Source organism: Poromitra crassiceps (genome assembly GCF_964638095.1).
Source record: "Poromitra crassiceps genome assembly, chromosome: 21".
Lineage (NCBI taxonomy): Eukaryota > Metazoa > Chordata > Actinopteri > Beryciformes > Melamphaidae > Poromitra > Poromitra crassiceps.
This window is the reverse complement of record NC_139638.1, coordinates 14,659,725-14,731,813: the sequence shown is the minus strand read 5'-3', so window position 1 is coordinate 14,731,813 and position 72,089 is coordinate 14,659,725. Positions and strand designations below refer to the sequence as shown.

At 42.7% G+C, this 72,089-nt stretch overlaps 4 protein-coding genes and 1 pseudogene across 6 annotated transcripts; all 5 read left to right on the top strand.

The window, feature by feature from the left end:
• The first annotated feature begins 13,436 nt into the window (after positions 1-13,436).
• Positions 13,437-21,423, top strand: LOC310795519 (uncharacterized protein). Of its 2 annotated transcripts, none has more exons than XM_083657583.1 (6): positions 13,437-13,621; positions 14,276-14,536; positions 15,631-15,714; positions 15,951-15,991; positions 16,679-16,801; positions 19,597-21,423. In XM_083657583.1, exons 1-6 carry the CDS (start codon positions 13,609-13,611, stop codon positions 19,726-19,728), a joined length of 654 nt encoding a protein of 217 aa, XP_083513709.1. In that variant the 5' UTR covers positions 13,437-13,608; the 3' UTR covers positions 19,729-21,423. The 2 variants fall into 2 exon arrangements, with proteins under 2 accessions (XP_083513709.1, XP_083513710.1); XM_083657584.1 differs by lacking the exon at positions 13,437-13,621 and adding an exon at positions 14,013-14,102 and having other exon boundaries at positions 14,188-14,536.
• A 13,063-nt stretch (positions 21,424-34,486) lies between these two features.
• Positions 34,487-38,181, top strand: LOC310795841 (dnaJ homolog subfamily B member 5; the record flags this gene model as incomplete). The annotated part of the gene is made up of 4 exons (XM_083657927.1): positions 34,487-34,594; positions 35,554-35,812; positions 36,164-36,726; positions 37,948-38,181. The coding sequence occupies 4 exons, from the start codon at positions 34,487-34,489 to the stop codon at positions 38,179-38,181; spliced, it is 1,164 nt and encodes a 387-aa protein (XP_083514053.1).
• Positions 38,182-39,455: 1,274 nt separating this feature from the next.
• hwa (huluwa) lies at positions 39,456-42,103 on the top strand (the record flags this gene model as incomplete). Its single annotated transcript, XM_083657332.1, has 3 exons — positions 39,456-40,034; positions 41,401-41,620; positions 41,937-42,103. The coding sequence occupies 3 exons, from the start codon at positions 39,456-39,458 to the stop codon at positions 42,101-42,103; spliced, it is 966 nt and encodes a 321-aa protein (XP_083513458.1).
• A 3,541-nt stretch (positions 42,104-45,644) lies between these two features.
• Positions 45,645-49,845, top strand: LOC310795274 (betaine--homocysteine S-methyltransferase 1-like; the record flags this gene model as incomplete). Its single annotated transcript, XM_083657331.1, has 8 exons — positions 45,645-45,668; positions 46,539-46,671; positions 46,803-46,915; positions 48,367-48,558; positions 48,639-48,786; positions 49,040-49,222; positions 49,330-49,558; positions 49,665-49,845. The coding sequence occupies 8 exons, from the start codon at positions 45,645-45,647 to the stop codon at positions 49,843-49,845; spliced, it is 1,203 nt and encodes a 400-aa protein (XP_083513457.1).
• A 6,558-nt stretch (positions 49,846-56,403) lies between these two features.
• Positions 56,404-66,739, top strand: LOC310795755 (myosin heavy chain, fast skeletal muscle-like; annotated as a pseudogene). The gene is made up of 32 exons: positions 56,404-56,610; positions 56,697-56,840; positions 56,930-57,086; positions 57,192-57,219; positions 57,313-57,424; positions 57,529-57,621; positions 57,743-57,806; positions 57,889-57,987; positions 58,079-58,182; positions 58,309-58,447; positions 58,596-58,714; positions 59,141-59,290; positions 59,398-59,568; positions 59,660-59,960; positions 60,882-60,952; positions 61,051-61,138; positions 61,265-61,382; positions 61,466-61,589; positions 61,697-61,813; positions 61,912-62,187; positions 63,099-63,341; positions 63,429-63,605; positions 63,686-63,831; positions 63,954-64,044; positions 64,136-64,525; positions 64,672-64,798; positions 64,904-65,022; positions 65,106-65,302; positions 65,570-65,753; positions 65,847-66,012; positions 66,236-66,360; positions 66,547-66,739. The product of its transcript is annotated as a myosin heavy chain, fast skeletal muscle-like (transcript).
• Positions 66,740-72,089: the final 5,350 nt, after the last annotated feature.

Here is a 72,089-nt window from a genome sequence, read left to right as displayed (position 1 = left end):
AGGAATGGGGTTCAAATCCCTACAGTGTCCTGCTTATTGTTGTGGCAATTTGAGGAAATAAAATATTGTTTTATCTTAATTAACTATATAAAAAATCAACTATCTAGTTCATGTACATTTTCATGGTTAGTTTTAAATTCATTCGTTTTAAATTCATTACACACTGTGTGTGTGTGTGTGTGTGTATGTATATTAGGGCTGTCAAATGATTAATTTAACACTAATTATAAACAATTTTGTTTACAATTTGTGGCACCCCCAAACTTGTTACAAGTTGGGGGTGTTGTGTAGCTTGTTAGCCTCCTGGATAGCCAGCTAACATGACAGACTCAAACCATGGCAGTTGTAGGATTTGCGCACAGGCTGTTTATTCATTAACTTGAGTTGTCGACCATATAAAGCCTGGTCTCTACGGCACTAAATCTCTACACACATGTAGAGGCTAGACAGAGAACGCTAATACACACACACCAAGTCTTGTAACAGAGAAGAGTCTGACTTGCGTCTTGCGTGGAGGCAGACTGGAGAAGAAGAGAGACGTAAAGTTGTTGTCGTAAAGACAATACAACAACAAGGAGCACCACACAGTGGACCAACATGTAATTGCAACCAAAGTGACTGTTACAAAGTGTGACTGTATATGAGGCTTCTCTTCTGTGTGTGTGTGTGTCCCGTGCACGCATGGGCGTTTCACTGCACATGAGTAGAAACATTCCACAGAATCATTCCATAGAGGTCAAGTGGTGTAAATTTCAGAAAGCCCCTCTGTCACTTTCACAGACCCTCTCATGTGCAGTACATTTCTTTCAGTCAGGAGGACCACTATATTCAAAATAACTTTTATTATCACCATAATTCAGTGTTAGTTATATCTTTGGCGGTATGACTCTGTTCACGGAGTCAGCAGCAGCAAAAAGACCCCCAGGTACACAGGTGGCAACACTGACAACAGAAATGACTTTGTTGAAGTCAGACAGTAAGGAGGAGCTGGGGAGGAGATGGGTTGCAGAGGAGAATTTCAAATTCTTTTATTTCATAATTCTCTGTCAGGTGCACTTAATTGTTGCAGCCGTTTGTCCTGGTTGACCCTCGTCGAGATGCAGGGCAGGCACGTTTGGTTTTGTGTTTTGGTTTTGTCTGCTGATAAAATCAAGATGAGACATTTCTGTTGTTGATGTAGAACACCCAGCCAGACCAAACTGTAGCAGTGCAGTAAATTGTGAAAGATCGTTTGTTGAGTGTTCTCAATAATAACAACACATTTCTGGCCTCGCCAAGGCCATATTCTTTTGAATTTTCTTTCATTTTGTTGACTTTTTAAAGAGATTTATTATTTATACATGTGATATGTGCAACGATATTTATTTCTTTTCATTGAATTGTGACATTAATCTATTAATCTTGACACACAAATGTCAGTTCTGGAGCTCTGGTGCAACTTAACATGCTGCTAAACGTCCAAGGAATGATTCTCTTCCACTTCCAGGCTGGAATGAGCAGCCAGAAGGGAGGAGAATGTCGAAGCTTCCAAACGCGACGCGTGTGTTTTCACAGCGGGACGTCCTCTCAGCAAAGGTCATCCTGTGCAGGCCGTGTTGCTTGACCAGTCTTGAATCAATGTCCCGGTCAATAGAGAGCCAAAATGAACGTCCCTTCCTGCTTCAGCACTGTACCAGAGATTTTCATCTGCCATTTATTTTCCCACAGACATTTCGTAAAATGCTTATAAAAAAAGTTTTGAAAAGAGTTTTAGGCCTACTGGTTCAAACCAAATGGTTCAGCTAACGCTATAATCAGGAGAGACCATAGAACATTTAACTGGGACCAAAACTAAAGAACAACATGATCGAAATAAATATTTTCTTCAAAACACGTTCTTTTACATTTTGGTCTGAGTGAAATGTTATGCGATCTCTCCTGTTTCTAAATATATCTGAACCGTTTGGTTTGAACCAGTAAAACTATTTTTGTAAGCATTTTACAAAATGTTTATGGGAAAATAAATGGTGGATGGAAATCTCTGGTACAGTGCTGAAGCAGGAAGTGACGTTCCACTTTGCCTCTCTATATGAGAATTGTATGTTGCAAGAAGGAAAACAGTTGGTCAACATTCCTTGTTCTATTTCCTCCTATAGCAGGAAAACCCGGGAAGAAGAGCTTGATAAAAGTGAGAGAAGAAGACATACTGTATTTGTAGAGTATTATATTTAGTGTGGCCGTGAAGTGCCTCATTTATTTTGGCTTTAACAGTGACTCGGACTCCACTCTGTTGTTCCAGGTTTTCACCTCTGTGACCTTAGCAAGACAGCATGCCAAAGACTATTTCCCCACTCATACTATTCACTATTTCAAAGCAGTTATTAGCCCATATCAAAGGCCTGATGGGACGTTTAGCACTTTAAGATCTGTCAGGGTTTATAAGCTCTCATTGTCATGAAAATGTGTTATTCATTGTTTTTGTTTTTATCAACTGCTCAAGTCCTATTTCATGTCTAGCTTATTAGCTGAATGACTGGATTTCAGGTTGTCTGTTAGAACAGACGATTTTAAACACGATTTCAGACGGACAAGCCCGTCTTTATTGTCACACGATTACAATCAACACATGCACGGAGGGCCACAACACACACATGCTGACGGTGGCCGGTGAAATTTGTCCTCTGCATTTAACCCATCCTGGCTTTGTCCTTTCCTCCTGGGGCAGGCCAGGAGCAGTGGTCGCTTTCTCGTACAGCGCCCGGGGACCGACTTCGGATGTTGTCGTCACTGGTCGGATGACGGTGACGATCTGATCTTCTGCATGTTTTTAATGGGGGGGTTATATACGGAGGAACCCCCTGGGGGAGCACGGGGAGAACATGCAAACTCCACACAGACAGAAAGGCCCTTACAACGAGATACCCCACCTGGGCAGTGGGCACTGAAGATATGGGGGGGAACACAACCACAGCGCCCACAGTGTCCCAGGCGAGAATCGAACTCAGGACCTTCTGACTGCGAGGTGAGAGCTCTACCACTGAGCCACCGTGCCAGACGAGTTGGCTTCCGCAATTTTCAAATGCTTCCGCCATACCGTCTGTACTTCGTGGGGGAGAATTATGCACCAACCGGAATGGGAAGTAGAAAGGCGGGTCTTCCGCTCATTAGTCCAATCAGAATCCAATATGCCGCATTTTTCGTGGACACACGTGTTGTGATTGGTCGGATTCCGTCAAACTTCTTTCCTGTCTGAAGGTTTTTTTCCCAACTTCCTTGTGCATGTTCTGGGGGTGTAATGTACAGACTGTGTATAGCTGCATTCGCTGGATGTAGATGAGACAGTCTGTTTTAAGAGACTAGTCCTGCCTTGTCTGCTTTGCTTTAGTGCTGCAAAAGTGAGAGAGAAAAATACATCCATGGCTGGCTCGCGCTGCTTTCATCCAGAAGCTATGCACTTCTTCTTCTTTTGATTTGATTGGCAGCCACTTACCGGACTGACAGAAAGAAAAGCCATGTCTGAAAGCCAGATCAGTCCCCATTAATCGAGGAAATATACTGTAGTTCCTTCACATTTGCCAGTTTCATGAGCAACTAGTGTATATGGCAGTGTTGGGGATAACAAAAGTAACACATTAGATGTAATATTATATAACCTTTAGCAGTAATTAAAAAAAGATACAATCATTTCCTAATCAAACTGTGTTTTTATGCAAATAACCACTATAGATGACATAATAATAATTATTATTATTATTATTATTATTATTAGTTTATAGTGTTTTTCAATGACTCAAAGACATGCTTGGGAGAAGAAAGCCTTTTCAGAGTAAAGTTTGATTTCAGTGAGATAAATTCAAAAACATCCTTTGAGACTTGAGACTTGAGACTTGGCTTGAGACTTGTCCTCAAAGACTTGCGACTTGTAAAGACTTGAGACTTGACTTGGACTTGCAAAAATGACTTGTGAGTATCTAGTATATATACCAGAGATATTCACAAGTCATACATATCTTTAGGCTACTATATTTGGATATCATATGATATCAAAATATGACATATGATGTCAAACTATTCATCATTCATCTAGTTTGACAGTTATTGAGAGTTGATTTGAGTTAATGAGTTATTAATTTGAGTTAGTGTGGACCAGTGATGTCACTGGTCCACACTTTAACACTCAATAACTGTCAAATTAAATGACAGACTTCAAAACAGTTTACAGTTTTCTGATATACTACTGATGTTCTAATGATACAAAGCTGGTTGAAAATGGGCAGAGTGTTCCTTTAAGAGCTGGAAGAGCTGCCAGTTTCATTTCTGTGTGAAGCCCATAGACATTTAAAGAGGTGAAGCCTGCAGGCAGGAAGTCAGTACAACATGTGACCGGCGCAGAGCAAAACAGAGCGCCTCAGTGTGAACGGCCAGGCACTCGTAGAATAAATGAGTATACACCGTATACCTGTGTATATCCTGCACTACACCACTGGGTGTGCTGTCATGTCTGGTCACCTTGCTAAACAACATACTGTTTGTTGCAGAATCCTGACTATGAGAACTCTGCTGCAGCCTCCAGATCAGAGCCAGACTCCACCTACCAGAGCCTCAGTCCAGCCACCATGGACCAGGACCAAACATACTCTACTATCCCAGACTACATAGTACCAGAGTGATGAGATGCTAGAGTTTGTATTGCACGTGTATTTGATGAAACAACAAGATTATTTGTATCAAATGCTCTGCTCTTATTTCCTGTTGAAACAGGATGTTGGGTCTGGTAATAACACTGGGAGAGATCATTCAAACGTGTAAACCAATGGGAGATCAGTATACGAGGAATCAGCGTGACGTCACGACACCGCAAATCCCCCGGAAGCGCAGCAGTTAACTAGTATGAGTTGTACGAAACAAACATTCTCAAAAACATCGCTTATATTTTGTGAGAGCAGAAGTAGCTCAAGACTTTCATGTATAATCTATGATGCTGAGATATTGGGATACAGGTCATTTATGCAATATGTTTAAGCTGTGTATATTTGTTAATAATAATAATCCTCACCATATATTATGTTACCTTATATTCAACACATTTGTGTCATTGTCATATTTTATTCCTTGCAAAGTATGCTTTTTATTCACAATGATATCCTCCTTATATAAAAGGGAGTAAGTAGGCTCTATGTTTTTGTTCCGCAATTTTTGCCGGGATGACGTCTTTTTGTAGGCTTAACCAGAAATCGCCGCCATTTTGGTTCGTCAGGAGAAAAGTCTATGGGGTTTTAGAATGGGGATTTCATTCACTTAAAATGCATCAAATATGGTCTGTGGTTAACAAAAGTTTAGGGGAGCGCGAATTTGGGTTCAGCAGGATAATCTTCACAAACGTTAATCACTTTTATGCCTTTTGAAGCGTTTTCTAAAAACCACGTTAAAAAACATGCATTTACGTTCCAAAAGTCATAAAAGTAGGGCATATGGTATTTGCACCCAGGTGTAAATAGACAATGTGACTATTTACACCTGGGTGTAAATATCCCATGTGACTATTTGTAACCCCAATTCAGAGGACCTAAAATGTATTTTACAAATTGTATATGTGTGTGTGTGTGTGGGGGGGGGGGGTTCCCCCCTTATATGCATAATTCACATGGGGGGGGGCGAGTCCGATGTCTTGTCCTTGTCTTGTCAGTTGCAGACAATACAAATAAAAATTTGAAATATCAAAGTTATTGGAGTGCTGTCCTGGAGTAATTCCTTTCTGTGACATTTTTTTGGAGGATTCAGCACAGAAACTATTGAGAGTTGAGTGCATTTTTATTAGGGGTGCTCCAAAAAATCGATTATGAAAGGATCGCGATTATTAATGCCACGATTCCTGGATCGATTCCAAACTCCCAAGAATCGATTCTTAAAATCGTTAAAAAAAATAAAAAAAATAAATAAATTACAGTGCACCTGAACGCAACATGCAAGATACCAGCTGAATAAGTGTCCAAATGTTCATGTCATTTGTGTACTGTACTGCCATGGTGCCACCACCTCTTGCACTTAAGAACTCTGGTTAATGTATTCCCCCCAAAATCTAAAAATCCTTCTCAAAGTCTACAGATCCCCCCCAGCCTATAAATCCATCTTACCTGAAGAACATGAGGGGGGAATTCCCCCCTAGTTTGCAAAATGAATTTAGGCCCTGACTGTAATACAGAAGTTGAATTTGAAGTTCAGCATTAATACATTTGTCATTTTTTGTATTATATTACCTTTGTGTGTTATTGCAATATAAAACTACATAATCGAGAATCGATTCTGGAATCGGATCGTGACCCCAGGAATCGGAATCGGATCGGATCGTGGCTTAGCCGGATCGGAGCACCCCTAATTTTTATGGTATTTTGATTTGTCCTCAGTGAAAATATATCAATTGATGTTTCTCATAGGATGATTGTGGAATTGGATGTTATTTCGAGGGGGAAATGTAAAAAAAAAAAGGAAGTTTAACATTAGGCCTACTTGGCTTGTGTTAAAATAACCTACCATTTGTCAATTATACATCACATGGGGGGGGGGGGGAGTCCGATGTCTTGTCCTTGTCTTGTTAGTTGCAGACAATACAAATAAAAATTTGAAATATCAAAGTTATTGGAGTGCTGTCCTGGAGTAATTCCTTTCTGTGACATTTTTTTTGGAGGATTCAGCACAGAAACTATTGAGAGTTGAGTGCATTTTTATGGTATTTTGATTTGTCCTCAGTGAAAATATATCAATTGATGTTTCTCATAGGATGATTGTGGAATTGGATGTTATCTCGAGGGGGAAATGTAAAAAAAAGGAAGTTTAACATTAGGCCTACTTGGCTTGTGTTAAAATAACCTACCATTTGTCAGTTATACATCACACAGCTCTTTATATTCAGTGGAGCAGTGCTAGTGGTAAAAAAATGGTGGGTAAACTATAAATGTCTGATTCTGAGGCAGTTTTCTCGCATGTCATGCCTTTATAAAAAAGGCGGATAAAGAAATTTTAGTCGCCCATATGAGACTGGAAAAACTGAAACTGAATCATATATCCCTATAATATCATTTTATTCTTATCATCATCATCATTGTTTATTTTGTGGTGTGATCTTTGTTGTTTATTTTGTGTACTGGTGTGTACTTATTTGTTGTAGCTACTGGTGTGTCTTATAGCTATAGAACCTTTTGAGGGTTCCAAATATGTACCAAGCTGCCATATCCCAGCAAGCTAAATTACATCATGATGAAGTTAAAATATGTTCAGATTAACAATTATAACAAAAAGATAAAGTCCGCACACTGAGGCTCCATCAATGGTTTTTTATTTGCAAATAAAAAAGCATTGATGGAGCCTCAGTGTGCGGACCTTATCTTTTTGTTATAGTTACCTTTTGTCCAGCACCTGTACGTTTTTTTGGCATGTGCGCATAATTGTCTTTTTCACAGATTAACAATTATGCAACAAAAAAAACGCAGGTCTCCCATGTGGAAGTGTGAGATCTTACCACTGTGATAAACACTCACTGATATAACGAGTGACACGTTGAACTATATGAGTCGGGACAGTTTAAAGAACGAAACATAATTCATTTCAACAAACCTTAATTCCGAAGTCATTGTCAAGTCAAGTCAAGTCAAGTTTATTTATATAGCCCTAATTCACAAGCATGTCTCAGACGGCTTCACAGAGAATATGTCTAGCCAATTCTAGCTGACACAACAGTAGCAAATTACAGAATAAAGATAACACTTTGAACAACAACAAGGACTTTTCTGCCTGCTTCCGTCGGGGAGAAGATATCGGAGCCTCCGGGCCCGCACCACCAGACTAGCCAACAGCTTCGTCCACCAGGCTGTCAGGCTGTTAAACTCTCTCCCCTCTCTTCCCTCTGCCCCTAGTCTGGACTGTTAACTTTTCACTGTACAACTCCCCTCTCTTCCCTCTGCCCCCAGTCTGGACTGTTAACTTTTCACTGTACAACTCCCCTCTCTTCCCTCTGCCCCCAGTCTGGACTGTTAACTTTTCACTGTACAACTCCCCTCTCTTCCCTCTGCCCCCAGTCTGGACTGTTAACTTTTCACTGTACAACTCCCCTCTCTTCCCTCTGCCCCCAGTCTGGACTTGAACCACTCACTCCTCACTCAGCACCAGTCACTTTATGCAAAACTATTATGTCGCTTTATTCATTTTATTTTATTGCACTTTTCTGCCATCACTATTTGCACTATCTGACTTTTATTACAGTGATTACAATGACCTTATTATGACCCCTACGGTAGTATTTTATTGTATGTTTTTTTATCTATTTTATCTTCGTATTTTATGTCATGTGTTGTCTCCTATCTGTATTTTGAGTGCACCTTGGATCGTGAGATACGGAATTTCGATGCTCTGTATGTCTTGTACATTTTAGGTAGTGATTGACAATAAAATTGACTTTGACTTTGACTTTGAATTGATAGAGAAATATAGAAATATAGAGGAGCAGAGGAGAGAGCAGGGGGAATGTGAGAGAATGATGGAGTAGGGAGGGAATGGGAAATGTTGGAGAGTATAGGAGGTGGGGAAGGAGCAAGAGGAGAGAGCAGGAGAGGGGAAGGGGGGGAGGGAGAGCGGGGGTGTGTGGGGGAGAAGAGAGCAGGGGGAGGGAGGAGGTGGGGAGAGAATGGAAAGTGTGGGAGAGGAGAGAGCGTATGGAAGAGTATGGGAGTATAGAGAGAGTATGGGAGACTATATGGAGAGAACAGGGAAAGGAGGGCTAGCTGACACAACAGTAACAAATTACAGTAGTAATAATAACACATCAAACAATTATATGATAGAGAAATATAGACACACATTTTGCAAACGGACATATGTATAGCTACGCCCCTGCTGCACATTATACACACTCAAAGCCAGTTGGTCATATTGCTTGTCAATGCTGAAGTGAGACTGATAAACACTTCCTTTTTCTTCTCTCCACCTATAAATATACTGCATCATTTTCCATGGTTAGACATTTCATAACTTCTGCTCGGCAGCAGAGGCGACCAAATAACAGTGTAACACATCAGGCTTGTCAGGGTCTGCATGTTGGCTCAGCTGAGGGACAGAGAAGATACATGGAGGCTGTGATTGGACTGTTGATGATGGGGCTACTGGGAGTCTCTCATGGTGAGGAGCTCTTTCACTATTCAACACATATTAATATTCATGATTTATATTGTGTGAATAAACTGTTTTGTGTTGAACCAGTCGTCCATACTCTTGAATGAATACGCTGCAGGCTAAACAGATTTAAAAATTATTTTATTGCGATTTCAGTTAAACTTTTAAATAGAGCCAGATAAAGGGCTGTACAATTATCGAATATCAGTAATCATCAATATTAAGTAATGTAACTAGACTATGAAAGCATCGCAGTGGGGTGAGATACAGTAGCTCCTAAACTTGCCCAGTTGCCCGACTTATTCCGTTGTGTGTCTAATGTATTATGTGTCTTGATAGTATTTTTGATCGAGCTTCCCTGACTGTGGCTTTGCCAGACATTTCATTGTGCAGATACCCTTTTTTTAATACATTTTTTTACTTGTTATTTGTACTTACAGTATTGCACTTGTCGTCTGTTTTATTAACATGTGTCTGTATGTCTATGTTCTTATGGCTGCAGTGTGGGTGTTAGTCCAAGACAAATTTCCCACCCGTGGGACAATAAAGTGAATCTTGAATCTTGAATACAAATAGAAGATCATTATTGATCATGATCTCGTCTTCAGTTATGTTTACTGAAGCTGAATGAGTTTCTCTGGGTTGAAATGAGCTGTTGTCCTGGAGAATTGTTCGCTTTTGTGGATACAATAATTTGCAATCTTCACTAGTTAGTAATTATGTTTTTTAGTAGCCTAGTTCAGGAATTAAATTGACACATGTATGCACTTTGAGAAGATCACCGCACTCACGACTATTGAATGTGCTAAGGCAGTGGTTCTCAAATGGGGGTCCGGGGACCCCGAGGGGTCCGTGGCACTTTGCAAGCAGGAAAATAAAAATAAAACATTTTTTCTTTTTGCAAAAGCTTCATAGTTCAACGAAAATATGTTATGCTTTAAATCTAAAATGGTTCATGGATTACATTCTAATCTAACATATCAATTTAAAAGTCAAGCACGTTACCGTGGAAACAATTAAGCTTAGCCCAAAATCACAAATCAGAATGAGGGGGGTCCCCGGTATATTTTCTATCTTGTAAGGGGTCCTTGGCTGAAAAACATTTGAGAACCTCTGCGCTAAGGTGCCAGAAGACCGAAGAACAGTATCAGGGAAAAGGTTCTGCACACTTACATCCATGCAAGTTTCTTTAATAAATCAAGTGCTAAGCTTTCAGTCATCAGAAAGCAGCCGTCTCAATGAACTATGTTTACAGCAACATCAATGCAATCGACAGCAGCAGTACAATCAGTTAAGGTTGTCAAAAGTATCATTAGTAGTATTGATACTAAACATTTTAAATGCATACAATACTCATTTGCAACAGTATCAATACCAGCAGTGCTTTCTCTTATGAAAAATCAAACATACGACTGATTTTCCCTCTCTATCATTGGGGGCTAATGAGGTTTATCGAGCCTAGATTATGGAGAATTATGGAGTGTTCTCATTTTCCCCTCCCTGGTATCAAAAATGGCATTGACTATCAATATTTTCCTGGGTATCAGTATTGAAGTTAGAAATTCTAGTATGGCAACAACCCTACAATCAGCAGTATAATATTTAAGCAATATAGCATGAGAGCCAGTGTGTTGTGGCAAATATATCCCGCTGCTCAGCTGTTATCCCACGAGGCTGCAGGCCGAGTGGGATAACTGCTGAGCAGCGGGATATATGCCACAACACCACGCAGCTCGAGTGCTATATTGCTTTTATAAAACGGTTTCCAAGTATGATAATGTTGTTGGGGCGGCTTTAGCTCAGGAGGTAGAGCGGGTCGGCCAATGACGCAAGGGTTGGCGGTTCGATCCCCGCTCCCTCCCAGCTGCTGTCGTTGTGTCCTTGGGCAAGACACTTAACCCTCCTTGCTCCCGATGGTGTGTAGGCACCCTGCGTGCGGTGTATGAATGGGTGAATGTAGACTACCTACTGATTGTAAAGCGCTTTGGATAAAAGCGCTATATAAATGCAGACCATTTACCATTTACCATAATGTAATAATAATAATAATACTATAAGTCCGACTGGCATGGTATTCTGATAGAGTCAGTTGAAACACTACTGTAAGGCGGGACCGCAAGAACGTGCGGGTGATTTGATTGGATCGTTCTGGAGACTGAAGTTGACATTGGCCAATCCTGGCGCTTGCTGAGAAGCTGAGAGCTTTCTGGAAAGCCCGACACGCAGCTCGAGCGCAGCGCTGCATTCTCAGCGCTTGCTGAGAAGCTGAGAGCTTTCTGCAAAGCCCGACACCAACTAACGTTACGGGGTTAACAGCCTTTTTTTTGCAAAGAAAACATTAGCCCGCGTCTATTCTTGTACAAAACATAATTTTCTGCGAAGTATTAGTAAAGTTATAAGCGAAGATCGATTCACAAGGATCTGACAGCTGTCTCCGCCATTTGTTTTTTCTACATTGTCATTTGAGGTAACCAAAGGCTTTTAGTAAGAGAGTTGCCATGGCAACCAATAGGAGTGGGTTACTGGATTTATACAATGGCTGTGAACCAATCAGATTGCTTGATTTGAGAGAGCCGTTTTATAAAGCAATATAATCCATATCAAAGGATGAACACTCACCTATTAACGACCAGAAAATGGACAAGAAAAGAAAATACAAATTAAATGACTGAACACATTAAAGAGGTAACGGAACGGCACAGGCATCAAAGGCCATCATAAAGTACAGTTTCTACAGCCCTATAGGTTAGATAAAGCAATGAAAACTCACAAACACTCCACGTGACATTCATGTCAAAATCAACATCACAATAAGGAGCTAAAGTGTGCATCCAAATCAATATTTTCACAAAGGTAGGCTATGCACTGAAATACCCTGCGTACAACCCACTACTCATGACACTTTAAAGACCTTTGACAGGTTGTATCTTATCGTGCATTCCTTTATACTTTACTTTACTTACTTTACTTTACTTTATTGTTTATTTGGACAGGACAATGCACATTAATAAAACAGTTAAACACGTACAGAATCATCCATATGTGACAACGGTAAAAGTGCCGGGGTTAGCCGAAGCTAATTTTCACCCGCAGTCATCGGAACATAAACAACTAAAAACTACAGGATAAATACAGAATACAGGAATAAAAAACAATATAATAAAAATGCACAAGGGGTAACAAAGAACATACACAAGTGATAACAATACATACACAGAATAAAAGCAATACACACAAACAGATAAGATAATAAAATGATAAAAAAATAAAATGTCCAAGAGAAGGCTATTAACTATGGGTGCACTGTTGTGTCGTTTTGAGCCATTCCTTGATTTTGACTTTAAAAGTAGGGTAAGTGGGACATTCCCTCACTGTGGCCGGGAGACTGTTCCATATTTTCCCACCCACAATGGACAGGACGTTCTTCCCAAAGGTGGTGCGTCTGTGGCCCAACTCACAGTCTCCTCTTAGGCACGCCCTGGTGGTCATGCCCTCCACGGACCTCCGTTTAAAAAAAACTCTCCCAGAGGGGGTGGGGCAAGACCATGGAGACACTTAAAAACAAAACAGGCCTGTCTAAAAGTTTTAAAATGGTCAAAATCAAGGAAATCATGCTTCTTTATAATGTTACAAATATGGGCGAAGATTGTTTTTTTATCAAAGATCTTTAGGGCTTGTTTAAATAGAGATTCAATCGGCTTTAGAGCTGTTTTACATGCCAACGACCAGCTCGTTAAGCAGTAGTCAATGTGGGAAATGCAATGTCGGAATGCCGGTATTTCGGAGTGCCGACATTTCGGAATGCTGGGGTGTCCCCCAACTCACAGTATTCTCTTCACTTCATTAAACTGTCAAAAAATGTAATCAGTAATAAGCAGTAGCAAAACAACTGATAGATGACGAGGGGTGATTTACAGTTGGCTTATGAATATGTAAATTAACAGTCACAGTCTGCATACTGTGTGGTCTGAGAGTCAGTTTATCTATTATTCACAAATACCCCTATAGTTCCATATTCAATACAGTAATGTGGCACATGCCTTCCATCTTGCAGTGGTCAGGCATTAACATTGCTGCAGGCATTGTAAGAAATGTGTACAGTACAGAAGGTGAATTTACTTTTTCTTCGTCTTTTTTCTTCTTTCTTTTCTTCTTTAATTCCCAGGTGTGGAAACCTACTGTGATGGGAGACAGAACGGGAAGCAGTGTTACGCTGCTCTGGGAGGAACTGTGCTTATCCAGCTGGTCAATGACGCCACAGACCTCATTTTGACATGGAGGAATAAAACAACCACAGTTCTCAGAGTGAAAGGCAATACGGTTGCAACTGAGTTCAGCAGCAGATCCTCTTTCACTCTGAGAAATGGAATATTTAAGATAAGTAACCTCAGCTACAATGACGGTGCTGAATATACCCTTAAAATTTTGGATTCAGATGGAAAGCCAACGGGAGTACGGAAACTAAACATGATCATACTAGGTAAATAATCACTTTAATGAATTGTTGGAGAGATTTGTAATAATGATATAAATAGACCACATATTCCAATGTCTCATAGCCATTTGTCAATTTCCAGCAGAAAGTAGAAGGCATGAAGTGTCAGTTTGGGCCCATGGGGACAAACAATGTCTGTTAGTAATATAACTAATACTGCAATAATATGATATGTGATTAATTATATAATGAGTGTCAATATAGTTGTACATTACTGTTAGAAAACGTTGTTAATCCAATGTTGGTGATTTTCATGTTTTCACTTTAATTGAAGTATTAGTGCCGTCACCGTGGGTTGAGGTTTTTTCTTTTCTTATTTATACGTCTTGTGTTTTATGAAACCCTTTTAAAAGCCACTGGATCAACTAAAACACGCATGGTGGTTGAGCTGAATACAACAAGGCTGTTTTTCCGAGTTCCTGTAAAGTCGACATTTTGGAGGTTTTCACACAACAGTGTACGTTGTGTACACCATATGACATATGACATATGTCATATGACATATGTCATATGACATATGTCATATGACATATGACGTATGACATATGAAGTATGATGATTACACCATATGACTAAAATAAATTGCATTGACAAAAGATTCTACCAATATCCAAACTCATCGGAGTCCATTTCCCTCAGCGCCTGTGTCTGCTGCCCAGCTGACTGATGAGTGTCTGTCCCAGGGAGAGGTGAATGTGTCCTGCTCCTCTGAGACGGGGGACAGTCCTCAGTACAGCTGGACTCTGGACGGACGCACACTGATGGACACAGAGCTTTACTCTGGTGACGACACGACAAACACCATCACTCTGAAACCAGGCGTGACGGGACGACTTGTCTGCTTGGTCAAGAATAACGCCAGTGCAGCCACTGCAAGCAAGACCATATCAATGTGTACAGGTGAGCCAGAACATATGAAAAGGTGCGATGTTGATCAACATGTTGTGGTTGCGGCTGTTGTTGACTTAGGACACTGGACATTGTCTTTGAGTTCACACTATGGCATGACAGAGTCCATTAGACCAGAGCTTCTCAAATGTTTTTCAGCCAAGGAGCCCTTACAAGATAGAAAATATCCCGGGGACTCCATTCTGATTTGTGATTTTGGGCTAAGCTTAATTGTTTCCACAGTAACGTACTTGACTTTTAAATGGATATTTTTGTTAGATTAGAATGTAATCCATGAACCATTTTAGATTTAAAGCATACAATATTTTCGTTGAACTATGAAGCTTTTGCAACAACAAAAAGTGTATATTTTTATTTTCCTGAAAACTTTTCATGGACCCCCTTGCAAAGTGCCATGGACCCCTGGGGGTCCCCGGACCCCCATTTGAGAACCAATGTGTTAGACCCTCCACTCACATCATATCCTCCAATCAAACAACCGAGGCTCTCAAACACACAGAGCCATGGTACGTTCATAAGTGATGATTCACTGATGTCATTAGGGGTCCAAGCACGTAGTGTGTGGAACCCTATTGTAATTGTTCCATTTATTAGGGGTCCAAGTTATTATTATTATTAATAGTAGTAGTAGTAGTAGTACTATTGTTGTTGTTATGATTATGATTATGGTCGTTATTATTGTTCTTCTACTTCTTCACTCTCCTCCCTCTTTCTCTCTGATCTTTTCATCTCGGTCTGTTTCCTTGATTCTTCTTCTTCCTTTACCACTTTTGAGATATGTCCTATGACTTTGTGATGTGTTCCCCAATAGAGGCTTTGCTGTTTTCTCTCCAATCTGCTGCTGCCATCATGGAGGTCCATGGGGAACTGGTTATGTGAAAATAATGTCTGAAGGTGTAACAACCAGGTGACAGAAATAGTGTTGTGGTGGATTTGGTGACTGTGACACAGTCAACAACAGTCTTGTCTTTAACCCTCGTCTCTACTCCGAAACACTCTGAGCTGCAGCTGGAGAAGAGTCACCTCAGTCTGTGTGTTCATCAGTGATGTTACACATCCTTGTGTTGTCTGCTTTCTTCTTGCAGACACCTCCCAGAGGACTATGATCATTATTGTGTCTGTCTGTGTGACGGTGCTGCTGCCGCTGCCTCTGGTCCTCATCTACAAACGTAAGAGACTTCATCATCACTTTGACCAATATGAAATCCACCCACCCACTCATTCACTCACTGTCTCTGTCACTCACTCACACACACACACACACACACACACACACACACACACACACACACACACACACACACACACACACACACACACACACACACACACACACCACCACCACCACAACAACAAAAACTACAAAAACAACAACAACCACCACCTTTGTACTGTCTGTCCACAGGTTTGAACACAAGGGGAAACTCAGATACCACAAACCTGCAGGTGACTTTTTTGCTTTGTACCTATTTTTACTGTCATTGTTTTGTTACCATGGCTTCTAATACCGTAAAATAGAAATGTAAAAAAAAAAGGGGGGGGGGGGGTTGCAATGGACTGTGAACTTACAATACAGAATGGTAAATGAAAGCATTGTTTAATTATCAGTCAAGTACATCATCAGTGAAAGCATCTAAAATGCCAAATGTCCAGTTTTCATTATATTTTCCTTCACAGATTGTAACTTTAATGCCTTTCTAATGTGAGAGGGAACCATTGCTAACATGAGGAGAACATGCAAACATTTATATTTGGCAACGCATGTTTACTTCTTCTTAATAACAAACATATTTAGCAAAATGTCCAGGCGGTAACGTTGGTCGGATCTGTATAGCGCTGCAGTAAACGTGTGGAGATAGTCTGGCCAAGTGAGACTGATTTGTATTGACATGTCCTTGTATGTAACAGTTCCATTCAAAATATGTTGAATATAACAAGAAATATAATGCATAGTATTAACTGTAATTTTATTGTTGTTTTATTGTTTTAGAAAATGCAAAATTCTTTAAAATTTACATTAAACTGTTTAGAGCGTAGTGTTGCAGAACACTATGCAAGATGGAGGACTCCATGACTGCCACTAAAGGTGTGCTGTCATGTCACCTTGCTAAACTTCATTATGTTTGGTTGCAGAGTGTCACCTATGTGAATGTGAACTCTGCTGCAGCCTCCAGATCTGAGCCAGACTCCACCTACCAGAGCCTCAGTCCAGCCACCATGGATCATCAGGACCAAACATACTCTACTGTCAGACAGGTGAGGTCACCATCACAGATGCTTTACAAGCAACGACTGCTGGAGCTACTTAAGATACAGGATGGTGCGGCAAGTTCCTCCTCACGGCGCTATTCCTTGTTGAAGGGTGGTCAGAACATTCACATTGTTGGGAAGTTCAACCCTTCTCTTCAGCAGGTATCACAGGGTCACAAGCCTTTTGCCCCTTATCCTGTATGCCTCACCTGAGTCAGTGGAGGCAGTGAAGACCAAATTAATCTTGGCCTGGAGAAGAGTTCCAGAGGTGAAGACTAAATGCCAAACCATTACAGAGCATGACTTAAAACAAACATTACACAGAGATCTAATGCAGCTTCAGCACCACAGACATGGAAGGCTCCATACCACCAAAGGAAGGCTCAATAACTGTAGCAAGCAGTCACTTCAGGTGAGGTGATGTGACAGTGGGACCTGCAGAAGGTGAAAGCAGCAGCACATTGAGTCAATGCGATGAACCTGAACTTTAGTCCAGACCAGCCCACCACAATCAGCCAGACACCAGCCATCCTTGTTGATTATTTCACAACACAATCGGTCACATGGCTCAGACTAAACTGTACCCGGTTGCCCATTGGGTGGGCCTGGCTTTTTTAAACACTGTGATTGGCTGGAAGGTCTGAACACCGCCAGCCAGCAAAGTTAGTGTAAAAACTAACCAACTCAGTTGTTTAAGCCACCAAATTCTTACTGCTCTGTAATTAATTGTTTCAGATCAGCGCGGCCAACTGAATATATTGCAATGCATAGGCTGCTATCCGTTATTATGTTGTTATCATCACAAACAACACATCCAGTTCAAAGAGAAAACCTTTCAAGAAGCATCAACTCGAACAGTTCGTTCTTCACTATTTTAAGTTGTGATAATGATCTCTTACCCTTAGTCTACAGTTAGTGACAGGGTGAGAGATGTTTAAATTGTGAAGATCTCTCACCCACAGTTAACAGGCAGGGTTAAGAAAAGCCTGACTGTGGTGAACACACTTGGGGAAGTAGTTTTCAGCCTCCCTTTTCTTAGCAGTTCCTCATGTTTTCTCTCACCACACAAAATGCTTGAACTGGATCGACCAGACCAGCACATCCGGGTCATTTGCATGAAGGCCGCGACCCTTTTTAGGGGACAACACAAGCCTTGACTTCAATGTAAAATAGCAGTACCAAAAAAATCTATAGAAAAAGAACAGAATTAATTTAGTTTATAAATGACCCAAACACACCATGACATGACAATATATTTCAACTCTACCGGCCATAGAATGCGCAAGATACATCGACACGAGGTACTTGCGTTATATGAACGCTGTATCCAGTTTCCACCAGGTTACATGCATCGTCTACATTGCCGGTGTCACCCCTACTCTATTAAAAAATATATATCGCAGACCTGTTTTTTGTTTTGTTTTTTTTGTTAGTAAAACTATAACAACACAGCAACTCTTCGGCATATCTCTATCAAATTAAACCGTTTTAAATCGTTTGTTTGAGGTGGTTTCGGCTTCTTGTACCGTCTTTTACTATGGTGGGTTTCCCCTAAAAAGGGGCGTGGCCTTGGCGCTGGACGCTTGAAGACGCGGTGCAGTTCTGGTCTATACATTCAAATGTGATGGAGGGGGGGCACCTACACACCAATCACCATTCTTTCTCATTATGCATATTCTTTTAGTATTGAAGATTAATTTCGGCCGCAGAGTACGTCTAATAGATAAAGAAAATATGACGAAGCTTATAAAGAATTGAATTTGAATGTGTGGTGATCCCCCGACAAGGCAAATTGGCTGGTGCCCCCGGGCACTCGCTCGATGCCATATATGGATAAACGTGGCCCAGAGTCTTCGTTATTATTCTGGCCTTAATTAGGATGGGGGGCCCTTTATGTATCCAGGCCCAGGGGCCCGTCATGTCATAATCCACCTGTGGTTCCAAGCCAACCTTCTGTAAGAAATGCTCCACTGATGTTGCTGAAACCGCCACAGCTGACTTCAATGGGGAATGTAGAAAAGGCTGGAGGAAAGGCCCTCTCCGGATTCGATGACGTGACTGCGGTGACATCATCGGTGATGATGTCAGAGTTCCCCCTGTGAGGTCATCGGTGATATCAGACGGTCTCTGCTGTCTCTGGATTATGATTATGTGATGTCAGACTTGCCCCTGTGATGTCATTGATGATGTATGACATCATACATCCCGGGTATGACGTATAAAAGGCGATGTTCTGCTATGCTATTTGTATTCTCTATCTGTTGCTTCTGCCTTACTTCTGCCTGTGATATTTCAATAAAGCTTGAAAGACATCTCCATGGTTCTGATCGATAACCCGTGGCGAGTTCCGACCTAACAGATCCAGACTAACTTAAGCGAAAGCTACAACTTCCCTACAGGGAATAAGGTTGCGTGCCATCCTTTGACAAGAGCCTCATCAATCAAAACGTGATTAAAATTAAATTATTGAAATTGACATTATATAAACGGTTTAGTGCGTAGTAATGGTGCAAACACATCAGACGTTTAAGCGACGCAGTGGCGCCGCGAATGCATCTGGAAGAGCTGCCAGTTTCATTTCTGTGTGAAGCCCATAGACATTTAAAGAGGTGAAGCCCGCAGGCAGGAAGTCAGTACAACATGTGACCGGCACAGAGCAAAACAGAGCGCCTCAGTGTGAACGGCCAGGCACTCGTAGAATAAATGAGTATACACGGTATACCTGTGTATATCCTGCACTACACCACTGGGTGTGCTGTCATGTCTGGTCACCTTGCTAAACAACATATTGTTTGTTGCAGAATCCTGACTATGAGAACTCTGCTGCAGCCTCCAGATCAGAGCCAGACTCCACCTACCAGAGCCTCAGCCCAGCCACCATGGACCAAGACGAAACATACTCTACTATCCCAGACTACATAGTACCGGAGTGATGAGATGCTAGAGTTTGTATTGCACGTGTATTTGATGAAACAACATTATTTGTATCAAATGCTCTGCTCTTATTTCCTGTTGAAACAGGATGTTGGGTCTGGTAATAACACTGGGAGGGATCATTCAAACGTGTAAACCAATGGGAGATCAGTATACGAGGAATCAGCGTGACATCACGACACCGCAAATCCCCCGGAAGCGCAGCAGTTAACTAGTATGAGTTGTACGAAACAAACATTCTCAAAAACATCGCTTATATTTTGTGAGAGCAGAAGTAGCTCAAGAGTTTCATGTATAATCTATGATGCTGAGATATTGGGATACAGGTCATTTATGCAATATGTTTAAGCTGTGTATATTTGTTAATAATAATAATCCTCGCCATATATTATGTTACCTTGTATTCAACACATTTGTGTCATTGTCATTTTATTCCTTGCAAAGTATGCTTTTTATTCACAATGATATCCTCCTTACGGCGTGTTCACACATAGGCCTAGAGCGACGCTTAAAGCTACGCCTACGCATATAGGCATCGCTTCATGCACGCTAGGCGCCTATTTGCGTTCACACAGGACGCCACACTGAAGCCCCGCTCTGCGCTACGCTGATCACATGAGCAGTGGTTTTTTACACTTTTCAGATCTGATTTATAGCATGGGTGAGTAATATAAACCTCTTTTTTATTGTAATGTGCAAGTGACGATGTCTGTCTATTTCCTGGCCGGCTGTAATTGTTATTTTCCCTCGGGTAATCATGTGACTATGAGTCATCAACACCATGAGTGATAGCCTACATGCATTGAGACAGGGGGGGTATATATACATCTGACAGAAAAGACGTTAATAGAGGAACACATGAAGGACAGCTCTCCTACTATGCACTCGTTAATTCGCGCTCCACCCTCCCTTTTGGGCAAACTCGGTAGAAAATATGGCCCAAGTCCGTCAGAACCAACAGCCAGCTTGACAGTTCAGCGTGCCTAGACGCTGAAAAATAGAACAGATGCCTAAACGATAAATGCAGCGCAGCGTAGGCGCAGTGCGACCGTGGCTTCAGCGCAGAGTGGCAGTGGTATGTGTGAACGCTCTCTTCTGTAACAAGGACGCCTAAATTTTATGCGTTGCTTAGGCGTTGCTTAAAGAGTCGCTCTAGGCGTGTGTGTGAACCCGCCTTTACTGTATATAAAAGGGAGTAAGTAGGCTCTGTGTTTTTGGTCCGCAATTTCTGCCCCACATAGTACCGCAGGAATGATGTATTTTTGTAGGCTTAACAAGAAATCGCCGCCATTTTGGTTCGTCAGGAGAAAAGTCTATGGGGTTTTAGAATGGGGATTTCATTCACTTAAAATGCATCAAATATGGTCTGTGGTTAACAAAAGTTTAGGGGAGCACGAATTTGTGTTCAGCAGGATAATCTTCACAAACGTTAATCACTTTTATGCCTTTTGAAGCATTTTCTAAAAACCACGTTAAAAAACATGCATTTACGTTCCAAAAGTCATAAAAGTAGGGCATATGCTATCTGCACCCAGGTCTAAATAGACAATGTGACTATTTACACCCGGGTGTAAATATCCCATGTGACTATTTGTACCCCCAATTCAGAGAACCTAAAATTTATTTTACAAATTTTGTGTGTGTGTGTGTGTGGGGATTCCCCCCTTGTACAGTATGCTTAATTCACATGGGGGCGGGGGGTGTCTGGTGTCTTGTCAGTGTGCAGACAATAAAATTTTTAATTTGAAATATCAAAGTTATTGGAGTGCTGTTCTTGAGTAATTCCTTTCTGTGACATTTTTTTGGAGGATTCAGCACAGAAACTATTGAGGGTTGAGTGAATTTTTCTGGTATTTTGATTTGTCCTCAGTGAAAATATATCAATTGATGCACGTATGTTTCTCATAGGATGATTGTGGAATTGGATGTTATCTGGAGGGGGAAATGTAAAAAAAAAAAGGAAGTTTAACATTACTTGGCTTGTGTTAAATGAACCTACCGTTCATCAATTATACATCACACAGCTCTTTATATTCAGTGGAGCAGTGCTAGTGGTCAAAAATGGTGGGTAAACTATAAATGTCTGATTCTGAGGCAGTTTTCTCGCATGTCATGCCTTTATAAAAAAGGCGGATAAAGAAATTTCAGTCGCCCATATACAGTATGAGACTAGATATGAGACTGGAAAAACAAACTGAATCATATATCCCTATAATATCATTTTATTCTTATCATCATCATTGTTTATTTTGTGGTGTGATCTTTGTTGTTTATTTTGTGTACTGGTGTGTACTTATTTGTTGTAGCTACTCAAGATTCAAGATTCAAGATTCAAGATTTTTATTGTCACTCCATGGTACAAGTATCACGTGTGAAATTATTGTGCTGTGGACTCCGTTTACGACATAGTACAAATAGGCAACAAGCAATGAGCAATAGGCAATAAGAAATAGGCATCAATAAGCAATACTAAGCAGCACTAGGCAATAAGGCAGAATAGCGATAAGACAAGTCATTTTAAATTCAACGTATTTGACATACAGGTGCAAATAGCATGTACCTTATTAAACATACAATTAAACATTAGGCATAAATAATGGTAGCAGCTGCAGTACGGTACGGTACGACTACTACACTATTTGTGTATGTTAAGGAGTCTCGTGGCCTGCGGGAAGAAACTGTTCCTCAAGCGATTTGTGCGTGCTTTTGGAACCCTGTATCTCCTCCCTGAGGGTAGCAGGGAGAACAGGCTGTTGTGGGGATGGTTTGTGTCTTTGATGATCTTCAGGGACCTCCTGAGGCACCGCTGGTTGTACAGTTCATGCAGTTCTGGTAGCTCATCTCCTGTTACGTGCTGGGCCGCGCGCCTCACCCTCCGTAGCGCCCTGCGGTCCATGGCGGTACAGTTCCCGTACCAGGCGGTGAAGCAGCCGGTCAGCAGGCTTTCAATGGTGCCTCTGTAGAAGTCCCTGAGGATTTCTTTCCTTAGCCCAAATTTCTTCAGGCGCCTGAGTCCGTGTATTCGCTGTTGGGCCTTTTTGACAACAGTGGCGGTGTGGCCGGCCCAGGTCAGGTCCTAGTGGATGTTGACTCCCAGGTACTTGAAGCTGTCCACCCTTTCCACCACTGTGCCGTTGATGGTGATTGGGGGGTGTGCGCCCCCCCCTCTCCTGTAGTCCACAATTATCTCCTTGGTCTTGGCGACGTTCAGAGAGAGGTGGTTGTCCTGGCACCATTGTTCCAGGACCCTCACCTCCTCTCTGTAGGCCTGTCTCGTCGTCCCCCGAGATCAGCCCCACGACTGCTGTGTCGTCTGCAAACTTCACAATGGAGTTTGAAGTTTGAGTCGCCACGCAGTCGTGGGTGTAGAGGTCGTACCAGAAGGGGCTGGAGACGCACCCCTGGGGCGCTCCTATGCTGATGGTCAGTGGGGAGGAGGTGAGGTTGCCCACCCTCACCACCTGGCGGCGGTCTGTTAGGAAATCCAGGATCCAGTCGCACATTGCCGTGTTTAGTCCCAGATCCCTGAGTTTGCTTACCAGCCTGGAGGGTACTATGGTGTTGAATGCTGAGCTGTAGTCCACGAACAGCATTCTTACATAGGTGTCCTTCCCCTCCAGGTGGGACAGTGCGGTGTGGAGCACGTGTGCTACTGCATCTGCTGTGCTCCTGTTGGGGCGGTATGCAAATTGTAGCGGGTCGTGGTCCGGGGGGAGTGTGGGGCGGATCTTTGATATGACCAGCTTCTCAAAGCACTTGCTGGCTATTGGTGTGAGGGCTATTGGGCGCCAGTCATTGAGGCTGGTCACTTTTTGCTGTTTGGGGATGGGGATGATTGTTGCTGCTTTGAAGCAGGGGGGAACTCGTCGGAGGGAGAGAGACTGGTTGAAGATGTCTGTGTATACGGGTGCCAGCTGGTGTGTCTTATAGCTATAGAACCTTTTGAGGGTTCCAAATATGTACCAAGCTGCCATATCCCAGCAAGCAAAATTACATCATGATGAAGTTAAAATATGTTCAGATTAACAATTATGCAACATAAAAAAAACATCCAGAATTTGAACCCAGGTCTCCCATGTGGAAGTGTGAGATCTTACCACTGTGATAAACACTCACTGATATAAAGAGGGGCACGTTGAACTATATGAGTCGGGGACAGTTTAAAGAACGAAACATAATTAATTTAATTCAAACCTTAATCCCGAAGTCATTGATGTTTCCCTCAAATTTTGCAAGTGTAGCGTGAGGAGGACATGTAAAGGGAGAGAGAAGCAGATCTCAAAACCAATTGGACCGTTGGATTAGTGAACCTAACTAACTTCACCACGGTGCAAAACCCCTCTCTTCAAACTCAGCGTTTGTTTTGCTTGTTTTGCTTGATGACAACTAGAGAGAGGAATGCCGCAGAGGAGAGAGAGGGGGAGAAAGAGAGAACAGTGCTGCACTGACATTGTGATGTCATCAGTGATGTCACTTGTGCAATTGTGATGTCATCAGTGAGTGAAGTGACCTCTCCCACGGTTGATGTGCGAGGGGCCGAGGCCTAACATTAGGGGCCCTATCTTCCCAAAAGCGCTTATTTAGCATTTGCGCTCATTTAACGCCGTGTGCAATGCAAATTGGGAGCAGGCACAAGTGCATGTCTGTTATAATTGTACTGGGCATAGGCTGCCACATGCCAAAGCAGGTGTTTCAGCGATAAATGTGGGGATAGATCATAGATGGCATTATCCTATCGTCAGCAGCGCGCAATTACTTTGCGCTAAGAGCTTTGAAAATTACCTCTTACGCCGCTACGCGCTAAATACCTCGCTGCGCTGGAGCGCACCGTAATCTCCGTGCAGCGCAGCGCTGTGCAAAGTAAAATTCCTTTTGGATATGTCATTATGCACAGCCTTGCCACACCAGGACATCAAATTATGCTGCTAAAATTAGGTATTAGTAGATAATTCAGTGAGACAATCAACTATAACTCACTGAGAAACTTTTATCACATCGCAAAGAGGGAAATCAGATTGAGAAAACTTGTTGGACAATGGACATAGGCTATTTACCTTCATAACCCAGAGGGTCGTTGGCACCACATCTGTCAATAAGCTCTCTCCATCTCTCTCTGTCCTCGCACGAGTGAGTACACTCTATTACGCATGGAGAGAATTACAGCATATTGCATGCCTCGCGCAAACAGCCATTGCGAGACGGGAATCTGATTGGTTTTGATTGACGTAATGCCCAGCATTGCCTGGCCACACCTGTGAATAATTCTGGTAGTTAAGACCGCCCAAATTTGCGCAGGCATTTTGGTACGCAGATGATTTTGGCACGGCTCTGATTTGCGCTTGCGACACGTGCTGTGAACGTTTCCGCATCCCCGCCGAGAATTGCATCCCCAACATATTTCGGGCCGTTTTAACTTAGAAATCAGGGAGGTCACGTCTACCAGACAATTATATCACGTTTAAACAGTTACATTTCTGTATAAATCATTACAAATATTCTCCCGTGAGGTGGGGATGCTTTTTTTTGCTGCTGGGCGGGGGTGCAAAACTCGGCAGAACACCTGGACAAATGCGCAAGGCGGACTGTTATCTTGCCTGCATTAAGGCACGCGCAAACAGGTGCGCAAGCGCTAATAGGGGATATCGTCTGTACGAAGATAGATCCCATTTGTTTGATATTGCAGAATCTATGCACTTAGAATCATTGTTTGATTAATAATTGATTGTTTCATTTATCGATATTATCAGCGGAGCGTGATCAATGCTCACCCTTTGACATGTAATTAGATCTAGTTACATTCATTCAAGTGATATGATCAGAGACAGCGAGAACGTGAATGTTAGAAGTATAACTGCAGTTTTACAGAGAACAAGGGAGAGATGAACACTTACTTTTCATCCATTCTCTACAGACACGCGTGGCATGTTCCTGGCTCTGAGAGAAAGGAGCTGGCTGGTGCTTCTTCTTGTGAAGGCTAGTGGCTGTGGTCCATATAGCTGACGTCATTTGAGGTCAGTTTGTTAAGGGCAGCTTAATTTGGTCCAGATAACTCCAATAAACTACAGTAAAGGGCATAACAAATCATGTAACATAATATTTCAGTGAATAGAAATGGCTACTATACAGTATCTTATATCAGGTTTCTAACTGCACTCACATTCTCCAAGTATTATGTTTGGCCTTTGTATTTTTTGCTCTTAATGAACAAATAAACATTATAGCTGCCTCTCCATTTTTCTAGTGGACATTCAACAAATATGCCACTGAACACAACTCAACAACTCAACAGTAACTTTTCTAATAAACCAACAAGCAAATAGGGTGGTTACAAAACATCTCATTAAAAAACAGAACAAAAGAAGTCACATAATTTTACTAAATTCTAACGCTGAAAACATGAGTGAATATGAAGCACAATCTGACACCAAACAACCCCGCTGGTGACTTTGTGTTGGCAGCTCTACCTGGCAGTGGCGGTTGGCGTGGGACAGGTGTGCGGCTGTGACAGCCCGTGGACAGCAGGGGGGGGGGCTTCTCCTTCCGGCCCTGCTGCTCTGTTGCTGCCATGCTCTCTGTTACAAACACTGCCCAGTTCCATTCATGGAAATCTATAGAGGAAAAAATAGATGAAGATCCCAGACAAAGATGACTGTATTTCTGGCACTATGGATGGTTTTCACGGAATTGTGTTGCTAGGGAACAGGTTGTGTTGCTAGGGAACAGGTTGTGTTGCTAGGGAACAGGTTGGAACCTAGTCCTGTCAGTTATTAGCAAACACTGCAACAGGAAGTAAGCTGGGGGGAATTTAGAATGTTTACAGGATGTTGTTGAGTTGAAACCGTCTATATAGATCTACTGCTGTGATCACTTTTACATCCTGTGCATGTTGTGATCATTGTAAATGTGTGATAATTGTTTACCGATCCATAATCAATTACATAGAGAATATTGTGCTCTCCTTTGATATCTACTCAGGGCTTTGGGGATACAACAGTGCTCTGTTCTGCATCGCCATTGGAGGGATGTTCTATGTTTGAACATGGCAGTCCCCTCTACTGGCTGTCACCTGTGGTAATGTTGTCTTCTTCTTCTGCCAGTCCAGTGTGTCATTGTCCAGGTCAGTCAGACCACGATGGCCATTCAGTGGCTGGTGTTTAGTGCAGCTGGCTATTATGTGTTCCACAGTTTGTGATGGATACCCGCACTCGCAGTGTCCACGAGGCCCCATTTTTTCATTGCTGCACCGAAACGTCCTACGCCTGTCCTCAGGTGTCCTCAGGCGTGTCCTCAGGTGTCCTCAGGTGTCCTCAGGCGTGTCCTCAGGCGGTTGAGGATTGTCCAGTGTTTTCAGGGGCAGGTGCTGGCCAAGAACGTCCGTGAGATCTTTAATGTAGTAATGTAGCCTAGATCAGTGGTTCTCAAATGTTTTCACATGAGGGACCCCTAAACTGACAAGGATTAGACCACAGACCCCCATTTGATAGGATTTTGTCCCACGGTCCCCCATATGATAATAAAATGTATGCTTTTAGATGTTTTATTACAGAAAGTGTATAAAATCCACCATGACCAAAATAGTCATTGTGTTACTTATGAATGGAATTATAGCGAAAATAAATTCCCCTCCTTTTGGCTGGGGACCCCCTGGAACCCCCTCAAGGACCCCTGGGGGAGACTCCCACTGGTCCCTCTCCGGTTTCCTCCCACCATCAAAAAGACATGTATGTTCGGGTTAAGACTCCTGTCAGTGCCCCTGACCAAGGCACTGGCAAAAGAACTGGAGTTGGTCCACGGGCGCTGCACTGCGGCTGCCCACTGCTCCTAGTTCTAGGAAGGTTCCTAGTAGAGGATGGGTCAAATGCAGAGGATGAATTTCCACATGGGGATAAATAAAGGATAACTTAACTTAACTTAACTTAACTTATTTTTCTCTGCATACATGAGTTCAGCCATCTCAAATTTGTTGTCCATCGTAAGTTAGAACTTACTTCCAAATCAACTTCTACCAACTCCGCCCGACTGCCCAGATGGCTCTCATATCTGTCACGCTCTCCTCTCCCATGACATCTCCTTTCAGCTCGCATTACCAGCGTGCACTTGGCCTTTCTGCTTGTCGACTCTAATCTTCCTCCTCATCTCCTCTGAGATCCTCTGAGATCATCTCCAGCCATCTGCAGACTGCCTCCGTCAGTGGTCTCGTACCCCGAGGAAAACCGGCAGTAGACAGCTGAAATCCTCAGAGGGGGCGGAAGACACTCAGACACTCAGACGATGAGGCTCTGCTGAAGGAGGCTGGATATAGAAGGCCACACAAACTGGTATTTGGGTATTGCCTGTCTGGTGAGATGTGATGGTCTTTAAATGTCGTTGATAGAAGTTATTATGTGGTGTAAGAATTTTAAGAAGCCAACTGAAAGGGATTCTCTTGGCAAGTCTGGGATTTAGCCCTGCGTCCTGATGTACAGTAGCCTGTGTTGTGTTGACAGTAGTGGCAGCAACCCATGTTAAAGTAAAAATCTCAAAGATTTTCTTTTTGTTCTCTTTGGCGACACCTATGGCGATGAGCGGTAATTGCAGGTGGGATGCAAACAGTGTTGCATTATGTGACGTTGGTCAGTTTGTTTGGTCATAGTAACCACCCGCAATGCAAGCAGAGACCAGAAGAAAAGTAGCTTGTTATCCTACTTCACACACACGAGTTGTCGGGACCCTACAGTAACGTGAAGAGCAAGTCTATTGTGTTAGCTCTGCCTACCCTCTCTGGGGTACAGATTAGGGATGCAACGGTATGAGTTTTTGACGGTATGATAACCTTGGACAAAAATTACCACGGTTTCACGGTATCGCGGTATTGCGGACCATTTGTGTTTTTACAATAGCCGAAATATTCCCATACAGCCGACGTCGTCTTTTTAGATGGGGGAAAGTTCAGGGGGGTCCTTGTGGCTCCTCTCTTCTGTGCTCTAGTCTAGGTAGGCATGCAGCCAGGGGGAGGGGCAGCGTAAGCTGCACTCTGCAAGTGACCTGAGCACTTTGTTTTGGGGAAACAGCTGATACTGTGGGGAAGGTATGATGGCAAATCTTAGTGGTTTTGATACCGTGACGTTTTCAAACAACGGTATACCTTCAAACGGTATACCGCTGCATCCCTAGTACAGATACCAAGTTCATAAATGCTGCAATACTGAAAATGCAAAGGCTTCCATCAATGGGCCATAGGCTCAATCACCAATTGTGTTAACTCAGTCTGCGAAAGATAGTGACTTTTTTTTTGTCCCCGATTTTTTATCCAATGTTTATCCCCCATTAGTGCTAATTTAATTTATTTATCCTGGTTGCTACTCCACCCTCTGCCGATCTGGGGAGAGCCGAAACTGGCTCCATGCTTCCTCCGAGACATGGGCAGTTAGCCAGCCGCTTCTTTTCACCTGACAGAGGAAGCTTCACCGGTAGGACATAGCACGTGGGAGGTTCCCGCTATTCCAACCAGTTCCCCTCCCTCTGAACAGGCGCCCTTAACGACCAGAGGAGGAACCACATTAGCAACCAGGATATTGCATGTTTTTGGTGAAGGGGGTTCCTATATGAAGGAAACCCCCGGGAGGCACGGGGAGAACATGCAAACTCCACACAGAAAGGCCCTTTTGACGACCCCACCCGGGCGGTGGGCACTCGAGGACATGCGGACGGGCACGCATTCCTTCAGTGTTCACAACGTCCCAGGTGGGAATCGAACCCAGGACCTTCTACCTGTAAGGCGACGGTGCTTACCACTGCACCACCGTACCCCCCTTGATAGTGACTTAACAGACATTTATTTATATGAAATCTTTGAGATGATCACCTTATTAAAGTGCTTGCCCATGGGTGAAGGCGGGATTCGATCCACCAACCGCTTGCAAAGAGCACCCGCGCTAACCAAGAGAGCTAGCTAGCTCCATTGGCAGAGTTGGTTAATGGGCGTTTATACTCAGGAGTGAGTTTAACCTACTTACTCGCTACCACCTGGGACTCACGAGGACTCACATTCACTCGGTTACACTGACATTTACTCTATTTGTTGATCATATATGACTTTGGTACTCTATTGTGTTTGTGTAGATATAATATACATACAGTGAGAAATCAGTACATGAAACAATATCTCTACACAGCAGAGGGCAGCACTTGCAAAGGGAAATACTCTAAGTAGATACAGACAGCTTCAGTTAGTCACTTCAAATCAAAGATGAATACTGAGCACACATTTATATGTAGAAATACTGTTTAGATACAAAGTTTAGAAGCCATAGTATATCTTATTACATCTAAACTTGGTAACATTAAAGGGATAGTTCACTTTTTTAAACTATGGACCTATTTGCTACTTACCAATGATGATGTCGATTGGTAGAGTTCTTTCTCAGCACACTCCACGCTGTTCCTCATAGTAGCTCTGGAAAGTTAAACTAAAATTCCATCTACACACACACACACACACACACACACACACAGCTTGTACAGACAGGACCGTGACCCCATTGACCTTGCATTCATTTTTGCCCAACTTCTTGTGAAATTATTACTACTTAGTATTCTTGTGACATTATTACTACTTAGTATTCTTGTGACATTATTACTACTTAGTATTCTTGTGACATTATTAGAGGGAAAACTTTGCTCCAAAATATGTTCTCTCTGGCTTGATGGCAGCTTTGACTCCTCCACAGGATCAGGTGACAGGATGATGTGATGGCAGAGTGATGCTGCAGGATCAGGTGACAGGATGATGTGATGGCAGAGTGATGCTGCAGGATCAGGTGACAGGATGATGTGATGGCAGAGTGATGCTGCAGGATCAGGTGACAGGATGATGTGATGGCAGAGTGATGCTGCAGGATCAGGTGACAGGATGATGTGATGGCAGAGTGATGCTGCAGGATCAGGTGACAGGATGATGTGATGGCAGAGTGATGCTGTGAGATGAGGTTGGTGTCACTGCTGTGTGCTGCTGACAGCACTGATTCACCTTCTTAACACTCCTGCAGGCAGCACCTACTGCTGTGTGAGCCGAACCTGTGACTAAACACACACACACACACACACACACACACACACACAGACACACACACACACACACACAAGCATGAGTTTGTGTACCATCTGTTCGTCCGATGTATCAAAACAAATCAAATGTTGACCAGACACCTTATATATTCTTTAGGTAACCCAATGTCAAGTGCTTTATAAGTAATATGTTTAAATACAGGTCAAGATCATGAAAAAGAAAGCTAGCACTATGGTGGCCGAGAGAGGGAAACTTATAGATTAGTTATACAATAATAGAATAGAATGGTTGTGTTGTGTTGTGTTGTGTTGTGTTGTGTTGTGTTGTGTTGTGTTGTGTGTATTTGCAGCGCAAGTGTTGTCAAATTGTTGAAAGATATTTTCTTAATTTGCTTGTGTTTTGTCTTACACTTGTGTTTCCTTACAGTAGGTTGCAGTGTGTTGACTTCTCTCAGCCACCGTATTTATTACACAGTAACAGAACAAGATAACAAGCATCATTCAGGAGTATCATCTGAAAAGTGTCTTTAAAATAGTGTATATATTATACATGATATTAAAAGGCAGAAGTGGTTGAGACGAGGGGATAGTTTAAACAAAGTGTGTGTTCGTGTGTGTTCGTGTGTGTGTGTGTGTGTGTGTGTGTGTGTGTGTGTGTGTTCATGTGTGTGTGTTCGTGTGTGTGTGTGTGAGAGAGAGAGAGAGCGCGAGCGAGAGAGAGCACAGGGCCCAGCACACATTCAGTCAGGCTGTTCCCGTGGGCAGGGAGAATGAACAGTGTGAAAGAAGCTATTCTGATTCACTCTATCCGGGACAAGCTGTGAATAGCATGCGGCGCTGCGCTCTGAGCATGCTCAGAGCGTGACGCTCCGGGCTCCGCACGTTCACACCAAATTTGTCTGCCGTTTCCTGTCACATGGGTGGAGAATCCACTGGAAGCTCTGCGCCCCCATTGGCTGCAGGGGAGGAAGCATTGCCATGTATGTCTGCTCTGTGTGACACTAATCACAGATCCACAGCTGCTGCTGCTGAGACAACCTGCTCCATCATCTCGTATAGGTGTAACATCATCTGCAAATATAAATATATACAAATAAATAACTGCACATGACTTAAAGGATAAGTTCACCCAAAGATGAATATTCAGTCATTATCTTCTCACCCGCATGCCGATGGAAAGACGGGGTGATATTTTTTATTCCACAAAACATCTACAGCAAAACACTGTTGCAGAATTCTCCTTAACAATTGAAGTGGACCAACTTTCAAACATATAGAAAACAACATAAAATGCCTCCTTCATGCTCACCTGGCTTAGTCCACGTCTCCAGAAGCCCTGAGATACCAAGTTGACTTGAAAATATGTAATTTACACCGTTTTTATCTGAAATCTTCACTGTAGCAGGATACTATAGCTAGCAGCCCTGATGTTCTTGGAGCATATGACTTTTCAAGTATTTTCAAGACAACCTGGCATCTCTGGGCTTCTGGAGACTTGGATTACGTCAGGTGAGCAGTATGGAGGCATTTTGTTTTGATGGTGTGGCCACTAGGGGCCGAGGCATCTACAGTATAAGAGGGTCTGTCCCTATGTCTGTATGCCGCCAAGAAAGAAAGTGGCCAGGTTGCTTGAGAAATCATACCCAAGTTTGTGAGTAGGAAGGAACTCTGAGTTCATGCAGCGTTTTATTCGATTTTTCCTAGTAGGAAGTGGCAATTTGCGACCAAGTTATAAACAAATGCATTATGTTCCCAAGAGAGAAATAAAGTGGCCAGGTCGCTGATAATGTCACACGATCATCATCACCAAAGACATCACAAGGTTGCCCGTCACACCGATTACAGTGTAATCTATGACATGACTGATGACATCGTCATGGATGTCATCACAATTGCCCGAGTGACATCACTGATCACATAACTCACTGATAACATCATCACTGAATGACATCATCACTGATGACATCACAATTGCTCGAGTGACACTGTATGTCTGTACCCAGACATTCATCAATGCCCATGTGCAGTTTCAGATCGTTATTTATTTTACATCACAGGTTTTATTGAGAAAGAGGAGTTTCCCAGATCCAAATGAAATCTAGGCCACTACACTGCTCCCACATTGTATTAAAGCATGTTTGACGCCCCCCCTCTCTCCTCTCTCTCTCTCTCCTCTCTCTCTCTCTCTCTCTCTCTCTCTCTCTCTCTCTCTCTGTGTGTGTGAGACACTGCTCCCCTTCTAATCATGGCTCTGTTTGGTGTAACTGTAGCTGAGGCTACTGGTTTTGTTTAAAAATGAAAAGATAAAGTACATTAGCTTTAAGCTAGCAACAAGTCAAAATGGGTCACGGCGGCTATGTAGTGGAAATCAATCTGGCAGATTCAGTTGCTCTAGCTGGAGACATGAAAAACGAGCTAGTCTAGCTCGCTAGACTAGCTCGCTTCATGTAACGAGCTAGTCTAGCTCATTTCATGTAACGAGCTAGTCTAGCTCGTTTCATGTCTCCAGCTCTTACATGAGTTCATTCCTCGGCGCGCCCTCCTCATTCTGCGCTTCCTGGCCTCCCGCTGGGCTCTGCTTTTCATGCCCCCGCCTGCTCCTCTGAATGCTTCTATAAACCACAATTGTTACCTGGTTGTTTTGGGAATTCTTAACTCCAATGACCAAAATAATTTTGACATTTTAGTCGAGGTTTTGAGAGTTGATCACCCCTCATTTCACCTCACAGGCACTTTCACAATATAGTTTGATGGCTCTGGATTGGTTGGCATTCAGTGTGTGTAGCACCAGAGCTACCAGGTACAACTAACATAACTATCCCTAAAAAACAACCAGAGTACCTGTCTCTCCATGTTGGATAATGGCTGTTTCATTTCACGTCTCCTCCTGGCATAAGTCTAGAGAGTAATATTCTCAAATAGCCCAAAGTTAGGCAGTTTGGGGGCGAAATGCAAATTTTTCCATGTAAATATTGAGAATAAAGCGATGAATTGGTTTGAAATGCGTAGGCCGAGGCTCAAATTGTAAATAGTCAAATGTGCTTGAAGAGACAGCTCCATCAATCAGCAGGTGAGGAAATTGCTGTCTGTGGGTTGTCTGGGCAGCCAGCGGGTCTCTCTCTCTCTCTCTCTCTCTCTCTCTCTCTCTCTCTCTCTCTCTCTCTCTCTCTCTCTCTACTCTCCCTCAACCCCCCCCCCCCGTCTCTCCCTCACTCTTTCGCCCCCCTCTTTTTATCACTCTTTCCCCTCTCTCTCTCTCCTCCAATCTCCATCAATGTCTGCCCCCCCCCCCCCTCTCTCTCTCTCTCTCTCTCTCTCTCTCTCTCTCTCTCTCTCTCTCTGCCTCCCTCCCTCCCTCCCTCTCCCGGGAAGAATCCGCCGTGTCGTGACTAGTGTCTTAGAGAACTCCGGAAGCGAGTCTCGAGATGGAGAGGGAGGCTGCCACATCCGCGTGATCATCCTCAGAGCGCCAATCTCTTTCTAGCGGGCACGGTATTCCCTTGTGCGCGTCAGGAGATGGGCGGCTGCGGGGAAAGCTCTGTCACGCTGCGTGGGAGGAGAGTGGAGTAAAGGAGCTGCCTGCCTGCCTGAAGCGGCACTATTTATCAGAGCAGCACAGAGAGAGAGAGAGAGAGAGCACGGATCCAGAACTGGAGCATTTCAGCACCACCGCTAGCGGACAGCGACACAGTAGCCTCAAAGCAAACAGCCATGGTTCTCATCTGGACGCAGTTCGGTGTGAAGCACAAAAATGTCAATGTCAAGTGCAAAGTGCGAGTTACGCACAAGGGTGACGGCTCAGGGTCCTTTTCATCAGCGGTAAGTTGAAGCAATCTTTATACCAGCTTGTCAATGTGCTAGTTAATTTGTTAAAGATACAGATTCAAGCTTCAGATCAGCTTTATTTTAGTATGTGGATTTTCTTTAGGAACTAATAATATTCATAGCATGTATATACTACTACAGTAGGACATAGCCTTTAATCATCGCTGGCCTACTTAGCCGCATATATGCTGATTATTTCCGGAGTAGCGTTGCCAAGTCTGTTGCTGTGGGTTCCTTCAAATGCAGACTGCTATGTTGAGCCATGTAGCCAATCGCTGCAGAGAATGGCGGTTGCTAGGTGAGGCTTGCAGGTTGTTAGGGGAGGCTTGCAGGTTGTTAGGGGAGGCTTTTCCACCACCACCACTCCAGATTATGCTCACACGATTTCCCCTTTACTCACTCATGTCGTGTCAGTGCATTATAAAACGCTATAGATTTGCCACGTTGCACTGAGATTATCATGTTTTTTCTAAGAGTGACTTTGCTATCCGTTTTATATTCTGCCAGATGCAAATGAGCAGGAGATCAGCTGTTCAGCCATCTTATTGTGTAGGCTACTGTAGAGAATTGCCATTTCACTTCACAGACGTATGATTAGTCCATTCATGATTAGTTTTATGATAAGCCAGTATTTAACAGCATGTAGCATGTGCAGCCTACAGAATAATAGGCCTACTTCCAGACTTCCAACAGTGACTAAGCAGTGTTTTGTAATTTGTACATTCTCATTCTGCTGCATATCACAAATATCATATCATATCACAAATAGCCTATTGTTAACTGTCACAAAGTTGAAGGTTGATTTGCATTGTGTCCACCGTCCATTCTGCTGTGCGCATAGCTCGTATACTGCACCAGGCTGGCTCCGTGTTCTGTCAACCTTTTTGAATATTCATGATCTGATGCATGTTGAATATTCATGATCTGATGCACGCCCGTGTTTGTTTCTGCAGGAGAGCAGCAAGTCTGAGCAAGAGACGCCCTGTCTGTCCCTCAAACCCGCCGGCAAGGATTTCTACAAGGTCCTGGAAGTCTCCTCGGACTCCAACGAGGACGAGATCAAGAAGGCGTACAGGAAGATGGCTCTGAAGTTTCACCCAGACAAGAACAGTGATGCCGACGCAGAGGACCGCTTCAAAGAGATCGCAGAAGCCTATGAGATCCTGACCGATCCCAAGAAGAGAAGCATATATGACCAGTATGGTGAAGAAGGTAAAGAAGCAGACATTTTCTTTTGTAATTATACACTCTTTGTTATTCAAAAGTACAAGTAGAAAAAAGGGAATTAATTCACATGAGTCAATGGAACTTGCCATCTGGCTATTTACAGCATAGACTGGTTCATTCATTATGCATGCATTGCCAAAACAACACTTCAAAATACCACATCTAAATTTAGCCTTCAATAATTTTGAGCTGAATATGCATGAGCAGAACTGCAGGGGTGAGTGTGCATCAGCACAATAGTATGAGGCGTCAGATCAGCGGAGATACATACGCTGCAGGACTTTCAATGATTGTACTCATTAAACTCAATGCTCTTTCTATATTTCCGTGTTGCAGGTCTAAAAAATGCCAGTGGAAAGTCCATGGCTAACCAAGGCAAGACGCATCGCAATAACGTCCACGGAGACGCCCACGCCACCTTCTCCTCCTTCTTCCACGGCTCGGAGCGCTTTGACATCTTTTTTGGGCCCGACGTCGATGGCGAGGAGGACCTCTTCAACCCCTTCAGCCGCTTCACCTTCAGCCACGTGGGTGGGGTGCCCGGCCACGAGGGCGACGGGCTGCGGAGGGGCCGGCGGCGTCTGCAGCGCGTGGAGGTGCTTCACGACCTGCCGGTGACCCTGGACGAGGTGCTCCACGGCTGCACCAAGCGGATGAAGATCACCCGCAGCCGCCTCAACCCCGACGGCCGCAGCCTGCGGTCGGAGGACAAGGTGCTGAACGTGGTGGTGAAGAAAGGCTGGAAGGCCGGGACCAAGATCACCTTTCCCAGGGAAGGGGACGAGACGCCCGACAACACCCCGGCAGATGTCACCTTCGTCCTCAAAGATGAGGAGCATGCCAAGTACAAGAGAAATGGCTCCAACATCGTCTACACAGCCAAGATCACACTCAAAGAGGTGAGTTTATGGGTCTCAGCATTGTGATGTAGAGCAGTGGTTCTCAATGTGGTGTCCGGGGACCACCAGGGGTCGAGGGAGTTCCAGGGGGTCCCCAGCAAATTGATCATTTGTTAAGCTTCATTATTTCATTTACAAGAACAATTATTGTAGAATGTAGAAGAAGCACAATTTTGACCATAATTTCACTGTTATCTCTCAACCTACAATACTAGATAGGTAGTCATGGTAGCTTATGGAATTCTGGACAAAATCAGATCGAACAGTAGAAAATATTGCCAGATTTTGGTCTGAGAGATAAAATCTCATGAAATGGGGGTCTGTGGTCCTAATGTGTAAAACATTTGGGGTCCTTTATTTGAGAAATCAAATTTGAGAATCACTGCTGTGGAGTACAATAGATCGACTGTATCCGGCTATAGGGGGTTAGGAGTCTGTTGTGGCTTTAGATAGAAACCATGCACCAAATGAATAATATATTAAGAACAATGACTAGCTCTGAGCCCCAGCCCCCACCACCCCACTGACAGACCCCTGCTATAACAATACAGCAGCAGCAGCAGCAGCAGCCTGCCAACACCTCCCTCCCTTTATCAGCTCCTGCAGAGTGAGAGAGAGAGAGAGAGAGAGAGTGAGAGAGAGAGAGAGAGAGAGAGCAGGAGCTAAATTTAGCTCTGCTACTGACTGCCCCCGCATCTCTCACTTCCCTCTGCCTCTCTCCTACTATGCTGCAGACTCCTCTGCCTCTATAAGGCAAGCGGGGATGCTCTGGCTCTCACTGCTGCAACCCACACACAGATTAGCTGGGTATAGCAGTCAAGAGAGCTGGGTATAGCAGTCAAGAGAGCTGGGTATAGCAGTCAAGAGAGAGACGGGCCTTTCAATGAGCTCCTCCATCTTCCTATAGATGACTTCACTCTCCAAAGCACTTACTCCCACACACAGGCAATATATAGGGCACTGGTTCATTGCATAATCGCTGTGCTTTTTATGGAGACAGCTGCTCCACATGTTTTATCTGTTATGTAACATGCCATTTAAAAAGACACCAGGCATTTAGTTTATTTTCTCAAAGTGTAGCTAATAATAATAATAATAATATTAATAGTAGTAGTAATAATAATAATAATAACAACAGAGCTCAGAAAGCATGATGTAAATTGTTCTTAAGAAATAGAACAGGTCTAACCTCTTTGTTTTCTATGTGTTCTTCTTCTGCAGGCTCTGTGTGGATGCACAGTTAACGTCCCGACACTTGACAACCGGATGATGCCTCTACCCTGCAGTGACGTGATCAAACCTGGTGCTGTGCGGCGCCTGAGGGGCGAGGGTCTGCCTCTGCCCAAGAGCCCGTCCCAGCGAGGCGACCTGGTGGTGGAGTTCCAGGTGCTCTTCCCCGACAGGATCCCACCCCAGTCCCGCGAGATCATCAAGCACAGCCTGGCCAAGTGCTAGCCGGGTCTGCTAGTGGCCACAGATTGATACAGCTTCACCATGTGTGTATGTTGTTAGCTATTCACAAACACACAGCCTTGCCCAAGGTGCTAATATCACAACCAATCACAACCTCGTATTGTGTTTGGACAATGGCAAGTAGCACTGAAGTGAGTGAGTGTTTAGACAGGACTTTGATGGAGAGGTGCTTTTCTACAATTGTATGCACTTTAGGCATAATGCTCAACAACTACAATGCCACAGGAGTAGTGTGTTCAGAACTGACGAATGGAGTCTTTGGTATCCAGTGACTCAATAACCTTTCTCTTGAAGGAAAGGGCTAGCTGTACTGTTATACTTGCAAACCCATAGGGCCTACCTGGATATCAGTTTGCAATTAAAGTCTGTATGACTTGTTACACCTGAGTGGTAGAATTATTTGACAAAATAACTCAAAGTTATATGGTGTTCATATGACTGATGGTTTACATTGATTTATTACAATAACAAAATGTACTTGTGTACAAAGATGTACTTTGTGTGCAAAAAGCATAAACATTGTCTCTAAGAGAGATGCATCTGTCAAATGTTCTATTGAATCATTTGAAATGTTTCTAGATATTCTGCAATGAACCAGCTGTTGTTGTATTATGAACTGATATAGACATAGTTGGAAGCATGAACAATAAAGAACAAAAATGAATTTGAACGTGTGTCCCCCATGCATTTCTTGTGATAAACTGCAGCTATTATTTAGCTATATAAAGACTTGTTGAGGTAGGTTACAGAAGGCTTCAGTAAACCTTTCTAAAAGGGCAAACCTACCATGAATTAACCCTTCAGAGCAAGACATTCTCCCATCCTAGCCCATGATGTCTCCAGAAGCCTACCACAGCTACCTGCTGCCATCTAGTGGTGGCTATTGGTTAGGACAATGTCGGAAACTGTAGCTAAATAATGAGCCCCAGCTGCGATCTGTAACTCATGGGCCGCCAAGTGAATGAGTAGCCTACCTTTGAGCTGTCTCTCTCTCTCTCCTATCGTTGGATTACTTTGTAACACGGACAGTAGGCTAATAATAACTGAAGGTGATTGTAGCAAGGAAACATTCTCTTTTGTACACAATGCGCAAAGTTGAGCCGCAAGGCGACATGCAAACGTGTTTGAAACAGAACTTGAGAAGAGTTGTCCAAATTGATTGACACTTCAAACCACCTGTGCACAGAGAGACAATTGGAAATCTCAGCTGACATCAGCATTTCTCTCAAAATCACTCTAATGTCCTCTGGGATGAAATGTCGCAAGTACAAACTCCATCATATCTGACTGAAGGTTACCCCGTCACCAATCTGACCTTACTAGTCCTTTTGCTCATACCGTTTGTGGTGATTCTGCTCTTGTTGAACTGCCTGTTCCTGGGCTACTTTATCATTTCAAAGAGGAACCGAAAGACGCCTGAGGACACAGAGGAAATGCTGTTGCATTCGACCCTCCACCGGGTCGACAGAGTCTCCGACGTGGCCTTTGCCCCAGCCCAGGCCGGCAGGAGAGCCTACCTGTCTTTGTCAGAACCCATGCTGCTGCCGCCTCAGGTCACCTCATCCCGGGCGTCTTCCAGAGAGCGGGCAGCAGCAGCGGAGCAGCGGATCCGCTTCCTGCGGCCAGACGGAGCCACCGGCACCGGCTCAGGGTCCCTGAGAGCGCCCAGCAGCATCCTCCTCACCTCGCCCAGGAGGTCACGCATGTACAGCAAGAGCACGGTGGACTGGTGTCAGAGCGCACCTGTCCTGCCGCAGTGCAGTGACTCCTCGGAGGCGGAGAGGGAGAACCGGGTGCCGCACAACTCGCCCGCGGTCAACGATCCCTTCTCAAGGGTCAGTAGAGCGGCGTGAGTATGGCTACCAGCCGGGTGAAGCTGGCTTGATATTGAAGATTGGCTATTAGGTTGTGGATGTTCGTTTGTCTTATGAAGTAAGTAGCCTAAACTAAACATGTCAAAGTAGCCCCAATGAATAATTTCTATTTGACCACAGGAGGATGGAGAAGTCCTACAACAATGTATTTCCCACCTTGGAGGATTCAAACCAAATGTATCCTCACCTTTGACTCCTTCCTATATAGGCTATTTATTTATTTATTTATTTGCTTACTTATTGTTAGACTGGCTAGGCAGGCTGGTAGGATAAGCTGTGACCTAGGGTCTCAAACCAAATTCTCATCCCCAACATTAATTAACAATTTGAGATTCCATAATTTAGATTATTTTATTTTTTTTAGGAAACAGGTCACCTTGAAAATAAAAATAAAAGCGGGCTCGTTACCTCGGCCGCTGCGTGGACTTGCCCATCCTGCAGCTCGCAGAGCTGGCCCTGCAGCTCACATTCGCAGGTCGGCCGCTGCGCGGACTCGCCCACAGCTCGGCTGCTGTGTGGCCTTGCCTGCCCTATTGGCGCGCGTCTCCCTCAGTCTCGCTCCTCCTCAGTCTCTCCCCCCTCTCTCTTCCTCTCCTCTCCTCTCCCTCACTCTCCTCCCCCCCCTTCCCTCAGTCTCTCTCCCCCAGTCCCTCTCGTGAGCCTCCTCAGTCTCCCCCTGTGAGCCTTAATGACATCAACACTGATGACATCGAATTTATAACATCACTGATGATGTTATCAATGTGTGAGTGAATTTATGACATCACTGATGATGTCATCAGTGGGACAGAGAAACAGACAGACAGAGCCCTAGCTCCCATTTATATACTGATGATGGAGACTGGCTGTGTCAGGCAAGCAGGTGCTCATTCGAACGACTCATTCCTAACGCTCGCATCACTTCCTGTGTGCCAGAGGATTTTTCAAAGGAAAAACAGCTATTGGAGTTGATTTGAGTTAAGTTGTGGACCAGTGATGTCATTCATGCACAAATGACATCACTGGTCCACAACTTAATCAACTCTCAATAACTGTCAAACTAAATGAATGCCTGCGAAACTGAGAGTTTTCTGATATACTGCTAATTTTAAATGATACAAAGCTGGTTGAAAATCGGCGGAGTGTTCCAAACAAAAACACCTCGACGAGGTCTCAGACCGCCTAGTCTGAACTACGCATACCCAAAACCAGATGTTTAGTACAGTAAATGTAAAATTGTTTATTTCATGATTCAACCTGTAGAGTATTAAAGTAATGAATATCCACCTAACATCCAATGTTCAATATAAAGCATAAATCCAACAGCCTGATGTTTTTCACAACAAAGGGGCCTATTTGTTGGAGTAATTTGGAGTTGCTGACAGATGTGAGGAGAGGCGCCGCAGAGCGTCTATTCCACAAGGTAGATGTGGAGTGTGAGTATCCCAGAACCCCTCCAGAGTATCCCAGAACCCCTCCAGAGTATCCCAGAACTCCTCCAGAGACCTCCGGCCTCAATACATCCACAGTGGGTCCTGGCCTGGACAGCGACTTCGGTGCCAGTGCAGGTAGGCTTCAGTTTCCATCCTAAAAGTGTTGAGTGATAATGTGTTCTTCGTTAAAGCTACTTTTCCCAGTAACAGGTTGTGACCTAATATTTTAATTTGAGAAATGATATAAATAACCAATCAAAACTTGTACGTACGTACACACCCCCGTCTGTCCGATGTTCGTTAAATCGATATCTGAGGAACGCCTTGACGGAATTTCATCCAATTTGCCTGATTAGATTTTGGTGGTCAAAGGTCAAGGTCACTGAGACCTCTCGAACGCCATTTTCAAGCTTGTTAACGCGATATGTCAGGAATGCCCATTTCTTCTCAGGTGTGTCCCTGCGGATTTTGTCAGCAGACAGTGACGGTCTGTCCCACGGTGTGCTGGCTTCAGCCCTGGAGTGGGATTATTACGACCCATGTTATGTCAGGCAGAACAACCTGCCCAAGCACAAACACCACAGACCTGCCATGCACACTAAGCAGTACTGGGTGTAACATGGGATTACTGTTTTAATCTTAATGTAATGATTTTACATGTTATATTTATTTAATTTAAAGAGGATCACAAATGTATCTATATTATTTTATGATTTTTTTAAATGAAAGTACACATGCACAGTTTTGCACAGATTATGTTTGTCTTACTCATAACAACAAAAACGTTGCACTATTTTAAATCGACACACTTTTTGTTGGCGTAAAGCATGCACCCTGTCACTGAACTCGTTCAAATGGTCAGGTATTTACCATGTGTCATATTATATTCACACTTAGGTTAATATGTTATATTCACTGTTATGTTTATGTTAAATTATTCACTATTATGTTCATGTTATATTCATTATAGGGCACATTATTAGGGCTGGTCAGCCTGTTCTGAAATTCTTAAACCTACACATCAAGATTCATTCACAATTGCTTGTAATGTTCTGATTCACCATTTTGTCTAATAAATATTGAACATTGCAATTAAAAATATATATTATTTTTATTCTCATATATTCAATGCAAGAGCTATTTAAACCCCTTCTATTGCATAAAGGTGTCCAAGTGTCTCCCTATTACATTTAGTGTGTAATGTGCATTTTTGGTTAAAAGAGAGGAGTTTATATATCAGAGATCCACCCCACCATGGTTTCCCTGGGGTGGGCGTGGCTTTCGAATGACTATGACAGTTTTACTTTAAGGAAAAGAGCAAGAAATTCTTCCTATCTATATTCTAATAATATAATGAGTATCCAAATGAATCTATAAAAGCGGTGAAATAAACGGACATTTTGGTGCTTAGCTGCACACTCCACTGAGGTTAAAGTGAGCTTTGAGCATATCATTAAAGAGTCCAATGGTTTTTAACATGATCCCATCCGCAATTTAAACAGATTATTGTTCTATTTAATAATATATTTATAAAGACTTCCCATGTATTGGCTAATTGTGATTCAGCGGTTAACTACATCCAAAGATCATCTGTCCATTCCACACTAAGAGCTCAATGCAACATTCATTATTTTTCAAATTGGCAGGAGCAGATGAAGACTTTGCACAGTTTGCACTAGTGGGCATGTCATGTGATTAAAGGAAGAGACAGTCATTTCATGCACTGGTGTGTTAGCTTTGGAATGTCCATCCTATCAGACAGACATCTGTCTTGTTTGGTCTTGCAGTTACTATGTAGCCGTGACTCTTCACTGATAAAGGTAATGATATCATTCCATAATTGCTCACATCACTGCTATGGCTGCTATGCTAATTCCCTCCATAACCACACACAGGATTATGATTTAATACTTCACCGTGGTTACTTTTTCAGAGAAGTATTTTTTAACTTGTCTATCCATGACTATGCTTGACATCTGTGTTCACCAGCGTGCCTAAATAATCTAATTCTCACAGAATTTTATTTTCTTAAGAATAATGATGGCAAATAAAATCAAGTTGGACCATCCTCCTCCTCGAATTATCTGTAGTCCTATTAAATGCTTATCTAAATTCATAAGCATTCATAATTACTTTATTCTATTTCTCATAAATAAAATGCTTAGTAAAGCTCTCTATTGCCTCACAGTGTATCCATTCATTCATTCATCCATTCATTCAGTTCAATCAGGTTGCTGTATCCAGGCTCAATGTGTTGTCCTGTGTCAAACTGGCATTGATGGATGGAAAATATGATGCGAGACAGCGGGCGTTTCATTTAGTGACACCACACCCTGGGGTCCTCATGACATCAAACACCCACACCCTGGGGTCCTCACAACACCAAACACCCACACCCAGGCCACCCAGCCGGGGTTGATCAAGCCCCCACTTGCGTCCCAGCAGCAACCGATTCTGATGATAAAAAGAAATGCACTATTCCGTGCTATTCAACCAGGACTGATACCTCTGTACAACATTGTGCAATACACACAATATGTATACATTAGAAACAATACAATACACTTGAAGTGCACTTGTGCAATACACTTGTCACTTGTATACTGTAGATGTCACTTTACATGTATACAGCTCTACTCTATTATATTATAAATATTTTTGTATCCTATTGCTTCTCTTTTTTTGTGCTGAGCTGACCTAACTAAACTCCCTCACTCTTTTTTCATTGTATTGTTGCCCCTGTGGTAACATGAGGAATGACAATTTGAACTTTAGCTAATTCTGATTCAGCCATTACTCACTGTACATCCAAAGAGCGTCTGTCCATTCCACACTAAGGACCCAATGCAGCATTCAATATTTTCCAAATTGGCTGGAGCAGATGGTCATATGAAGATACATTTTTGCACATTTTGCACTGTTGGAGATGTAATGCGATTAAAGGGAGAGACAGTAATTTTATGCACTGGTGGCCTCTTTAGTTTGGAATGGATAAACATCATGTCCATCCTATCAGACAGACAGACAGACGTCTAGACGTCATGCAGCCATTACTCTTCGCTGATCAATGTCATGTTATGTCATAATTGCAAGAAGCCGAGAAAAGTCGTGCTTGCAATTTTTTTTAAATGCTGTTATCTAAAGATCACAATTAAATTATTTTGTTATCTTGAGATATTAACAAAGCTTGTTTTCTTGAGTTAATGGGTTAATTGATCTCGTTAAGGACTGGTCTGAATGTTATCTCTACTCAAACAGAAATACACAATTCAATTTATGCCTGTTAGACCTTGATTGAAGTACAGCCTGATGCATTGATTAATAATGGGTACTCCTTGATCTGACATTTTTAGCTTAAATCAGTTGATTTGACGAGATAATGAGATAATTAACTTGTGATCTCGAGATAATGGAATTAGAAAGAATAATAATTGCGAGAACGGCCGTTCTCAGCATCCGTACATCACTGCTATGGCTGCATGCTCATTTCCACCCATTACCACACACAGGTGCTTTATGACTACAAATTTGCCAGAGCTGAATCAGCAAATCTTAAGAGATGAGATATTAACATACGGTAGGCTATACAGTTCATCATGGTCACACGTTCAGATCATTATTTTAACTTGTCTATCTGTGACTATTGCTTGACATCTGCATTTATGAGCGTCCCTAAATAAACAGATTCTGTTTATAAATAAACAGATTTCTTCCCTAAGAATAATGATGGCAAATCAAATCAAGTTGACAATTCAAGTTGGACCGTCTCCTATGCCGAATTATTTGTATTAAATGCAGAACTAATTCATAAATTCCCATTGATTACTTTATTCTATTTCTCACAAATAAAATGTGTATCAGTAGAGCTCTCTCTATTGCCTCAGTGTATCCATTCAGTTAAATCACCGCTGAATCAGATGTTACAAGCTATTGCTGGACTCGTGACATCATGGGTGCGTTTCTGTATTCATGCACAATATGTTGTCCTGTGTCAAACTTGCATTGATGGATGATGGCGAAATATGATGTGAGACAGCAGGCATTTCATTTAGTGAAGCCACGCCCCTTTTGGGGGATTATTTAAGTGCTTGGATGCCTGCATCAAACCCTCTTCAAACTCAGAGGAAATCTGCATCAGCCAATTACTTCTGCAACAATCATGGTACCAGCTGGGGCAAAGAAGGTAAGCCTGCATACTGAAATATAACTTTTTATGCACATTTATTTATTTACTTACTTATTTATTTGTGTATTTGTTTGTTTGTTTGCACATATTAAGAACAAACAGACAAAAGGAAAACAACAAAAGAATGTGTCTGTAGAGACAGGAAACAGGAAAGACAGGAGACAGGAAAGTGGGCTTATTCTCGGTCTCTCAAAAATTAAAAAACAATATTAAAGATTTTTTCCCAAACCTGGAACCTGGATGCCAAGTTGACTTGAAAAGACATCTGTTTTTTAGCATCAATCTACACTGTGTAGCCAGGTGGTGCAGTTACTTCCAGCACCTGACTACAATGCAGAATTCAGCTAAAAACAGGGTGTAAAATGATGTCTTTTCAAGTCAACTTGGCATCTTAGGGCTTGTGGAGACTTGGATGATGCCAGGTGAGCAGTATGGAAGCTACCCCTTTGGAATACTCTGATCCTGTGAGTGGTACGTATAAACAAGCTTGTTTAGTGCAGTCAAGGCATGTGGGAAAAGCGGCTGCCAACTGAAGCGATCTTGGTCAATACATTTCAAATATTTCTGTTCACATAGGGTCCAGGTTGAAAAACAACAACAAAACAAAATTCTCAATTTATAATAATCCGGACAAAGCATACAATATAAGCAAAAACAATAGAACAATTTAGACACCACACAGAATGAGGGCTATCCAATTTAATGCTAAATCCAATGTTTGCATGGTTCGTTGAAGACTACAGCACACAGATTTTATGGTCATATCTGTGTTTGTGCACATTGAAATGGTCACACACATGCTGCAACATACTATATCTATACTTTGTGACTCATAAGTTGCTTGTTGCACGGCTGAATGTCCCTCAGAACATCCTGCAGCGTCTGGATGCAGGCGAGATCGTCATCGGGGACGGAGGCTTGACCTTCGCCCTTGAGAAGAGAGGCTATGTGAAAGCTGGACCATGGACCCCCGAGGCAGCGGCCGAGCATCGTGATGCAGGTACCACTTATCTCTCAACCTTTTTCTAGACGTTGCATAACAGCGGCTGTTCATCGTGGGTTCCTAACTAACCTGTAAATCTGGTGGTTTTAATACGTCCAACTGCTGAATGAGCCATCTTCTCGTTTCAGTGCGCCAGCTGCACCGGGAATTCCTCAGGGGCGGATCCAATGTCATGCAGGCTTTTACTTTCTATGGAAGCGATGATAAACTGGAAAACAGAGGCAACGCTCTGCGCTTCAATGTGAGTAGAGTGACCTCTGACCTGTGTTATGACCAGGGTTGGGTAGGTTACTTTTAAATAGGAATCCCTTAAAGTTACTTGTTACTTGTTAAAAATTGTACTTAGTAACGTAATCCGATTACCACTATTTAAAAGTAAAGTAGGGATTACTTTCAGTTACTTTTGGATTACTTTATTTTTATTTTTATCCAGGAATGTCCCATTGGGATACAAGATCTCTTCTTCCAGGGAGTCCTGGTCAAGAGTCCTGGCTAAAACCCTTATTTAACTAGATGAAGCATGTTTTACCATTGATAACCAGATAAGAATGTTTATACCAACATGAAGTTAAGGAGAATACAACAAGAGTTATTTTTAAGACCACTTTAATTTACGTTATGGGTATTTTTCATGATGTGGAGTGGAAGACGCAGCTTGTTGCTTTAATCTTGAAACACGAAGTGAAATGCTGTAGCACTTCTGCCCTGTTGACTCCACGCGCCCAACTTGCTGCAGCTTTGCTCCGACTGTCCGACATCCGTGAAAAATAGAAGCCTTGCATATCTTTTTCGGAGAGCTCCGGATCGTCGGTGCTGGGACGGAGTAGACACGCAACGCAGCGGAGTAGGTGGGAGTTGACACAATTAGTGGAAACGTATCGGCTCTGAAGCCGTACCGCAGCGCAGACGGACCGAACACGGTCGGACTCAGTGGAATGTGGCCGTAAGTGAAAGTAAAAACCTCTCGCCCCATGCCGACTAGAGCAGCGTTTGTCAGCAGCACGGGTAGGCGGATACATTCAATGCCACTGCCTGGCAGCTGCAGCTCGTAGCTGACAGCCCCACACACAGCCCCACACACAAGCGAAGCGCCTATACTGAAAATGATATTTTCAGTAGAATCCATGTGGAAGGCGCTTGATCTGTCTAAACACTGAGCGAACGTAAAAGTGCTGTTGCTCCGCCTCGCTCGTCCTCGTCACAGTCAGTCACTGGCACCAGGCTACACCGTTTCTTGTTGTTATTTTGTAAAATGAATGAAGAGGCAAGGGCGAATGTAATCCCGCCTGTAACGTCGTTACTATACCCCCGTTACTGTAATCTAGATTACACATTTTAAAATGTACTGTGACAGATTACAGTTACCGTTTTTTTGTAATCAGATTACGTAACGGCGTTACATGTAATCCGTTACTCCCCAACCCTGGTTATGACCTGCTCTGAGTGACCACAGCTGATCTGTGAGTAGAGTGACCTGTGTTATGACCTGCTCTGAGTGACCACAGCTGATCTGTGAGTAGAGTGACCTGTGTTATGACCTGCTCTGAGTGACCACAGCTGATCTGTGAGCAGAGTGACCTGTGTTATGACCTGCTCTGAGTGACCACAGCTGATCTGTGATCAAAGTGACCTGTGTTATGATCTATGATCTTGCTTGTAATTCTTCACGGCTATGATTTCTTTGAATTCTAGGGGCAGCAAATAAATCAAGCAGCTTGCAACCTGGCCAGGGAGGTGGCCAATGAGGGTGATGCTCTGGTGGCCGGAGGAGTCTCCCAGACCCCGGCTTACCTCAGCTGCAAGAGCGAGAATGAGGTGAAGGCCATCTTCAAGAAACAGGTGGATGTCTTTGCCCAGAATAACGTGGACTTCTTGATTGCAGAGGTATGAAGCAAACACAAGGACTTGATGTGATTTCTAAATGATCCACTTAACGTTGACCAGGCTCATGTGCTCGTTCACAGTACTTTGAGCATGTTGAGGAAGCTGAGTGGGCAGTCCAGGTTCTGAAGACCACCAACAAGCCTGTGGCCGCAACTCTGTGTATTGGACCTGAAGGAGACCTGAATGGAGTCAGCCCCGGGGACTGTGCGGTCAGACTTGTCAGAGCTGGTATGACACTTCAGAATTTTGATATTGTTTCCATAGTTCATATTTTCAGTTGATATTCATGTTTCGGAGTTTTGTATTTCGTTTGACATGTTTAGCGAAGGGATTGCTCATTATTTCAGTATTTACAATATATTTCAATGTTTTTCACCATCTTCTTTTGAATATGGGGGAAAACTGTTAACACCTAACTTTGCATGAGAGTCAACAAATCGTAGTAGCCCTGGTCAAGATTGCTTATTATTGACTCTTATAGGAGCTCAGATTGTGGGAGTTAACTGCCACTTTGACCCCGTGACCTGTGTGAAGACCGTGAAGATGATGAAGGAGGGAGTGGAGAAGGCCAGGCTGAAGGCTCACTTCATGGTGCAGCCACTGGCCTACCACACTCCTGACTGCACCTGCCAGGGCTTCACTGACCTGCCTGAGTTCCCTTTCAGTATGTCTTCACTCTCACTACCCCCTGTGGCATTTTCTTCCTTTACCCAAAGTTGAAGTTGTAAGATGGATGATGTGTGTCTCCTCCCTGTGTGTCTCCTCCCACAGGTCTGGAGCCAAGGACCCTGACCAGGTGGGACATGCAGAGATACGCCCGGGAGGCCTACAATGCTGGCATTCGCTACATCGGAGGCTGCTGTGGATTTGAGCCCTATCACATCCGCGCCCTGTCTGAGGAGCTGGCACCTGAGAGGGGTTTCTTGCCTGCTGCCTCAGAGAAGCATGGCACCTGGGGTAAAGGCCTGGAGATGCACACCAAGCCATGGGTCAGAGCTAGGTACAGAAACAACTTGTTTTTACCTCCGTCCTTTCATTTACCTTTGCAATATCTCAAGCTTTTCGAAACACTAACTTGGCTCCTCAATGTTCTTCCTCCCTTTTAGGGCCCGTCGTGACTACTGGGAGAAGATGAAGCCTGCATCTGGCCGTCCCTACTGCCCATCCATGTCCACCCCTGATGGATGGGGCATTACCAAAGGCCATGCTGACCTGATGCAGCAAAAGGAAGCCACCACCCAGGCTCAGCTGAAGGCGCACTTTGCAAAGGCCACGTCCAGCCACTGAGCACTCCTCCTGGGTATGGGCAGGGAACATGCCTCTGGGTAGGAGATACCTAATACACAATGCTCCTCCTGGGTACGGGCGGAGAACATGCCTCTGGGTAGGAGATACCTAATACACAATGAAAGTGAGTGTGTCATTTTTGCAAAACGTAAACTAATTTAAGGGCTTCATCCCAAAATGAGAAGCAGCAGTGGTTCCAAAAGATTTGATGGTTAGCATCAATCAGAATGCCAGGCGTGATTCTGGTGATAAGGAAATAAGTGACAATCACTTTCATTGTGTATTCCCAGGGGTAGCATGTGAGAAGGCATACTTGCACACATTACCTTAAGTTTACATACCCCCCCCCCCCCCAAATATAGAATAATGTAAAACAGTGCTAATTTAGTTCTGTCTTTCTACGACAATTTTCTTTTTCTGGGAACAAAATTGATGTAATTTAGATTTGTTGCTTGCCAGTCAACATATTGGATATATTGGTCTTCTGAAAAGATCATTTTTAGATGATATCCACATTTCAATCTACTCCACCAAATCTACATGTGGTTCACCAACAAGCCTCATGATGAGTGTCCAGTTTAGAAACAACATCCCTCATGTCTGGAAGGGTTAGTCCAGGAAATACCTGGACCTGATTTACCAGGCAGGCATAGTCCAGACTTCATGTGTGGAAATGGCTTAAGATGATTACTTTATCTAATTTTGGCATCTTGGTGAAATTACTGTGACCAATGTTCATAAGAGCATCTGATAATGTACCTGAGCAAAGCCTTATTTTAACACTCCAAAGTGACAAATGTTCTTACAAAGACAGAAATGACTGATGACTGTATCAATAAACTTTCAAGTCCAAATGTGTGAGCTGTATTTGTTGTCCTTTAGACAGCTGGAAATGTAAAAGTTGGCCATACACATGGTAACATACTGTAGAATACAAAGTGACCAAATCCTCACTAAATACGTATGTGCAGATGACTGTAGGGCTGTCCCCGAATAAAAATTTTGGGCTTCTGATGATGTCATCAGTGATGTCATAAGGACACACACACACACACACACACACACGCACACGCACACACACACACACACACACACAAGGAGGCATTGTGACATCATTGATGATGTCATCAGTGATGTCACAATGCCTGTAGGGCTGTCCCCGAATACCATTTTTGGGCTTCGAAGCTTCAGTGACAAGTATTCGAATAGATTGGGAGCTTCGACGGGGGTGCGGGGGCACATAGTGACCCACGGGGGGGCGGGGCTACAGGGGGGGCGGGGCACGTAGTAACAACGAGAGGCGAGGAGAAAAACCAGACTTCAAGGATTTTCCTTTTTATTGAAACGAAAATTGATTAAAAAAGAGTGCAATAAGCACATCAAATAAATGACAGCCATAGCCCATCAAAACAAATGTGCTCATAAGTTATGTAGGCTATGGTAGGTCCTGCCCTGGTGGCTGCAGGGTCAAAGTGTCACGGTTTCAGTGCTGGCAGGTAATGTTAGATGAGAGCTGTGAGGCACAATGTCCTTGTCTAAGAGAATAAGTAATAATAATGAATGTTGCTGCATAATGAATCATGATGGATTACTATTTAAAAATACATTTAAGAAGAAAAACAAAGCATTCGAATACTGATTTGGAAATCGATTAGCAATGGCATCGATTGAAGCTTCGAAGCTTTTGGGTCAGCTCTCTTTTGGGCTTGCTCAGTCTGGTTGGACAGTGTGCCCCCCCCACCACACATGCGCAGGCGCACACACACACACACACACACACACACACACACACACACACACACACACACACACACACACACACACACACACACACACACACACACACAGTTGGAGGGCATTACTGAAAACCTGCTGAGTGGATGGAGTATTGGGTTACTGTGCTTACTCACTCCACCTTCACTAGAAACCCTCCTCTGCTGTGACAGCATGGGGTGCTTGTCAGCACCTTGTACTTGCTGTGACAGCATGGGGTGCTTGTCAGCACCTTGTACTTGCTCAGCCTGAACACTGATACAAGTGTAACTTAAAATTCTACGGTGTGCTTCAAACTACTCACGAGGCTACTCACAATTGTTGTCATGGGAAATGTGTAACCTTTTATGTAGCCTACATAAGGTGAACACAATTCCCTCCATCCATGCATGCCTCTACTAAGAGGTTTGATTAATTAATAGATAGCCCAAGACAAGCCATGGTGTATTGGAATTAAATTGCGGGCAACATGTCTGCCTGACAGAATGCTTAACCTTTTGTTCCAGTTCAGTTGCAATTAGCAATTAGCTTAGAGGGTTTGTCTGGCTATTATGGTTTAACTGCCTACTGCGTGCATGTACTGTATTGTTTGCAGTCACTTATATACTGTAGTGTAGGCTATAAGGTGCTTATATACTGTAGGCTATAAGGTGAGTGCCTCTCTTTTGAACCACAGACCTTATTCCATGCATTTAACTGAAATCCCCATACTAAAATCCCATTCACTTTTCCTCCTACCATCAGGAAGTGCTACTTCTGGACTCATCCTGCTGTAATCTATATCCATCGTCTGTCCCAGAGTCATATTAGTCATATTAGTCGTCAGACTGATAAGACTCTGGGTTCTCAGAGTCATATTAGTCGTCAGACTGATAAGACTCTGGGTTCCCAGATTGATCAGCAAACAATCCAACAAAATAATTGATTGAGGTAAGCCACCATACAGTATTGATTGAGGTAAGCCACCCTAACCCTAACCCTAGCTACAGTATCAGCATATAGTTCCTGTTGGGGCCCAAATGTAATTCTGCCTTCAGAGAATTCATGAAGGATTAGGTCGGTAGACCACCAAACACACAATTAAAGCAGGATTAACAGCAAGGACATTCAATTGTAAAAGGAGATACTGTTTCTCTCTTTTCACATATAATTTACTTTTTATTTTAAAACAATATTAACATAATTTGGATAAAATAAGTGGATGTTTTTCAGGAATTGGTAGTAGAATATGATATACGGCAACAGATTGTGATTTGACTGCGAGGCAAGTGTTTTACGCCCAACAGTAAATGAAAGCACCATTTCACTAGCCTAGGTAAACCCAGCCCCCACGTGATCTGCTCTCAGAGTTCCCAGACAGTGTAGTGACTGAGAACAGGTCTGAGAGCAGGTCACGTGGAGGCTGGGTTCACCCAGGCTACCATTTCACCAGCATTGCCCCCAGTACATGTCAAACTTTCATTCATAAATAGTGCAGGCCAGCTAAGTGGTATTCTAGCGCAATGCAGTTTAAAACCACAGAAATATGAGCTAATATTTATTAGGATGAGAATATACACTTGCATCATCTTATCTGGGCAAGAAGATAAATTCAAGTGCCAAAATAGTGTAATAAAGTAGCCATGAATATGGGCCATTGCTGAGATGAGAGATATTAAAAACCAGTGACAGTGCCAATCTCCCCCCTATAGCTTGATATAAATTACAGTGTTAATCAGTGTTGGGGGTAACTCATTACAAAAGTAACATATTACATGTAATATATTACTTTTAGCAGTAACTCAGTAATATAACTTATTACTTATAGGATTTCAATAATATTATACCCGTTACTTTGTCAAGTAACTCAAGTTACAAATTGAGTTAAAACATTTTTTTAATCAAAGCACCATCAAATAATCAATAACTGTGTGTTTTTATGCAAATAACCACTAAAGAAAAACATTTAGAATTTTGGATTGTTTACACTGACTTCAAGGCGGTTGAAATTATTTTTTCGGGATGGTTCCAGGGCGGCCATGTCATTCTGCTGCTGCTGCTGTTTTGGTCAAAGTAATCAAAAAAAGTATTGTAATAAGTAACGGGTTACTCTACACAGACAGTAATATTGTAAAGTAACTTATTACTTTCAAATGAAAGTAACTAGTAATATGTAGTATATTACACTGGTGTTAATTAAGATCACTGGCCATGTTAAAGCATTCCGAACATGAGGGTTATTCAAAACAAATTGTAAATGTGTTACACTCGCAGCTAGCACTCGTAAAGGCTTCCTCTGGTATACAGCCAAAGCAGGCAGCTCAAAATAGAGTCGCCTGCTGGCTCTATGTCAAGTCTCACTTTCACATGGTGGTAGCTTTTTAAAGTACGTGTTGACACATCATGATATCTGTTACACTTTAGTTTCCAGTGTTGACTTACTGTAATACACACACACACACACACACACACACACACACACACACACACACACACACACACACACACACACACACACACACACACACTATGTGTGAGGTGTACAACAATATACTTACATTATAAAGTAACTCTGAAGTCATGAAAACCAACTATTTTCTTAGCACCCCCCATAAAAAATAATGGGGTCAAGCTCCCCATAAGCACCGGGAGAGAAAAACTTGCACCGTGCCTGCACATACAGTTATATTATATACTGTACATGTTCTCCAAGTGCAATGCTTTATGAAGAAGGAGAGAGCATGCATGGGTAATGGCATGGAAGAAATATATACTGTGTGTGTGTGTGTGTGTGTGTGTGTGTGTGTGTGTGTGTGTCTGTCTGTCTGTCTGTGTGTGGTGTGTGTGTGTGTGTCTGTGTGTTTTGCTTTCATTATATCCACAGAACTGAATGGACAGAATGATCCACAGGGCAGGAAATATGTCCTTCACTCATATGTACAGTATGAGAATTTAAAATAAAGTTACTTCCAAACAGATTCACGTAACGCCACAAAACTTTGCGGAAAGGTTGGCGTAGGTATACTACATATATACTACATACACATATATACACGACACTGAATGCCCTCTAGTATTCAATATGAAACCTTTATGTTTATATTATTGGCGCCAATCTTTGAAAGTTACAGTCGATACAATTAACCCTGTAAGACCCGCTGTTGCAGAATTACAACATTTTTATTTGATCTAAAAAAAAGTATAAATGTTTGATACAGTCGGCACCATTCTGTCTGAACAGCTCCCTATCTAGTTCCAGTCACCACCTGCACTACTCCAATCACTTCTGACTTTCTCTCAGCTGAGGAAAAAAGGCAGAATTCCCATCTTGCATTCTTACTTTTTTTTTTTTTTTTTTTTAGTTTAAAAATAAATACCCTGATAAGCATTTTGAGAAATAGGCTATATTGCATCATAGGAACAAAGTTCACATTCAAAGTGTATAGCACTATCAAGAAAAAAAAATGAATTTGAGGCTGTGTCTGTAATTAAACAGTTATTACAGAGTATAATCAGTAATGTTAAATTATTGTATCCTTCATCCTTATGTAATCCTCATGTACATTCAATGTAAACTCTTATCTAACTCTGACTGTAAATTCATGTAAATCCACTGCCTATTTAACGTATATTTAACTCAGTCTGTAAATATCATGTAAATCCAACGTAAATTCATATTTATCATCCACAGAACACTTCACCACTCATGTACATATTGTATATATTGACTCGATTTGATTCGATTGGATTGCACTTGCAACCTTGCGATTGCCGTTAGTTATCTTCCTACTTCTTATCTCTGTATATTGATGTGACCGCTACGCTGCATACAGACACTAAGACAAATTCCTCGTATGTAACTTGCATACTGTGGCAATAAAAGTGATTTGTCCCTTACTAACAATTTCAATTAGCATAAATGCATAATTATGATAAGTTGTGTTAGTATGGTTTCAATAAAACTTCTCATTCACTGAAAGGCCTTAGTTATTTATTCTTTTGCAAAGTTATCCCAAATTCTGCAGATGGCTTCAGTGTTTGACAGCGGAAACGTGAGAAGATGGATGGGTTTCTGCGACATGCCTTGGATGCCTTGTGCCTTCGCCACATTTGGTGTGTTACCCATTTAAGTTCTGCATTGCTGGCAAAACAAATGGGATAAAAGCAGTCCCACAGGGGCCTGTGTGTGTGTGTGTGTGGTAGCAGACCTGTGACCAGCCTGCGGTGAGAGTCTCTCATTATGCTTTATCCAATCTGATGTACAGTATGGAACTTTTGTGAAATGAGCTTAAAGTATAACATGTAGGAATAGAAAATGATTATTAAACAATGAATCAATGCTTTTTTTCAACAGGATTGTGGAATATACTTCATCTTTGACTGGGAGAAAGGGTCAGGTGAGAACAATTATTCTTATTATTATAATAATAATAATTATTATTATCGTCATCATCATCATCATCATCATCATCATCATCATCATCATTATCATTATTGTTGTAAATATATACTGTGTACAATATTGTTATTGCAATGCTGTTTCATCCATTTTGGACAAAATTCAGTGATAGGCTACTTTTCAAAGTCACTTATACCAGCCCAGCCTAAAAGGGACTACAATTGAGCTAATCTACTATGTTGAAGACCAACTGGGATGATGCATGAACATGATATAGTGGTGGTGGATATATTCACTTGTTTAGATGAACTCTATTAGGTGATGAGGTGATGGTCGACCACATGAACTTGGCACATGGGTCTGATTATACTTTATTTGGAATGACCACACAGAGGTAAGCCGTCACCATGAGTACGGACGCGGAGATGGCCATTTATGGCAAGGCCGCCATTTACCTCCGTAAGCCAGAGAGGGAGAGGATTGAGGCTCAAACCGCACCCTTTGATGCCAAAACCGCTGCCTATGTGGCTGATGTTAAGGAGCTGTACCTTAAATGTACAATCCTGAAGAAAGAGGGTGGCAAAACCACCGTCAAAGTCCATGACACCCAAGAGGTAGGCTTAAGTTTCATGAAACTCACAGCAATGTACCTTACTGTTGGAATTTAAACACAAACTGAAAGTGTGTTTCAATATTTCAGGAGAGGGTAGCTAAGGAGGAAGATGTCCACCCTATGAACCCTCCCAAGTATGACAAAATTGAGGACATGGCCATGATGACCTATCTCAATGAAGCCTCTGTGCTGTATAACCTCAAAGAGCGTTATGCAGCATGGATGATCTACGTAAGATACTGTGCCTATGGAGTAAATATTGTAGATGGAATGAAAACATACTGTACTGTAAGTGACCACATGTCTCTGCTCCCCTTCAGACCTACTCTGGGCTGTTTTGTGCCACTGTGAACCCCTACAAGTGGCTCCCAGTGTACGATTCTGAGGTTGTAAGTGCTTACAGAGGCAAAAAGCGTATGGAGGCTCCACCCCACATCTTCTCTGTCTCTGACAATGCCTTCCAATTCATGCTGATCGGTATGTCTTTGAGATATAAATTGTCAATACACAGGGTTCATGTTACATAGATGATAAATAATGAAATAATAAAATAAACACTGTAATCTTTTTTTCCTTATACAGATAGGGAGAACCAGTCTGTCTTGATCACGTAAGTTTCCCATGTGATAATCTTTTTTCTTTTTTTAACCATCAATGTGGTACCATTATCTGACTGAATTTCTTCAAATCTATCTATACCCAGTGGAGAATCTGGTGCTGGAAAGACTGTGAACACAAAGCGTGTCATCCAGTACTTTGCAACAATCTCAGTGGGGGGGGGAGAAAAGGCCTCCCAAGGATCAGGAAAGATACAGGTATACTATTAAGCTAGATTTCTCAGAACATGGAAAGTATCTAGTGCTGAAAAAATTGATAAAATTGCAGATATCAATGTTAAAATCTAAAACCTGAACTATAGGGCTCACTGGAGGATCAGATTATTGCAGCCAATCCCTTGCTGGAATCCTATGGTAATGCCAAGACTGTGAGGAACGACAACTCCTCTCGCTTTGTAAGTATGGAAGCAGTTCTGTCTGCAACCTCTGTCTGTGTGTGTTGGGGGGGGGGGGGGGGGAGTATGATTATATATTGCCAGGGTAGAGCTACATTAAATACTATGCTCCTTCAAACAGGGTAAATTCATCAGAATCCATTTCGGCACAACTGGTAAACTGTCTAGTGCTGATATTGAGACATGTAAGTAAAACGTTTCTATGGTGACTGGAAATGGCTGCCACAGTCAGTGGACCAGATTTTAAGTTATTATCAACCCTTACAGATCTGCTGGAGAAGTCCAGAGTGACATTCCAGCTTCCTGATGAGAGAGGCTACCACATCTTCTTCCAGATGATGACCAACCACAAGCCTGATGTTCTTGGTAAGATGAGTAACTGATCGTGCTAACCCTAACGCAAACTGTTTACATAATCCATAATCACTCATTCCTTTCTACCTTTGTAAATCTCCAGAAATGTCGCTCCTCACCAACAACCCCTATGACTTCCCCATGTGCAGTCAGGGTCACATCACTGTGGCCAGCATCGATGACAATGTAGAGTTGGATGCCACTGATGTGCGTGATGTTCAGTTCCGACACATTTTCTCATGCTTTGTGCATTAAATCATCATCACCATCACGGTTTCTTATTAATTTTCTGAAGTGATTTTGACTCACCATTGACACATCATTCGAATACAGGAGGCTATTGAGATTCTGGGCTTCAATGGTGAGGAGAGGGTGGCCATCTACAAGTTTACTGGTGCTGTGCTCCACCATGGTAACATGAAGTTCAAGCAGAAGCAGCGTGAAGAGCAGGCTGAGCCAGACGGCACAGATGGTGAGTTTAAACTTCACCCCAAAGTGGATAAGTCTGAATAGCTTTGAAATTAAATTTTCATCACAGCAGTTAAGTTTGTATTTTCTGTTATATTGGCTTTGACAGTCATTGTCACATATCTATAATGTATTTCATGTGGATCTTTCAGAGGCTGACAAGGTTGGCTACCTGCTGGGTCTGAACTCAGCTGACATGCTGAAGGGTCTGTGCTACCCCAGAGTGAAGGTCGGAAATGAGTTTGTCACCAAGGGACAGACTGTACCTCAGGTGAGCAAGATGCATCATTGTCTTGTTTCTTTAGTTTACACAGCTTCTTTAAACAGAGAAGTTTAAGAGCCTTACAGCTTGAATAATTTAGTAGATAAATTGTGGGGCGGGGAATCACATTGACAATTTAGGATTCCTCCTTTGGCAGGTCATTAATACAAAGAAATTCAATTAAGTGAAAGCATTCTTATTTTTTACTGATTGCTTGTGAAGACATTATTGTTAGCTGTCTACAATTAGAAAAAACCTAACTTTGGGTTACACTGCTAAATTATGTAATGTATCTACCCTTTTAGCAGTGGAAACTCAAACATAAATTTGTATATTCTGCCATACAGTACACTCACGTGAGGAGGCTTGAAAATAATTCTTAAATGTTCTCAGGTTGGACTAAAATTGATTCATGCTAATGTCTACTTTCTTCAGGTCAATAACTCAGTGAGCGCTCTGGCTAAGTCCATCTATGAGAGGATGTTCTTGTGGATGGTCATCCGCATCAACCAGCAGCTGGACACCAAGCAAGCAAGGCAGTTCTACATTGGTGTGCTGGACATTGCTGGTTTTGAAATCTTTGATGTAAGTATCCATTCATGGTAATGGATAGACTGTTTAATTTAATAATCTTTCATAGTTTTATCATGTATTGCTGCGAGAGGTTAAGATAATCCTTTGTCCACTAACAGTACAACAGCATGGAGCAGCTGTGCATCAACTTCACCAATGAGAAACTGCAACAGTTCTTCAACCACACCATGTTTGTCCTGGAGCAAGAGGAGTACAAGAAGGAGGGCATCATCTGGGAGTTCATTGACTTCGGCATGGACTTGGCTGCCTGCATTGAGCTTATTGAAAAGGTACAGACTAATGTTGTGACTATGTAATTATTGTTTGAATGCTTCATTACAACAATGGCTCTTGATGTATCTCTTTACACCTTTCATACAGCCGCTGGGCATCTTCGCCATCCTTGAAGAGGAGTGCATGTTCCCCAAGGCTTCAGATACGACCTTCAAGAACAAATTGTATGACCAGCATCTTGGCAAAAACAAAGCATTTGAGAAACCAAAGCCCGGCAAAGGCAAGGCTGAGGCCCACTTCTCCCTGGTGCACTACGCTGGAACTGTGGACTACAATGTTACTGGCTGGCTGGACAAGAACAAGGATCCCCTGAACGAGTCTGTTATGGGGCTTTACCAGAAGTCATCAGTTAAGCTGCTGCCTGTCCTGTATCCAGCTGTTGTTGAAGGTACAATATTACTTTATAACTGTTTATGATTATGGAAATCTTCAATTTGTAACTATGGGCTCATTCATAAAACGTACAGTACGAGCAACTTTAGTGTGACATTGGTGGCAGATACTGTCACGGTACGGTGTTTTCATACTGTGAAAAACCGTTTTCCCCATACCTCCACCACTTTTGATCATTTACATATCATGATTGATAAAAGCACTGTCCCACAAAAAATACCACCTGATAGTCATACAGTATATTCTAATATGCTGTCTATATATATACAATATAATATATTGTAATTGTTATTCATTAAAAAAGTCATTATCATTTGAAACAAGGAAATGTTTAGCTTATATTTCAGTTGATCATCAGAATTTGAATCAGCTTTATTGGCCAAGTATGTACACATACAAGGAAATTGGCTCCGGTTCGCTTAACTCTCAATGAACTCTCACACAAAAGAAAAGAAAAAAACAAGAATCACAAAGGATAATTAAAGATTAGCATTAACTACTATATACATGTACAATGCAATAATAATAATAATAATAATAATAATAATAATAATAATAATAATAAGTGTATGAAAGAGCATCTATGTTGAAAGTGTGTGTATGAAGGGGATTATGTACAGTACATATGGATATATATATAGTTATAGGCAGTTATTGATATAGGCAGCATTAATACAGTTATTTACACGTATAAATAAGCTACATGTATAAGCAATCAGGTCAGGTCAGGTCTTCTTCACAAAAGAGAAGATGACCATACACACATCCAACACTGCTGTCACTTCTGCACACCCTGTTGTTGGTGTCACTGTACCTTCAAAATATTTTCTTCCCTGCAATATAGATTTTTTTCACCATGAGTTGATCTAAAGTTTAAATTTCCTCTCTGCCTTAAAATGATCAATTTGAAAAACAGAGGCTGGTGGCGCCAAGAAGGGAGGCAAGAAGAAGGGTGGTTCCATGCAGACTGTGTCTTCAGCGTTCAGGGTAAGAAGGTTTAAGAACATCATCAAGTCTCAGTTTGGAGTTATACTCAAATGTATTGAACTTCACAAAGAACATTTGGTTTCATCTTCTATCTCTAGGACAACTTGGGCAAGCTGATGACAAACTTGCACCGCACCCATCCCCACTTTGTGCGTTGTCTCATTCCCAATGAGCATAAGACTCCAGGTACACTGTCAGCTGACATGATCTTTCTAGTGTCTGATCTTAATAGTCATTTAGTGAATCATTCTGATTGGGATTAATTACTTTCTCAAAATTAACAGAACTTTTCTTTCATTTTCGTTTTTACAGGTATGATGGAGAATTTCCTGGTCATCCACCAGCTGAGGTGTAATGGTGTACTGGAGGGTATCAGAATCTGCAGAAAGGGCTTCCCCAGCAGAATCCCCTATGCTGATTTCAAGCAGAGGTATTGTTGAATGTTTGATGGATTTCTGATGCAAGATAAGAGGAGAAAGTGCTCACTATGAACACATTGTCTCTTTCAAAAAGGTACAAAGTACTGAATGCCAGTGCGTGCCCTGAAGGAACATTCGTTGACAACAAGAAAGCCTCAGAGAAGCTGCTTGGATCAATTGATGTGCCTCATGACGAGTATAAATTTGGACACACCAAGGTGAGTAGTATTCAGCAAGGAAAAATAAAAAAGTAGTGTAGTGACCTTTATAATTTAGTTCCAAATCAATCAACGATAATGGCATGTTTTTTTTTTACTGTATTCAGGTCTTCTTCAAAGCTGGTCTGCTGGGTGTCCTTGAGGAGATGAGAGATGAGAAACTTGCTTCTCTGGTCACCATGACTCAGGCTCTCTGCCGTGCTTACCTCATGAGGGCGGAGTTTGTGAAGATGACGGCAACCAGGCATGTTGAAAACAGCGATTCCAAATAAGTATTTCTGTCATATACTATCCACTCCAAAAGTGAAGTTATCCATGACAGCAACTTTTTTCCCCTCATAGGGATGCCGTTTACACCATCCAGTACAATATCCGCTCATTCATGAATGTCAAACACTGGCCATGGATGAAGGTCTACTACAAGATCAAACCTCTTCTGCAGAGTGCTGAAACTGAGAAGGAGCTTGCCGCGATGAAGGAGAACTATGAGAAGATGAAAACAGACCTGGCTGCGGCCCTGTCTAAGAAGAAGGAACTAGAGGAGAAGATGGTGTCTCTTCTGCAGGAGAGGAATGATCTGCAGAATGCGATGGCATCTGTGAGTAGACTTCACTAGCCAGCCGTCTTTTTGTTGTCTTTTCTGATTTCCCCCCCATGTTCTACCCAATTGTACTTCGCTAATTTCCCCCCTGCTGTCCCGGTCGCTGCTCCACCACCTCTGCCGATCTGGGGAGAGCCGTAGACTAGCACCATGCTTCCTCCGATACATGTGCAGTTGCCAGCTGCTTCTTTTCACCTGACAGTTAGTATGGAGGCGTCTCCACCGCTTCTGGACCTGGGGGTGTAAACCAAGGAGACGGAAACAGTATACCGGAAACATGTGCGCCAAAAACATCATAATCCTCGATTAATTTTCGGATGCAAAGTTTCTGTATTGGCTTAAAAGATGTGATATTGTAAATCAGCTAAGTTTCTACAAGAAATTCTTCGTAAACTTTGTTTGGTACTGTACGTCCATCTTTTGTTTTGTTGTTTTTTATCCTGTTTCCGATGCCGAGAGGTGTAATTCAAGGATAATGGAAACCAGGCTTTTCTCCTCGGGAAGAGCCAGGTGACACGAGGTTACCTGACAGTGGGGAGCTTCACTGGCTGGACGTAGCACGTGGGAGGATCACGCTATTCCCACCAGTTCCCTTCCACCTGGAACAGGTGCCCGACCGACCAGAGGAGGCGCTAGTGCAGTGACCAGGGCACATACCCTCAATCCAGTTTCCCACTCACAGACACAGCCAATCATGCATTTATGGAGGCCCGAGCAAGCCGGAGGTAACACCGGGGCGCGAACCTGCGACCCTCATGTTGGTAGGCAGGGAATCTACCACTGCTCAGAAGAGCCCTAATTTTATTTTAAGAATTACTAATATAAAGAGGGTAGGATTAATCTTATATTTTACATTTTGTCCAGAATATGTTAACATGTTACTTCCTTTTTGTTTCATTATGAACTAGGAAGGAGAGAATCTGAATGATGCTGAGGAGAGATGTGAGGGACTTATCAAGAGTAAGATCCAGCTGGAAGCCAAACTCAAAGAGACAACTGAGAGACTGGAGGATGAGGAGGAAATGAATGCTGAGCTGACTGCCAAAAAGAGGAAACTCGAGGATGAATGCTCTGAGCTCAAGAAGGACATTGATGACCTGGAGCTTACCTTGGCCAAAGTGGAGAAGGAGAAACATGCCACTGAGAACAAGGTTCATGAGTCTCCATGTCAGCTAATAAAACAAATAAAATTAGAATAATCAGCCATTTTAAGCTAAATATTTCTTTCAAAAAAATAGGTGAAGAACCTGACAGAGGAGATGGCCTCTCAGGATGAGAGCCTTGCTAAGCTGACCAAGGAGAAGAAAGCCCTCCAAGAGGCACATCAGCAGACTCTTGATGACCTGCAGGCAGAGGAAGACAAAGTCAACACTCTGACCAAGGCCAAGACCAAGCTTGAACAACAAGTGGACGATGTGAGTTTATGAAGTCAGTATGGCAAAAAAGATAGGTTGGCTCTTGAACTTGATAATTACAACCCTGTCTTAATGTGCAGCTTGAAGGTTCCCTGGAGCAAGAGAAGAAGCTCCGCATGGACCTTGAGAGAACCAAGAGGAAGCTTGAGGGTGATCTGAAACTGGCCCAGGAAAGCATCATGGACCTTGAGAATGATAAGCAGCAGTCTGATGAGAAACTTAAGAAGTACTTCTTTTTTTTTCCCATTTCATTTATTCATGACAGACCCAATCACATGTGTTTGATGATCTGGTAGTTTGGATGGATGGAATGTTTGTAACTATTCTCTATATCTACAATGCTCACAGGAAAGACTTTGAAACCAGCCAGCTCCTCAGTAAGATTGAGGATGAACAGTCCATGGGTGCTCAGCTTCAGAAGAAAATCAAGGAGCTTCAGGTGACACATTTACTATGTAATATTTTTGTATTTTTTATTTTCTTTTGTGGCTTTTAATTAAAGTGCAAATTCTCATGTTTACATTCAATAGGCCCGAATTGAGGAACTGGAGGAAGAAATTGAAGCTGAGCGTGCTGCTCGTGCCAAGGTTGAGAAGCAGAGAGCTGACCTCTCCAGAGAACTTGAAGAGATCAGTGAGAGACTTGAGGAGGCTGGTGGAGCCACTGCTGCTCAGATTGAGATGAACAAGAAGCGCGAGGCAGAGTTCCAGAAGCTGCGTCGTGACCTTGAGGAGTCCACCCTACAGCATGAAGCCACCGCTGCTGCTCTCCGCAAGAAGCAGGCTGACAGTGTTGCTGAGCTGGGAGAACAGATCGACAACCTCCAGCGTGTCAAGCAGAAGCTTGAGAAGGAGAAGAGTGAATACAAGATGGAGATCGATGACCTTTCCAGCAACATGGAAGCTGTTGCTAAAGCAAAGGTACATCATATCATATAATTAATAGCAACAGCTTCATTGATATATTTTTATTATAATATTTTTTAACATAAAAATTCCAAACTCATATCCAGAAAATAATGTAATGCTGAATACATTAAACAATATTTTTTTGTAATTGTTTTTAGGGAAACCTGGAGAAGATGTGCCGAACTCTTGAGGATCAACTCAGTGAAATCAAGACCAAGAGTGATGAAAATCTTCGTCAGAATAATGACTTAAGTGCACAGAAGGCACGTCTCCTGACAGAAAATGGTATGTATACTGTAGTTCACCATTCAAACAGGGTATTCTGCTGTGTGAATTTTTAGAGAAACGGAATATACTGTACAAAACTGATCAATCCAATATTCACACAAGGCGAGTTCGGACGTCAGATTGAAGAGAAAGAAGCTCTTGTATCCCAACTGACCCGAGGCAAGCAGGCCTTCACACAGCAGATTGAGGAGCTGAAGAGACAGATTGAGGAGGAGGTTAAGGTAAGAAACAATTGAGTGTCCATTGATAAACTCTTGTTTGGAATTTGGACATTTTTCACACTTGATCATCTTTAATTTAACAGGCCAAGAATGCCCTTGCCCATGGTGTGCAATCAGCCCGCCATGACTGTGATCTTCTGAGGGAGCAGTTTGAGGAAGAGCAGGAGGCGAAGGCTGAGCTGCAACGTGGAATGTCCAAGGCCAACAGTGAAGTGGCTCAGTGGAGGAGCAAGTATGAAACTGATGCCATCCAGCGCACTGAGGAGCTTGAGGAGGCCAAGTGAGTAAAATCCAAAACCACACGTCAATGCTTAGTTCAGAATTGGGGCACAGTGCCATTGGTGGCCATGCTCATAATATTGTGATGTGTCGAAATATTTTGATGTTTTTGTTTTTGTTTTCGTTCTGAAATATTGGGGCAATGTTTTTATTTTGAATGGAATTCAACTACATCCATGAATCCCACTCCTCCAACATTTATCAACCTGAAACATCTAGGCTTCAATTACTTATTTTCATTGAGAGACACATTACAAATATTCAACAGGAAAAAGCTTGCCCAGCGTCTTCAGGAGGCTGAGGAGCAGATTGAGGCTGTGAATTCCAAGTGTGCCTCTCTGGAGAAGACCAAACAGAGGCTCCAGGGTGAGGTGGAGGACCTCATGATTGATGTGGAGAGGGCCAATGGGCTGGCTGCCAACCTTGACAAGAAGCAGAGGAACTTTGACAAGGTAGAATTGTTATTTATTCTTGAAGTATAATCAGTTGTTTCTGTATTGATGAATATTAAACTAAGTCAACTGTATGGGTTGCATCTTATTCAGGTCTTGGCAGAGTGGAAACAAAAGTTTGAGGAGGGTCAGGCAGAGCTTGAAGGAGCTCAGAAAGAAGCTCGTTCTCTCAGCACTGAGCTGTTCAAGATGAAGAACTCCTATGAGGAAGCTCTGGATCAGCTGGAGACCCTGAAGCGTGAGAACAAGAACCTGCAACGTGAGTTCTCCCAGATAATGTTCGAATTTGCTGTTAGGTTGGCTTGAAATGAAAACAGGCTGGATCAATATCTATCTATTTTGATTTAACAATATAATCTGTGAAGACTTAACAATATTAAACACACACACACACACACACACACACACACACACACACACACACACACACACACACACACACACACACACACACACACACACACACACACATCTTTCTGCAGAGGAGATCTCAGACCTGACTGAACAGATTGGAGAGACTGGAAAGAACATCCATGAGCTGGAGAAATCCAAGAAGCAGGTGGAGACAGAGAAGTCTGAAATCCAGACAGCACTTGAGGAAGCTGAGGTAACATTTCATTTAATTTTCATTCAGTTTTAATTGCTAATTTGAGTACATGTATGTATTCCTTTTCTACAAGAAATGTGAACAGCTTATCAAACAGGAGATTGTCCACTTTAACATTCAAAAGGGAGGAAGGGCTCTGCTTTGTTGTTGTCATTATTATTATTATTATTGTTATTATATCATTAGGGAACTCTGGAACATGAAGAATCCAAGATTCTGCGTGTCCAGCTGGAGCTCAACCAGGTTAAGGGTGAGGTTGACAGAAAGCTGGCAGAGAAAGATGAGGAGATGGAGCAGATCAAGAGGAACAGCCAGAGGGTGACTGACTCCATGCAGACCACTCTTGACTCTGAGGTCAGGAGCAGGAACGATGCCTTGAGAATCAAGAAGAAGATGGAGGGAGACCTGAATGAGATGGAGATTCAGCTGAGTCATGCTAACCGCCAGGCTGCTGAGGCCCAGAAGCAGCTGAGGACTGTCCAGGGAACACTGAAGGTAGGACACACAGCAGTGGTGCAGACTTAAGTAGACGTTGTTAGTGGAGCCACATTCTGATATGTCTGTAAACATCTCTGTGACATTGTCTGCATTAGGATGCCCAGTTGCACCTTGATGATGCTCTCAGAGCACAGGAAGACCTCAAGGAGCAGGCTGCCATGGTGGATCGTAGGAACGGTCTGATGGTGGCTGAAATTGAGGAGCTCAGAGCTGGTCTAGAACAGACAGAGAGAGGCCGCAAAGTGGCTGAGCAAGAGCTGGTGGATGCTAGTGAGCGTGTTGGCCTTCTGCACGCTCAGGTAAACAAACAAAATTGTTTCTTCATGAATTCACAAATCTATACATTTTGAAAACAATGTGTTTATATCATTATAGTCGTGACTAAACTGTTTTCCTTTTCCCCTTTAGAATACAAGCCTTCTGAACACAAAGAAGAAGCTGGAGACTGACCTGGTCCAGGTCCAGGGTGAAGTCGATGACACTGTTCAGGAAGCAAGGAATGCAGAGGAGAAGGCCAAGAAGGCCATCACTGATGTATGTTTAAATTGCAATTGTTACTTTCTGTGTTTTACTCCTTTATTCCCTTACATTTCTAATACACACATTATCTTTTCTAGGCTGCTATGATGGCCGAGGAGCTGAAGAAAGAGCAGGACACTAGCTCTCACCTGGAGAGGATGAAGAAGAACCTGGAGGTTACCGTCAAGGACCTGCAGCACCGCCTGGATGAGGCTGAGAACTTGGCAATGAAGGGTGGCAAGAAGCAGCTCCAGAAACTGGAGTCTAGAGTAAGAGAAATATGTTTTGCATAGGAAATGTACGACTGTTTCAGTAAAGAAATGGATTATTAATGTTGGATTCTTTCCTGAAGGTGCATGAGCTGGAGACAGAGGTTGAGGGAGAGCAGAGACGAGGAGCAGATGCTGTGAAGGGTGTCCGCAAATATGAGAGGAGAGTGAAGGAACTCACCTACCAGGTATAATCTCACTTAATGCTGATGCATCCATATCAGTCAAATATACATAGTTATTACTAGACATTTACACGTGCATATTTACTGTGTCATAGACTGAAGAGGACAAGAAAAATGTTGGCAGGCTGCAGGATCTGGTAGATAAGCTGCAGCTCAAGGTGAAGGCCTACAAGAGGCAGGCTGAGGAAGCGGTAAGGGCAAAATATTACGTTTTTTGCATGGGTGTTGAACGTCCATCATACATCTCAAAGAAACAAAACTATTTGATTTCAGAGTTTCAAACACTTAACTATCTCTATGACCTTCCAGGAGGAGCAAGCCAACGTTCATCTGTCCAAGTGCAGGAAGGTTCAGAATGAGCTGGAGGAGGCTGAGGAGCGTGCAGACATTGCTGAGACCCAGGTCAACAAACTGAGAGCTAAGACCCGTGACTCTGGCAAGGTAACTGAGGCCATTCAACAAATAAACAATTTATGAAAGTAAATTCATGAAAATACAATTGATACTGTACGTCATGAACACTGTAGTGTAGAGATACCCAATTTAAAATAAACAGGACATGATCAAAAATGGCATAAAATAAACACAATTATTTTGTCTTTCTTTTACAGGGAAAAGAGGCGGCTGAGTAAAACACAATGGCTGGCAGTCCATCCCTCATCATATAATATGATGGTCTCTCAAGGACACTTTTCATTCTTCAATAAAATATGACCTTCAAGCACTCTTTCATGATGTCATTTTTACATGTACCGTAGTAAGAATGAGTTTCTGATCAGTCTGTTACACAAACAAGAAGCAACAGCTCTTAGGAAATGAGTGGTAAAACCATAGATAGTCTTTACAGTTTACGACCATAGACTGTATAAAGAGATGGACAGAATGAGTATTACGCATTGACATATATATAATGGACCAACGGAGCTCATTGACTTTGACACAGCAAAATGAAGCTCACTTCCGGATATTGTTTGATTTCGTTTGATTGGTTGAATGAATTAATGCTACACGGAAGTACGAGGAGAGGGGGCGGCTGCCGGGGGAGTTTCCGAATTTGCCCTGTCTGCCTTATCGCCGTAATGCATTATGGGTAGTCAGCTACTTTGGCTAATGTAGCGGCTAACGCTACTTACTTTACATTGCAGTAAAACGGCACTGAATGACCAAATTGATTTAACTTTTAACCATTTCGAGTAACACTGTTTCCATACGGACCCCCAGCGTTGGTTAGTTGTTTATAACGTGACTATATTTATAACGTTATAACGTACTCCGGTTTCTGGGCTGAATCCAATGGTCTGAATACAGAGAAGGCTTAAGGCTTTATCTAACGGTATAGATAACGTTAAATGGTCCGCCATGTTATGGACGTTAGATGTATATAGTACATGTGTCTACTAACATTATTAAAATATCATAAAGTAACGCTATTTTCTGATAATTTGCTCAACTATTACTTGCTACCTGATGCCTTGCGGCACATTGCTGCCTCTACCGGTCGGAAGTATTACTGCTCTTATTATCCGATGTTTGTCGTCAATTTTCCTCGAAATGGGGCTATAATTTGGAAAACGGAGCGCGTTAGAGCATGAAAAAGACTTGAAATTGTTTTTTCAGACCATAAACTAATTTGGAAAGTGTTTATATAAGACATAGACCGAGAGAGAAGTTGGCTCGTTTCCCATAGAGTTGAATGGATGTTCCCGGGAGTGCTACACAAGCTGCGACCCCCACTGGCCATTTTAAAGAATGCAATTGGCACTGGTATTACGTCACCCATTGGTTTGTAGACTTTGTTTTGAAGCCTCTAGTTTGGCGTTTTGGCCGCTGCCATCTTGCATGAGAGGGGCTTCCCACAGATCCGCAGCGCCACCTGCTGTTGGTCCGTGATCTGCATGATAACTGGACAGGCGACCTGTCAATAACGCCCAAAATAAAGTCTTTTTCCATCTACTTTAATATAAACGGGTGAGTTACTGTATAGAAATGTACCGCAGGGGGTCTTCATGCAGGGGGTTCCCCAAACGTCTGAGTAGTGCCGGGTCAATTTATGACCAGGCACCAGGATTTGAATGCTTAACAAACAACATAGTTGGTAGAATATGTGAGTAATCTGTTCAGGCAGAATGAAGCACAACAAGTGTCACAGCTTATTTAGGCATCTGCGAGAGAGAGAGCGAGAGAGAGAGAGAGAGCGAGAGAGAGAGAGAGAGAGAGAGAGAGAGGAGGAGAAAGAGAGAGGGAGAGGAGGAGAAAGAGAGAGGGAGGGGAAAGCACGTGGATGGGGCTCATTAACGTGCACGCATCTCTCCCTTTTCATTTTGTCTCCTTTCTCTCTCCTCTCTCTCTCTCCTTCTCTCTCTCTCTCGCTCTCATGCTCTCTCGCTCTCTCCCTCTCTCTCTCAAATTTGGCTAGAAGCCAAGGTATGGCTTTAAAGGTTTTAAGGCTTAAACAATGTACAGAAAACTGGAAAATCCTACCCCTGTCCATGATCAGTCCCATAAACTCAAGATGGTTTCACTTCCCAGGTTCCTCTGTGTCAAAACCTCCCCATCTTTCTTACATCAGCTTTTTTTTTTCAAAACTGGACTCCATAATTCTTTCTTACATCTGGAATTATAAGAACCATAGAATCTCGAAAATTAATTTGCAAAAACCCAAGTTTGCAGGAGGGCTAGCCTTACCAGTGTTTAGGCATTACTACTGGGCCGCTAATATTAGGGCTCTAATGTTTTGGTGCCAGGGGACCCCTGGCAATATAACCCCCGGGGCCCCCTTGTGGCTAAAAATGGAGGCCAGCTCTATTGACAGCTCTTCACTGCCAGCCATGCTATTTGCTAAGTTAGAGAACCCTGGGACCCTAGGAAATTTAAGTTTCGTTGTGAAAAACTCTTGAAAAATCTGTCCATACGCCCATCTGTTTCAATCACTCTTTTCTGTGTCCATGGTCAGACAAAAATTACCACACTTGGAGTGAGAAGGGGCTAGTCTCCATCAAAGACTTATATATAGATGGTCACTTTGCATCCTTTGATCTACTGAAGAGGAAGTTTGAGTTGCCTGGCACGAACTGGCTCAGATTCCTGCAACTCAGAAATTATGTTCGATCCAAAATTCGCACTTTTGAAGTGCTTCCAGATGAAAATGCATTTTTTGATGTACTGCTATGCTAAGCCCTGCTCACTCCAAGCATCTCATTTCTAGATTTGTATGTCTGTTTGACAATTGCATCACGGCCTCTACTGAGAGGATTAGAGAAGCGTGGCAGGGGGAACTTGGCATTGACTTGTCTGACATTATATTGGACAAGAGTATGTCCGTGATACAGCTTTGCTCAGTTAACAGTAGACACCAGCTGATTCAATTTAAGGTCACTCACCGTCTTCACTATTCTAACCATAAGTTGCACAAGATGTACCCCTCTGTCTCACCACTGTGTGTCAGGTGTCGTATATCCGAGAGCACTCTGTCTCATGCTTTCTGGAGCTGCCCTTCACTGACTGGTTGCTGGGCCAGGATATTTGACTGGTACTCTAAGGCCTACAGGATAGCCCTTCAGCCAGAGGCAGAACTTGTCATTTTTGGCTGCTCGGAGTCCTCTTTGGACTTCTCTACAGCTGTGCAGCAATCTCTGACGCAGGGAACAATCGTTGCCAAGAAACTCATCTTGCAGGAGTGGAAGTCCCCTTCTCCACCCTCTTTCCAGCTGTGGCTGGCGGACATGATCTCTGTTATACGGATGGAGAGACTCAGGTACCTGAGGACCAACTCACTCGGGAGATTTCTAGTCGTCTGGGAGCCGTTTCTGGCCTACCTCGACGAAGTCGGGGGTGGTGGGTGATTCGCTTGGTTGATCTCCTCTTGTGCAGGACCCAATGCACAATATGTGTATATATACATATATATATTTCCTTTTTTGCAAGTACCCTCACCACATTGTAAACTCGGAGTGTGAGTGTGTGTGATTTTTGCTTTTGTTTGTTTGTTTCGCCTTGTTTTCGTTTTTTTGTTTTATTTTATTATCTGTTTGTTCAGCCTTGTGTGATATAAAAAATAAAAAAGGGGGGGGGGGGGGAGATAACTGTACATTCTAACCTGTAATATTGTTTCTGTAAAAATATGTTCGCTTGACTATGCACCAATGTGGACTGTACATGTAGTATATTTTGAGACAAAGTGAACTAGCTTGATTAACCAATACTGTGTGGAGGGCCACATGTAGTATATTTTGAGAGACAAAGTGAACTAGCTTGATTA

Coding starts and splice junctions, on each gene's coding strand:
- LOC310795519 (XM_083657583.1), top strand. Junction 14,537..15,630: donor GACCATATCAATGTGTACAG/GTGAGCCAGAAC, acceptor TTCTTCTTGCAG/ACACCTCCCAGAGGACTATG. Junction 15,992..16,678: donor CAGATACCACAAACCTGCAG/GTGACTTTTTTG, acceptor GTTTGGTTGCAG/AGTGTCACCTATGTGAATGT.